This window comes from Boleophthalmus pectinirostris, unplaced genomic scaffold (genome assembly GCF_026225935.1).
Source record: "Boleophthalmus pectinirostris isolate CB_2022bp ecotype Guang Dong unplaced genomic scaffold, ASM2622593v1 HiC_scaffold_23, whole genome shotgun sequence".
In the NCBI taxonomy this organism is placed as follows: domain Eukaryota; kingdom Metazoa; phylum Chordata; class Actinopteri; order Gobiiformes; family Gobiidae; genus Boleophthalmus; species Boleophthalmus pectinirostris.
In genome coordinates this window covers 22,687,774-22,759,644 of record NW_026571207.1, presented here as the reverse complement: position 1 = coordinate 22,759,644, position 71,871 = coordinate 22,687,774, and the positions used below count along the sequence as shown (strand labels likewise).

At 39.0% G+C, this 71,871-nt stretch overlaps 5 protein-coding genes and 1 pseudogene across 5 annotated transcripts; 4 read left to right on the top strand and 2 right to left on the bottom strand.

The window, feature by feature from the left end:
• The first annotated feature begins 7,570 nt into the window (after window positions 1–7,570).
• On the top strand, window positions 7,571–8,858 carry LOC110157665 (C-X-C motif chemokine 10-like). Its single transcript, XM_020922018.2, has 4 exons — window positions 7,571–7,726; window positions 8,155–8,275; window positions 8,374–8,454; window positions 8,578–8,858. Exons 1-4 carry the CDS (start codon window positions 7,660–7,662, stop codon window positions 8,588–8,590), a joined length of 282 nt encoding a protein of 93 aa, XP_020777677.1. The 5' UTR covers window positions 7,571–7,659; the 3' UTR covers window positions 8,591–8,858.
• An 834-nt stretch (window positions 8,859–9,692) lies between these two features.
• kiaa1191 (KIAA1191 ortholog) lies at window positions 9,693–16,199 on the top strand. Its single transcript, XM_020921975.2, has 8 exons — window positions 9,693–9,825; window positions 10,430–10,521; window positions 10,861–11,048; window positions 11,441–11,549; window positions 11,675–11,802; window positions 14,723–14,874; window positions 14,961–15,133; window positions 15,365–16,199. Exons 2-8 carry the CDS (start codon window positions 10,494–10,496, stop codon window positions 15,568–15,570), a joined length of 984 nt encoding a protein of 327 aa, XP_020777634.1. The 5' UTR covers window positions 9,693–9,825; window positions 10,430–10,493; the 3' UTR covers window positions 15,571–16,199.
• A 7,742-nt stretch (window positions 16,200–23,941) lies between these two features.
• Window positions 23,942–38,164, top strand: gfpt2 (glutamine-fructose-6-phosphate transaminase 2). The gene is made up of 19 exons (XM_020921964.2): window positions 23,942–24,100; window positions 25,178–25,285; window positions 26,183–26,287; window positions 26,971–27,096; window positions 28,094–28,152; window positions 28,461–28,595; window positions 29,516–29,577; window positions 32,106–32,185; window positions 33,545–33,650; window positions 34,225–34,388; window positions 34,851–34,946; window positions 35,120–35,217; window positions 35,302–35,422; window positions 35,908–36,065; window positions 36,186–36,300; window positions 36,417–36,544; window positions 36,625–36,792; window positions 36,865–37,026; window positions 37,209–38,164. Exons 1-19 carry the CDS (start codon window positions 24,094–24,096, stop codon window positions 37,251–37,253), a joined length of 2,043 nt encoding a protein of 680 aa, XP_020777623.1. The 5' UTR covers window positions 23,942–24,093; the 3' UTR covers window positions 37,254–38,164.
• An 83-nt stretch (window positions 38,165–38,247) lies between these two features.
• mapk9 (mitogen-activated protein kinase 9) lies at window positions 38,248–55,671 on the top strand. The gene is made up of 12 exons (XM_020922020.2): window positions 38,248–38,448; window positions 45,368–45,514; window positions 47,435–47,564; window positions 48,256–48,314; window positions 49,400–49,538; window positions 49,884–50,049; window positions 51,530–51,601; window positions 52,408–52,590; window positions 53,090–53,214; window positions 53,315–53,378; window positions 53,487–53,558; window positions 54,331–55,671. Exons 2-12 carry the CDS (start codon window positions 45,399–45,401, stop codon window positions 54,465–54,467), a joined length of 1,263 nt encoding a protein of 420 aa, XP_020777679.1. The 5' UTR covers window positions 38,248–38,448; window positions 45,368–45,398; the 3' UTR covers window positions 54,468–55,671.
• LOC129410774 (5S ribosomal RNA) lies at window positions 45,842–45,959 on the bottom strand (annotated as a pseudogene).
• A 380-nt stretch (window positions 55,672–56,051) lies between the features above and the next one.
• LOC110157640 (rho GTPase-activating protein 22-like) lies at window positions 56,052–58,076 on the bottom strand. Its single transcript, XM_020921989.2, has 2 exons — window positions 57,159–58,076; window positions 56,052–56,472 (listed from the first exon to the last, which is right to left on the bottom strand). The coding sequence occupies exons 1-2, from the start codon at window positions 57,950–57,952 to the stop codon at window positions 56,235–56,237; spliced, it is 1,032 nt and encodes a 343-aa protein (XP_020777648.1). The 5' UTR covers window positions 57,953–58,076; the 3' UTR covers window positions 56,052–56,234.
• Between the last annotated feature and the right edge of the window lie 13,795 nt (window positions 58,077–71,871).

The following is a 71,871-nucleotide window of genomic DNA, read 5'->3' as shown; positions in this document are numbered from 1 at the left end:
GGCCCCTGACTGCGCCTAGAAATTCTGTCCATGAATACACTGAACAGAACCGGTGACAAAGGGCAGCCCTGGCGGAGTCCAAGATGCGCCGGGAACAGGTCTGACTTAGTGCCGGCAATGCGAACACAGCTCCTGCTCCAGTCATACAGGGACCGGACAGCCCTTAGCAAAGGGCCCCGGACCCCATACTCCCAGAGCACCCCCCACAGGACACCACGAGGGACACGATCGAATGCCTTCTCCAGATCCACAAAGCACATATGGACTGGTTGGGCAAACTCCCATGAACCCTCGAGCATCCGACGGGGAGTGTGGAGCTAGTCCAGTGTTCCACGACCAGGACGAAAACCACACTGCTCTTCCTGGATCCGAGGTTCGACTATCGGCCGGATTCTCCTCTCCAGTACCCTGGCATAGACCTTACCGGGAAGGCTGAGGAGTGTGATCCCCCTATAGTTGGAACACACTCTCCGGTCCCCCTTCTTATACAGAGGGACCACCACCCCGGTTTGCCAGTCCAGAGGTACTGTCCCCAATCGCCACGCGATGTTGAAGAGGCGTGTCAGCCAAGACAGCCCTGCAACATCCACAGACTTAAGGTACTCAGGACGGATCTCATCCAACCCAGGAGCCTTGCCACCAAGGAGCTTGCCAACCACCTCAGTGACTTCAGCCAGGGTGATGGATGAGTCCGCCTCCGAGTCCCCAGCCTCGGCTTTCTCCGCGAAAGACGTGACGGTGGGATTGAGGAGCTCCTCAAAGTACTTCTTCCACTGCCAGACAACGTCCCCAGTCGAGGCCAACAGCTCTCCCCCCGCACTGTAAACAGTGTTGGTGAAGAACTGCTTCCCCCTTCTGAGGCGTCGGACGGTTTGCCAGAATCTCTTTGAGGCCATCCAATAGTCCTTCTCCATGGCCTCCCCGAACTCCTCCCAGCTCCGAGTTTTTGCCTCCGCGACCACACGGGTTGCAGCATGCTTGGCCCGCCGGTACCCGTCAGCTGCTTCAGGAGTCCCCCGAGCCAGCAAGGCCCGATAGGACTCCTTCTTCAGCTTGACAGGATCCCTTACTTCCAGTGTCCACCACCGGGTTCGGGGATTGCCACCGCGACAGGCACCACAGACCTTACGGCCACAGATCTGAGCAGCCGCATCGACAATAGAGGCCGAGAATGAAGCCCACTCGGACTTCATATCTCCAGCCTCCCCCGGAATCCGGGAGAAGTACTCCCGGTCTAGGGTGTCCTGGTGCCACGTGCACTTAAGGACACCCTTGTGCTCAAACATGGTGTTCATTATGGACAAACTGTGACTAGCACAGAAGTCCAATAACAAAACACCGCTCGGGTTCAGATCAGGGAGGCCGTTCCTCCCAATCACCCCTCTCCAAGTGTCACTGTCATTGCCCACGTGGGCGTTGAAGTCCCCCAGGAGAACAACGGAGTCCCCAGTCGGCGCACTGTCTAGTACCCCTCCCAAGGACTCCAAGAAGGCTGGTTACTCTGGACTGCTGTTCGGCCCGTAGGCCGACACCACAGTGAGAGACCTGTCCCCGACCCGAAGGCGCAGGGACGCGACTCTCTGGTTCACCGGGGTGAACTCCAACACACAGTGGCTGAGCTGTGGGGCAATGAGCAGGCCCACACCAGCCCGCCGCCGCTCCCCGCGGCCAACGCTAGAGAAATGGAGAGTCCAGCCCCTCTCAAGGAGTTGGGTTCCAGAGCCCAAACTGTGCGTGGAGGTGAGGCCGACTCTAGTCGGTAACGCTCAACCTCCCGCACAAGCTCAGGCTCCTTCCCCCCCAGCGAGGTGACATTCCATGTCCCCAGAGCTAGTCTCCATGTTCTGAGATCCGGTCGTCGACTGCTGCCCAGATCTCTCTGCACCGGCCCCATATTGATCCTCCCGCGGGTGGTGGGCCCACGTGAGGACGGCCCCACGTCTCTCCTTTGGGCTAAGCCTGACCGGGCCCCGTGGGGGAAGGCCCGGCCACCAGACGCTCACTGGCGAGCACCCACCCCAGGCCTGGCTCCAGGGTGAGGCCCCGGTGACGCCAATCCGGGCGACGTCGCTGGCCTCTGAGTGGACATCATCATATAGGGCTTCTGAACCGTTCTTCGTCTGACCCATCCCCCCGGACCTGTTTGCCTTGGGTGACCCTACCAGGGGCATGAAGTCCCTGACAACATAGCTCACGAGATCATTCGGGCACTCAAACCCCTCCACCACGATAAGGTGACGGTTCAAGGAGGGGTCAATAAAATTACAGCAAAAATGAAAGTTCACAGTTGAAACCACAAGCACACTGCCAGACAGAGGTGTCAGAATTACAGAGATTATGAATTCTAATTATTATGTAATTGGAAATGCATGATGTGAGAATTTCAGAAAGATGATCATGAGAAATTAGCAAAAAATATATTCAGTTCCAAATTATTGTAATTTAAAGTCCTGAACACAAATGCTCCCAACAGCCAAGTTTTAAAACAGTCCAACTGGGCTAATGTATCAATACAATACAGCAGGTAGTTAAAGTAATCAGAACAAAATATAAAACAAATAAAACAATGAATGATAACAGTCATTATTGACAGTTACGATTATATATTATTAAGTCTTATGGGTGGGATCTATTGAGGTCATAATTCATTCAAAGCTTGAAAAACAAACAATACAATCTTTAAATCAATATTAAAGTTAACTAAAATAATCTGTCAATAATAAAATATTTAAAAGTGCATGTTACAACCCAGTGCTAGGGACAAAGGAAAGTAACACAAACCAGATATGATGTAAAGTAAACGGGTTTTATAAAGTGATGTGGGTAAGTACAATAACAAAATAAAACATTTTACATTTGAAAAAATCTGAATTTCCCAAAGTAACTAAACCACTCCTAAACTAGGGTAGCTAACAGCAACAAAAAACAACTGCCCAAGGGCCGAGCCAAACTGGCAAAACTAAAATTTATAGTAATATAAACACACTTTACAATATCAAAGAGGGACCACTAGCGAACGTCTACAGATGTGAGGGGCAAACTGAAACTGTGATCCAGCCGCCCGGAGGGACAGGCGCACAGCACTTTTATTGGTCGAGATGATTGATGTGTAGGGAAGGGATTGGAGGAACGGGACGTCAATCCTCCAACCACAGCACAAGGGACGTCGGAGGTAGCCCACAGCATCGGAACCACGGCCCACCAGTCAGATAGCAGGTACCACACAGGACATGCAAATACGGGAGATACACGCGGTAATACAAACGGGGAGCGCCAGGCGATGCAGAGCCGGAGACAGGCTGCGAGCCGTAACAGTGCAGAAAATGTGCTGTGGAATGGTGCCTGAATTGAAAAGGGCAACAACAGAAATTATGCAAATATGTCTAAATGTTGGCAAAAATGCAAAATTTAAAATTTAAACTATCTAATTATCTTATTCTTATATCTTATTATTTCACTGAAGTTTAGCCTCAAACAGAGACTGATGATCTTACTGATGATATTATGCACAGACGTGGGCGCACACACACACACCATAACTTCTCTGCTACCCCTACTCTCACCAGCTAGCTCCATTGGGTTGGTTGTTATCTAACAATCTGATACATGAACTAGTTAATGTTATCAATCTAGAAGTCGTGGACGCCTAGAAAAGGACATCGATCTCAATCTCTTTAGACTCAATCTCTTTTTATAACCAGAAAATGTATCAACTTCTCTCACAATTGTCTTTGGAAAATAACTTCTGGTGGGATGTTGCATGAAGGGTTCGGATGTTGGTTGGTTGTGTGTTGGTGGGTTGCGTGTGTTTGTGTGTGTAACCTGGTTACCATAGTTTTATCTTGCACCCTGACCCCTGTCCATAGATAGGTCATCTTGGGCTTAAATTTAAGCTTATAAACTTGGGAAGTTTTTGATGACAATTTGTCAGCTGGACAGAAATTTTTTTGTCTTTTGGGGTATGTTGAGGGCGATATTTGTCAGTAGAAAGGCAGCAAGCGCCAGAATATTTTTCTGCTAGTTTCCCTTATGTGTCAGGAGGTTAAGGTTATTTGACCATTTATGCCACAGGTGTCAAACATAAGGCCCGGGGGCCAGATCTGGCCCTCCAAGACCTTTAATCTGGCCCTCGGCTGATTTTCTACTAAAATATTTTAATTATATTTTCTATTAAGATATTGGTAATTTTCTGCGGTGTTTATCATATCAGTGTCTCCAGTGTCTCTGTGCGTGGCCGTGGTCGACCGTGACACCCTCATCAGCAAAATGTCAAAAATGAGAAAAGTGGAGCCCAGTGCAGGATTTTACAAGAAAAATTGACTTATTTACATACAAGTTCAAGTTAAAACATTGTGTTGAAATTGTATTTTTCTTAAAGTTTCAGGTTGTTCATAATATTATAATATTTTGTAAAAGAAAGAGTTCATCAATTAAAAAAGATTTCTGTAATAGATTTGTGTTTCTCTGCACAAATATTTGAACTTATTGTTATTTTTGGGGTTTATATGACATGAGTTTTCTGATCCGGCCCCTTTGGGATCAAAGTAGGTTGGATACGGCCCCTGGACCAAAATGAGTTTGACACCCCTGATTTATGCAGTTGCAGTACCTTAATATTTACAGTTATATAATTTCACAAATAGCTTTTCTTAAAAAGGGTGTTTTTGGGCCCTGAAACCAAATGGGGTCAAGTAGGGTTTGGTCCCTTTCAACTTATGATGGCCCATGATATAAGATAACAGGAAATAATAGTGAAAAAAAGGTATCAAAAAACATCCTGAGGAGTGAACCTGACTCTTGGCCTATCTGGACACAAGGGGCAACAGCATCTGTGAGACCGGATTTGTGAGAAAGAAACTGTTCAATTGTTGGACTGGATAACAGCATGTGTGTGTGTGTGTGTGTGTGTGTGTGTGTGTGTGTGTGTGTGTGTGTGTGTGTGTGTGTGTGTGTGTGTGTGTGTGTGTGTGTGTGTGTTGTGGGTAACTTGTGGGAAGGGGTTGAAATGCTGACTGACCACTCTTTCACACATAAAGGTCAAAAATCTCTCATATTCCACAGAGAAGGATTGTTTCAAAATCTAATTTTCATTTTGGGAAAGCTATTTTAAGTTGAGGCAGCATTCATATTCACTTCTACTTTCAAATAAACCCACTGTTTGCAGTAATGCAATCATGAAACTGAAGTGAAACAAAAAAGAAACTGAATGCCAAAGTGCCACACAGGGAAAAGAGCGGGATGGTTGAAAATAATAGTTCTTCTTGAAAGAAGTGGAAGTGAAAGTCCTAGGCTATTACCGTAAGACCTCAACTAAAGACAAAACAAAAGTGCAATCAACATTATTAACAATTATTCAAATAAACAGAATATCTATAATCTGTTCTGTTTTTTTTGCAATAATATTTGTTGAAACAGCAAACAGGGAACATCTCTGCACACTGAAATGACATCTTAATAGATTTTGTATGTTAAAGATGCACTATACAACTTTTTTGGTTATGGGCATGTTACCTGCTTGACTCCATGTTATTGCTTTCCTGCATTTTCTCAAGCAGCTGGTGGACCTTACATCAAAAAAAGTTACATGGCGCACCTTTAAAGTCTATTTCATGTCAAGTTTGTCTTTGTAGCCTTGTATTATGAACAGTGTGATGTGAAACACCTGTAATATATGTATACTACAACAATGAACTTTATCATGATATTACAGATTGAAACAAATTGAAACAGTTGACCATTTCCAGGGAAATGGAGAAACATGAAGTAACTGAAAAGGAAGAGCACCACAAGAAGGGCACAGTTCACACTTTTTACCATTTCCTTTTATTTAAGAGAAATACATAGAAGAGAAGCGTAAGGGAAATCCCCCCAAAGTCTATTAACCACCCTCACAAAAAATATAATGTAGTACTGTTAGTTTCCTTTGTATTCTGCACCCCTGTACCTTGCAATGACCACAAAGACGCACAGCTTTCTTTCCTGTGTTAGTTCATATAGGGACATTTTTTAACAGCTTCAACTCTGCTTTGTAAAACTATTAAATATTCAGAGCAGCAAATATAAAATATTCAAGCAAAGTGCACTCAACTGATGTCAAGATGGAGACAGTTATACACAAAGTCATCACAACTTGGTAAGAAGAGATCACTGCATCTGTGAGAGGAAGTGGTCCTGTTAGTAAGTATTCACCTTCAGACTAGAAGGTCACAGGGTCAATCCTCATTTAAGGCCATAGACTGAATATGTAAAGTCTATGCTCAAGACACATCTAGTAATGTCCCTGAGAAAGACACTCAAACTAAGTTTTCAACTACACCTACCAAAACCCCATGCCAAATCACATGAAACCAGTTCATTTTGCAATGGGCACTTTCCCTTCAGATAAACTACTCTCAAGTTGCAACAACATAGAATCAGAATATTTTGACTTTTGTTTATTATTGTTCAAGACAAAAATCACATCTTACTGGACCTCCATCATGGCATAGATATTAAATTAATTACATTAAGATATTAAATTAATTATATTAATATCTATACCTTGAAGAAGACCCAGTAAGACCAAACCTTTATTTTTTTAGATGGGATGAAAAACTACCAAATCTGATGTCACTAACATTATTTTTTTCTGATTGTTCAAACCATCAAATTATAATGAATAAGGGAAGATAGCTTTATCTTCCTTTTCTCACTTCTGATGAAATAAGTCTTTTCCTTTCAAATGGAAGCATGTATTCTAAGCAAATACAGTAAATAAAAATAATGAATTGAATTGTTTGTGATATGAAATCACTAAGATTATCTAAATCTCGTTATTAAAGCCTACACACTGTACCCATCTCTGGAAACATGCAGCATTTGACACTTTCCAGCTATGCATTTGACGGAGGTGTTAACCACGGTCTACACAAGAGTCACAGAGGCTTCACACAGTGTAGACTGTAGCCTGTGACATCTGCACTGCCAATTTACAAAATTTGAGTTATTTTATAGGTATTTACTGATGGTAACAACAATACTGATGAATGAATATTTATGACAATTCCTATATAATATTACTGTATATTAAATGGATGAAATTAGTAATTCAGTTAAGTCACTTTGTTTATCCTTGAGGGGCAATTACAAGACAAAAAACTAGTAATTTAAACTGCCAGTGATAGACATATCTATGTGCCAGTCAAATCCAAGTTCGCAGAAGTGACATAAATAAAACAGAAAGGGATTACAATACAAAAAAAACTATAAAACGCAAATCTTTAGCTAAGAACATTTAACATTTTTTATCTTTTTATGTGACCAGCTGACACAATTCATTTTTCTCTCACAATGGACATATTAGGTACATGATATGGCATGATATCGTCATATTTTGTACATTGCTACAAGTTATTGTTTTCATATCAAAACTTAAACTTTCAATATTTATTTAAATATATTTCTAATCTGATCAAACTATAAAAGGAGTGGGGTAAGTGGTTTTCACTTTGTGGATTCTTGCAGTTTCACTTTCCACTCTCAAAGAAATTTCCCTGTTCAGACCCATGATGCAATGCCACTTGAAAAGTATAAAAGCCTGTGTCGAGACCCAGGACCCTCAGAGCTCTCCAGCCACCTGCACCTCTTCACCAAACCACCATCTCCACATCTCCAGCCAAGATGATCAACAGCTCCATCAAAGTGCTGCTGGCTCTTGCCGCTCTAGCTCTCATCTGCGACGCACAACGTAAGCATTTACATTTTTATCAATTGTAGTTTCTTTTTTTCAGGTTGGGTTCACATGACATATTTTAGACTGCCTAGCTCTAGTATAATATGAGCTGGAAAGTTAAAATACACTTTCTCTGGGTTTACAAAGACAAAGATTAAAAATATTTTCTGTCAGCTATTGTACTTAGTTTTGAACATGTCCTAGGCCTATTGAATTAATAAGTATTATGTTATTCAATCACAAAGGCTTCAGTGTTGTCAGTTGAAATGTTTTTTTTTTTTTTTTTTTTTACAAGATTATTATGACAAAATTGAAGACCAAAACTCTGACAAAATGTGATAAATTTCAATAGGCTATTTGTGTAATTTCAGATTTTACAATGTTGTGTCTATAGTGGTGAACACAAAATTCTGGGGTCTCATGAATTTGTTTTTATGTTTTAGAAAGCCACGCAGTTCAGCAGTGTTTGTGTGCCAATGTTAGAAACACTGTCGACGCAAAGAAAAACATTTCAGACATTCAGATCTACCCTCCTTCAGATTTCTGCAACCGAGTTGAGATTGTGTAAGTGATTAATCTACTAATGGGTCTTCATAGAAACAATTATCAGCTGTAACATGTTAAAACTAAATCTAATCTAATCTAATCTATTTTTTGTTTAGCGTCACCAGTAAATCTAGTGACCGTTATTGCTTGAACCCTGACCTGAGAGTGGCCAAAATGTTACTGAATAGGATAATCCGGTAAGTCTACAGAATTGTATCTTCCTTAGAAAGCTAAATAAACAATAGTCTTCTGTGCAGCTCATCCTCTATAATGGATCAGCACCAAAATAATACATCCCCCACCCCCTTGTCCCCTTTCAGAGCAAACAAGTAAGAAACTGGAGCCTCAAGTCCAAGTCCAACTTTGAAATTATGATGCAGCTTACCACCATCTTGAGTTACAAAGAATGTAAAATGTGAAAATGAAGATAGAAATATTGCTGTGTGTTCTCTAAATTATTATTTTGTTTATGTGTTTGCCTTGATGTGGTACTTTTTAACAATGGGCCTTCTTTTAGTCTCGCATTTCCGTTCATTTTAGTACTTTTAAAATGTTTTGTTTGTATATTTTCTATTTTGTAATAAAATATATTTGAAAAACAGCGCAGCCTGGTGGTTTCCATAGGAAAACGAAAAGGAAAACGTGACGCGTGCCACAAGTGTCAGATAAAACGACTTTGGTGTGCTCAGTGTAATTACAGGAGGCAAAGAACTGATGCAATAAGTAATGAAGGAAGAGCAGAGAGTCGATTACAACAGTACTTACAATATTCACTGCAGGGGTCAGTGAGGGCTGACCGGGTACTCCCAAATCATTCTAATTTGCACAAAAACATAAAACAATCATTTCAGACACTTCTCCAGACAGTGAAAGCAGAAGTGAGCAAATGTACTAGGCTTATAAACATAATTAGAGGAAGTGAAATTATTCTTCTTTTTTAAAAGGCCACTTGATGTTGGAACCTGTATCCCGACATCAATAATCTGTAATAATTGGCAACAAATTGGCTAGCACATCAGCACTGACACGGCTGTACAAGGCCTTACTGGACTACAAACCTCACTAGTATGCTATAAACAGATATATATATATATATAAAGAGAGTCTATAGGCTGGGCTGGGTGATGCCCACAGAGGTACCTTGGGTCTTTTCGTTATAAATGTACAACCATTGCTTTGAAATAGGACTGTGAACTTTTCTGGCAATACAGGCTTTGGTAAAGAACTCTAAACGCTGGCATACCATCTTGAATTGTTAATGTAGGTCTGGCTACAGTAGTCTCCGTTTGCGTGCGTCCTGCACTTGCTGACGCTGAACACATCTCTACAGCAGACGATCACCTTACAGCGGTGACTCCTAAACAAACTCCGAGAGTGAATGTACAGCTTTACGCGCTTCCGTGCGTCCTATCCGGGGGGAGGAAGCGTGGCCGTGCCTCCCGGGCTCTGTTTACAGTTTACATGTCCAAAAGTCATGGATGTACAAACAGACGATATTTGCTTTTTGTGTCGGCACAACTGGGACCAGTGGGGCAGCTAAATTACAGCGAGCGGATAAAAGGAAATAGGTTGGTGTGTCTTAATATGCATGACTAATCTGTTTTCACCAGTGACAGAATAATGCAATCTTACTCACTAACGCATAATATAGCTGCCTAATGCTAAACTGGCGATTGGTTTGTCGACTGGTTGATAGATTCTTGCCAAGACACACGAAATCCCAAAGCGTGTTTCTTAAGTTCATGTTTATTGCAAGTCATCCCAGGTTGGCTGGCGTGCAATAGGCTATCAAAAATAGTAGGCAGTTGAATGTGTCAGGTGTCTGAAGTGGCACAGATTGTGACTGCACTGTCAGAATAGTGCACCAACTGCACAACAATCAACGCTAGTTGCGTGTAGTCTGTATTATTGCACTCTTCTGTCATTATTTTTGCTACTTTAAGCTATTTGGTTGTTGTCCCCCTGAGCCAAAACAGATGTGCTGCTGTGAGAGAAGACATGACATAACTGTAACTTAACTCTGTTTCTATTTGTGTACATTCAGAAATAAGACACTGTTTGTGGCATAGCTTAGGAACCCATCCAATTCCCATTGGTCCCAAGCATTAAATTGTATACGGGTGATGATGCTGCTTCCATTATATAATTATTATCTTGTGATCATTGTGACAGGTTTGGATTTCAAAGTCAAGCCCAGTGGTCCTAAGTACAACGAACATTTCAGCCTGCTCTCAAAATGTCCTCGCAACAAGGAGACATCCCAGGTAAAACAGAGATTACTAAATAATATATGCCACATATATATGCAAACAGCTTTTATAGTTTAGATAGTCTATATCTTTCAAATGGCATGTAGGCTTTCAATATCCTACCATCTAATCATGCATAATATAAAAACAATTGGTTCATATATTTTCTTAAAATAAGTAGAGTTGTCAGTGATATTCATAATCAAAAAAGCTTATGCTATATCCAAGCATATATATAAAGCACTGCTTTTTGATTCTAACTTAAATATAATGGACCTAACTTTACCTACTATGTTGCATTTTAATAACTTGCACAGTGTTTCTCCAAATAACTCTTAACTGATCATATCATAGCCCTGGAGTCTGGAGCGTCCTCTTCCCTGTTTGGTGCCATATCATCCCCAATGCCAGTGATCCGGCGCAATATTAGCTACGATGAACTGATTGATGCGCCGATGCACTCACCGCCATCAGACCTGAGCGTCAACATCCTATGGAAGGACCCTGTCAAACCCAGGCACAGATTTAGAAACATTATAGAGGTGGGTCATGATGGAAACATTAGTGGATTAAAGCTGGCCAATAGCTGGATAAGGGTATTCATTGACTACATGTGGTCTGATCTTTAACTTTGTATTATCAATGTGATCTTTGGCAACACACTGAACTTGAAACTGACCTCAAAATGTGACGTGTGTGGTGTTTGCCAGAGGTCGTATGTGGCTATCTGAGTGTGTTTATCAAGAGTGTGGGATGTTTACTTTCTGAAGAGTGACAGAAATGAAAATAAAATATGTAACATTTAAATATTCATATATATCATACATCTAAAATGTATAGTACTTGGTGTTAGTTGGTTGTTTTTGCCTTGTGTAATGTAATTTGTAAACCAAAAACTAACATTTGTTTGTGCAACATTTGTTTGTGCATGTAGGAAGGGGAGAGTGGTGGGAAGTTGGTCACTTTTGAGACAGCTACCCCACCCAGGTCACCTGTGCCTGTCGTAAAGGCCAAGGCTACAACTTTAATGAGTGCATTGATGAGTACGTGAAAATATAATGTTTTTATGCATTAATATAAATGTTAAATATGAACTGAGGTATGACCACACAATCCCAGTCTCTTTATATGTCATGCTGCCAGTATTGACCCTCTCTGTTTTAACCAGGGCAAAGCCATGAGAATCTGCATCGGTTCGAGCACCAAGCAGGCCTCACAGACACTGGGTACTCTCCACACAAGGGTCTTTCTGCTGAGGAGACCCGCTTTCACCGTCGGGCGGAAGTCACTCTGCCAGTGAGTACAGGACTTCACAGCTGTGTTTCTCATTTTAGAGGAGACTATGGTGTTACATACAAATAGTTGTACAAAAAATACCATAATACAAGTAATACAAATAGTGTTGTCATAAACATATACATGTAATGATAGCTTATTTAATCTGTCAACCTAATCAGTGTTTTTGATCAGCAGAAGCAATAAGTGACATTTATACACCCAATAAAGTGTAATAAATAAAAAAAAAGACCGCTTGTACCACCATAGTCTGTGTGTAAACCATATGGCATAAACCAATGAGACACACTGTAACCTTTGTGGCAATGTGGGATCACAATTTAAAAAGTGCCAACTGTCTGGGTAACATTATTTCACCAGTATCTTTCCAACAAGTGCTGGCACAAAGTTTAAACAAAGCTTTTTAGAGTGGCAGACAGTGCATCATAGTTAAGATATTGGAGCTGGTTATGGTAAATAGAAGATGCGTTGCCAGGCGACCCTCCCCAAATGAGACAAACCCGCCCCTTTGTGCAGACGGACCAATCACAGCGCTCTTTACACGGAGGCCACTGTACGCTAGGTCCAGGTAGCGTAGTACGGAACGATCTTTTGCTTTTCTTCTAAACCATTTCGATTAATTATATAATACTAGCAGTTATGGCCAAAACGAAAACATACATTGAACTGGATCGACACAAAAAGCTGATTTTAAAAAGGTACGTTATTAATTTTGACTTTGATCTTATCGGTTTTCCCAGACGAAAAAAGGCCTCACGCTAAGCTAACTGGCTAACTAGCTTGTCGGCTAATGCTTCGAGCCGTATAAACTTGTGTTATTTTACGGTAAGAACACTCGATCAAAGAAAACCTAATATGTTGTACTTTATGTGTATTTGTTATATTTATCTAATGTTAGCCACATATATATTTTATGTCGGTTAAACGGCAGCAGTGCATGGATTAACATTTTGTTCCGGAGGCAAGCTAACAAAACCCCGAGTCTTCTGAGCTCCAAATAAAGAGACAAGAGATGGACCAGAGACAACGTGCACAGTCAACATTTCTGTGACGCAGAACCATTTGGCCCGAATGGCAGTGTTATTTTAACAGATCCACGTGTAAATCCCTGGAGCCAGTTTCTCACACGCAGGTCTCCTCACTGTTAGTTGTTTACTTTGCTGTTGTTGGCTTTGCGTGCCCTTGACGTAAAGAGGGACGATACTGTATTATTTTATATGCTATTACAGAAGCGCAGTGGAAATGTTGCAGCACAACTCGAATTTCCCTCAGTATCAATAAAGTACTTCTCTCAGACTGTGCAGTATGGACATTATACAACAGCTCTGAGTATTGTTTGCTGTGAATAGTAAATAGAAAATGTAATATGCTGACGTTTTGGGCTAGAAATTATCATCTTCTTTCTTAATAGAATTGTTTTTTTTAGTAAAACTTTCTACAGAATGGCCTAGAATCTATAGTGAGTTAAAATTATTGTAAACTAATTAAACACAAATTCATTATTTGCACAGCAGAAACCAACAGAAGCCTTCCCATGGCTAAACAGACATGGCAGTTTTTCCCCAAATGAATACAATAAGGAAAGGAAGCAAATTTGTAAATGACAACACTAAATGTTTCTTTTGCCTCTGACTCTAAATGTCTGCAGCTTGCACAACCATGTTTAAAATTGTACAACATTGTACATAAAGTACAGATTCAGAATTGCCTGTACTCTTCAGATAGAACAGGATAGGATAGTACAGTACAGTGATAATATTTAACATGCACACTGCTTTCAAATGTGACTTTGTTATTACACGTGACTTGTCTGTCCCTATATGGTGCATGTATGACAGAAGTGTTTGAATTGGCAGAGTTCCCAGAGTCTGTCTGCCAGCCCTCATAACATACAGCGCATATAAGCTGTGTGTGGCTCTCACATTCATCTGCACAATGTTTACTTCAGTGAGCCGAATACAAGAACAGGTGCTTACGGGAGATGGAGCTCAGTGTTACAATACATGGCAGTATGTGCCTATTGAATGGAGACTAAACCTAATACAAAGAGTGCTCGATATCTTCAATGAATCCAGCATAAGGGGCAAGGCAAGTACCAGAAAAATAATAGTTTTGTTTAGTTCTTCATAATTTGGTTTAGACTACTCTCCACAACTTGTTTTTGGAGCGTGTGTATCCGGGGTTATCTTGTGTAGCCTACATTGTTTTATTGTGGTGCTGTCTGGACTTGTATTTCTCTTTTTGTCTGAGTCCCACCCCCTCAGCAGAGGCTCAGGTGAATGGCTCTGAGCCACACACTGATGCACTTTGTCATTACTGTTTTATCTGTCCAGAGGTCACTGACCTCCTGTATTAAACGACACCATGGCTTCTGTTCAACCTCCATAGAAATGAGAGAAAGGCATTTTCACACGCTTTTTCTGGGCTCCCAGGAGTCCCAGTGTGCATTAGATTTAGTTACTGTTATACAGAATCAGAATTTCAGAAAACCAGGTTCAGAGCAGCTTGTACCTGGCGTCCGCATATGTGGTCGTATATGTCCAACACATTTTGTGCTGTTCAGGCACTTTATAGTTTTTGCAGATCATTATTCAATTGTGACATTATTGTGTTCCTTTCACATGATTAAAATATAAAATTAATGTTTTATGTATCATATGTGGACATAATTTTTTTCAGAAACTATATCATGTATTAATATTATTTTGTTTTTGCACTCAGCAGGTCCCAATCAGCCCAAATAACAAAGAGAAATCAATAAAGCATGCCAATGCAAGAGTTAGGGTCCCAGGAGGTTCACACTGGAGTGTTCACACTGACCCGAGCACACTGCACTCTAAGATCTGTTCATCAATGTGACCACCCTTAACTGAGGCTATTTTTGTTTTTTTTGGGGGGTTTTTTTTTTTTGGTCTTGCAGAAGTTGAAGATGCCAAGTGGGGACTTTAAGGAGGACAGGCTTACAACATCAGCACAGTCGACTCCTGTAGGCACCCCCTCTGTCACCCCCTCTGTCACTCCCAGTGTCACGCCCAGTGTCACTCCACACTCGTCACCTGCCCTCAGTCGCAGGTATGTCAGATTTATTCAGATTTAACAGAACAAAATATGTCTCAATAATTTTATTACTTTAACTAAAAGAATTCTGATGTGTACAGAAACTGGTTTACAGTGAACTCCGGCCCACTTCTCACAGCTCCAGAGCTCAGCTACCCTGCTCCAAGCACAGACATGGGGAATGAGGGAGGGGGAGGAGATAGATGGACCTTCTTTGGGTCTCGCTCTATGGTCCAGAAGTCCCCCACTGACCCTGGCTCCGATACAGGCACAGGTGAGTCAGCCTTTCAATCAGACGATCTTTCTTATCTTAAATCCAATTGGCTATTTGTTTTATAACCTTTGATCAGTTGTGTAATAGTCATAGACGATAGGTTGAATTAATAACTTTTGACCTATTTACACACGTGTGGTCCATGTTGACAGCAGCTTTGTTCATGTCTTAATAATGTTTACTGGCCATGGTGTAACTACTCTTGCTGTAAAACTCTCTCCCGTTTGTCAGGCTTTTCCCTGCAGTCCTACTTTGGCCTTCATAAGTCTTCCACCATGGATTACTCAAGCACACAGGTCAAACTGAACGTGGAGGACCCGGCCAACTTCACGCCTCCTAAGATTGAAATTACAGGGATTGAGGCCAAGCGGCCTCCTGCTCGACCGCACAAGCTCAAACCCCGGGACATGAATGTGCTCACACCGTCGGGCTTCTGAACACCTTTGCGCCTCATGGAGCCGACCTTTGACCTCTGTAGCCACCCAGAGACAATTTGAGTCCCTAACATTCTCCTGCTGTCTCTAACAGACCACTTCCAACATATGAGATGGCCCAGTAAACCTCCATGTATCAATGTTCTGCCATTCACAAGCATTGTCTCCATGTCCTTTTTTTGCTATCTGTGGCTAAAGATGAAGTGGTGAAATAACTTGTCAGATAAATAATTGGAGCTGTGCTGTATTTTGTAGTTTTACTGACATGCTACTTCAATCCACCATGTGGCCATGTAGTATTTTTTTTATTTCTACAGTCGTATAGTGCTTCTTGGTTGCATGTACACTAGTGCGAGTTGACTGATGGTGCCTCCACTTACAGCGTGTTAGCATCACGTTTTGTTTTTTTTTTCTATAAGGTGTAAAGATTGTTGTTTTATTTAATGGCAGAATAATTTCTTGTATTATCATTTCCACAATTTCATTTTTTTTATATTTTAAGCTGTTGTGTCAGAATTGTAGTTTGTGTGCATATTTTTTGTTGGCAAATTATGTTATTAATTGCACAAATGGAGGTCATCTCCAGTTTCTAAATACATCTGAAGCAAATAAAGAGCTGATGTGGTACTTGATGACCGTTTCACTCAATAAGGAAGTGATAGAATAAATGAACATTTATTTATGTGTTTAGTTATCATCTATTTCAGTGGGTACTTCCAAAACACTGTTACAATACTGTACATATATTGATTAAAGAAAAAAATAATCTAAGGAACTGGATGCTGCCTGTGCTCTCATCAAAAGAAGAATTCCTCATTCTTAATATATGGACAGAATACACTGCTGCAGCAGAGGCACTGATTACTGATTGGCTTGACTTGCTGGATTTTGGTAGTGAGAATTCAGATCAGAGTATTTTTAGGCTTAAACCAACTGGATTTCAGCCTTGAAATTGGCAACCCACATGAGAGACTTGTGAGGCTCACTTAGCCTTCTGATTGGAGCTGCTAAGACATTATGGCCAGAGATGGTTATCTCTGGCCATAATGTCTTAGCAGCTAAAAATAAATCTACATTCCAACTTTTATCAGTAAAAGCTGTATTTGATTTAAACATGTCTCCCTCGTATCTGACATGTTTAGGCCATGCTTATTTAGTTTAATATAAAAATTCTTTAAGCTGAAAGTGGGGTCCGATGAAGATGCAAGCAGTGGCCAGTAGAGGGCAGAAAAAGTGTAAAAATCACATAAGCGTTCTTGACCACTCAAACTTTTATAGACACTCGGACCAGAAACAACACAACGTGAAATTAATTTGGAAATGATAGATATTCACATAAAGTGACATCAGATTTGTAGGAAACCATGAAAAAGAAATGGCGAAATGATTTCTGAATGTATAACAAATCAATATTAAAGCAATCGTTTGTGAGATTTAGATTTTATATTACATAAACATTGAACATGATGCCCCTTTTATTTATGTTATGATTTGGCTTTCTTTTTGAGCACAGGCTACATACAGTTCCTTTAACCTAATGAGCTCTTCACAGCATATATGTGAGTAGATATGAACATGTACAGTTCCTGTGGTGCAAGCATATACTGGGGGAGACAAAACGCGTAAGAAGATAGTACTTTCCCTCAAGGCTGTGTCACTCACTGGAAGACTACAGCCCTGGTTAAGAACACTGGTATTGTCTGTGGGTTTCTTCAGTTATGTGTCTACATACATGAATGAGACAGATTTGTTACAGGGTGTGACTCTTGCCCTCATTTTGTGGTAAGAAAAGCGTGCCAGAGTGGGTGCAATGTTTGAATCATAGCTTATGTTGTCTGCGTAAGTGTTAGGGTCACTATGTGTAAGGGTAGTGTGAAGTGTCCATCTGGTTTGGCTTTTCAGGTGGGGACAGGCCAGTGACGGGGTCCAGGGACTTATCCAGACAGAATGGACAATAAAAAAATTGAGAAAGGGGCCGTTACTGTGATGACTGTAATTTGTGAATAACACTGGGTGGACACAGTCTGTACAGTATTTAAAATCCATCATGATTTGACCAAGAGAATTATAGCATTTTGTATGGGCGTATTGCAACAGTTTAGTGCCACCAGCAGTCCAAAAGAAAATAAAACTGGTGGGACCAAGTTTGTCTGTTCTCCTAATGTTGGCAAGGGTTTCCTCTGGGTGCTCTATGTAGGTTCACCTAAACATCTGATATAGGGTCCCATCTCCATGGTTCCCCTTAACAAGAATCACATTCTCAGTGGGATTATCCTAGTGAATAAGGTTATTTATTTAAAAAAAAAAAAAGTATAATTATAAATGTAAGCATCAGTCAACAGACCTGCAAAGGACATGGACGACCTAAAAAGACACATGCTGTGCACGCTGACATCTGTTAAAGGGCCCACATTACACTGTGTCCAATATAATATTATAATGTTGTTTCCTCATCACACACATACAATAGTTTGCTTCGCTTCATTCACACATGTTTAACACACAAATCCTGCATATTTAGGCTCACCTTTTGATGTCATGTGGTAATGCAGGAAGAGCTCTGCTATGTTTTTAAATTCTATACACCTTCACTAGAATCATTTGGATGATTTTAGACCTGGAATTACCAACCTCTACTGAATTGAAAGGAAAAGGTAGCTTCTGAAATTGAAAACTACAACTACAAGTGGAACAGAACATTTTGATCTTTAGAGATGTGGACAGACCATCTGTCTACATTTCCAAAGATCAAAATGTTCCTTGGAAAACATGTTTTTTGAACAAACCAAAATTAGTCTTAGACTAATTCCAACAAAGGTGAAGTAAAAATGCAGAGCTGACCGGTGAAATTAGGATGCAAAAAAAAGAAATGGAGTTCCATGGCCTGTCTCATGTACCCCATCTTTAAAGTACCTGTACCTGATTTTGAACCATGAGTTAGCCGTGCCCATTTAAACTTTTCTAACACTGTGATATTCCACCATGACCCAGAAACAACTGTTTGGGATGGTGTCGTGTGGTTATTTGAATAAAGTTCTCCAATTTCCACCTATTCTAAACCATTTTGTCACTACTGGTAATGCACTATGATTGGGAAGTGACTGCAACGACTACCAGTGTCTGGAAGTTGGTATAAGTGATTCTTAGTGTCTGAATGAAAAGTGGTTACCTCATCAGTAACTTCTATATTAGTTATAACCAGAGAAAATGCTTTGTAAAATGCATAGATTAGGCCTATATATGACTCTTCATTATATTATTATTTAGCTGTGTTTACTCTTCCAGCATTTATCTTGACCAGAATAAATACAAATCAGGTATAAGCGCTTTAACCATTCCCTGCTTGAAAATGTTTTATTGGACAAGACAGAATACAAACATGAAATGTGAAGAATGGAAAGAAATCTCATGGGATTGGTGTGTGTGTACACTTTTTAGATCGCACTCTTGGACTCCTAGATCCAGTGCTTGTGTTAGTTTGAGGCTGCTGGAAAGGAGGAGTGGCCAAAGGGTGGAGTGCAACGGCAGTATGACATAATACAGATGTGTCTCTATGGTCCGGCGTGACGTGGATCCAAACCCCCCCAAACTACCCCTCCCTCGCACCTCGGCTGACACACAGCTCAGGCAGTCCAGTAAAACATGTGCAATCCACCCAGTCTCCACAGCACAGAGACCACCGCATCAAAACAAATGCACTCTCACTTACTCATTATCAATGTCTGGACTATTTCCTTAAAGCTTTATTTCCTTTATCACAGTGCCAGGGCAGCCACGATAACCTTTATCGATAGTTTACAAGGAACTACATAATGATTTATAAGAAGTCTGCTACTGATCAAGGTTTTGTTTGTGATTTTTGAGATAAGTGGTTTATTGTGTATAAAAGTAAAGCAGTAAATTCAGAGTGAGATAACACAAGGAAGTAGTTAAGTAATTTCCTGTAATGTACGTACTTATGGTAACTTATTAAACCCACATGATTCTTAAAATGGGCCTAAAATGGTAGGAATGATAAGTATTAAAAGTATATATTATGCTGTGCTACCTTTTAAATCTCAATGCACTATGTGACTTTTTTTTTTGAAGGGTTGGTCATCCACTTTGTCTCCATGGAGATGTTTAATGAATGCTTTTTCAGAATTGTTCCACAATATGGCATTAAACGCATTAACCTCCATGGGGACAAACAGTTGATGCCACCAGGTCAAGTGAAAGGTGAGATATGTGGAGAGGTGAGTTTGCTCACAGTAAGAATGCATGTTCTTCAAGGTGTTTAACAAAGAAAGCAATCTTAATGGAATAAATGCACAACTCCATAAAGACAAATAGGTGGTTAACAACACTAGAAAAGTTACATAATGCACTTTTAAATACAGCTATTGCATATATATATATTTCTTCATACTGTTCTTGTAATTACTGAATCACACACTCAAAAAAAAAAAATCTAAAACTAGTTGAACTTATTTTTTTTCATTGTCAGTTAATGTTTAAAGCACTATCCAGGGCTCTTACCAGTGAATTCTACATCTTAAGTGACCCATCTTATATATTCCCATGTTCCAGAAGTGTGAGGCTTATAGTTGTGTTTTAACAAGATAACAGCTGGTGACAATACTTCACCAGGGACATGGGGGCTGACGTATGCAGCTGGGTGGGTTTGCTCTGCTTTAGCGCAGTCACATCTGGGCTTGATTCAGTGTGAGATGTCCTGGAGCTGAACCCCCAAGAGTAGGGGGGGCTGGGGAGGCTGGGGGGGGGGGAATGGGGGCCGGCCTAAAGCTGGAGGTCTTCAGCAGTTGTCAGGTCGATGGTCCGTCATGCCCACTACACAGAGTCACAGTGTTATGGTTAATAAGGAAAATGTAGGTCACACATGAATCATATCAGTGCCCTGTGTTATGTAATAAACGTATAGTTGTATAAACCACTAATAAACATAAACTCTGGGTGATTGCTTTTGAGCCAGTATAGTATTGAAACAGTGAGAATTTCAGAATATCCCCTTATCAAAAATCTTCTTGCAATAGTAACATTCAGAAAAAAATAGATCCTTATCAATTGTTTATTTAGCAGCAGCTGTAACAAAAGTATAATGTTGTAAATGACAATAAATTAGCAGTAGTAGTATTGACTATTAATTACTGAATAGCAGCTTTTGCCAACTTTAGTATTATGAAGTATGTACCTACAGTAATGGCAGGTAGCCAAGAAGACATTGCCCAGTAATAGAAAAACCAAGTGAATAGTGTTTAGTGGTGACATATCCAGTAAAATGAAAGGTGCACTTTGCCTCGAACATTGCACAGTGTGGTTTTAAACTTGACTCCATGGAGAGAAGCAGGTAAACTCACAACAATGAGTAATGTTTTTAAATGTATTTTGAGCAATAAATAAACCATTAGCCTGGTAATAAACTGATTTGGAGAAAAGCTCTGAGCCTTTAATTTTAATCTAAATTGTGAGCTATGTAATGATGTGAAGAGATATATATTATGAATTAACAAACAAATAAACAAATACGTTTTCCATGGAAACATGTGGCATATCTCCCACCCAAGAAGTTACATAGTGCATCTTTAAGTGGTCGATTTTAATGACTAAAGCTTAAAAACATTGGCGTTTGACCAGCAGTCACTGTCACGTTCCTGCCGTCCCCCACAGAGCAGAGGAGCCCCGTGTACTCACTGGCCACAAGTTGCTAACATGAAGCAGATGTACGATTGCATGGGAGATCCCCTGCAAATGGCTCCACAGACCAGAGGTATCAACACAACAAGGCGTATTTACAAGCCACTTTCACAGAGAATTAGTGTTTAACATGTACTCATAATGCATATGTGGTCAATAGACGAAATGGCCTTAAAAGAAGTCAACTATGTACCCTGAGGATGTGCCACTCCTCAGCACTGATGTTTGTTAAATGTAGAGGTAGCTTGTTAACTTAAACTGAAGATACCAGGTATTACTGGAACAACCTGGAGACAGCAAAGAAAAGAACATGATGTAATGTAATGTAATTAATGTAATAAACAGGGTTGGTCTTGGACAATTAAGCAATTATATACAACAAGTCAATGACAGAATAACTTTTATATGTTTAAGATTTACATTTATATAATACCTCAGATAGGCTTCATAATGACTTTTATTACAGTGTTGGCTACTGTATCTCTTATCTGCATATTCTAAGATGACAATATCCTTTTTGTAAACACACATATAAACCTGTTAATTTACTTCATTTACAAGGGAAACATGATTACATTTAGTTTAGTTTAATACATTAAACCTAAATGTTCCAAAATGTGTCAAGTTTGGTACATTATCAACACTTAAACAGTTTCTGTCTTTTCATACTCATCAGTTACTGTCTTTACTGTCTTACTGCCTTTATTTTTGATCTGTAATATTGCTCTTTTTATAATAGTGTATTTTAAATGTGTATGTAGTTTTCTTCTCCAGAGATCTGACCTGTAACTTGCCTTACCTTGGAATATTCCAGGCAAATAAATTACTTTTACCTGCAGAAAAGTTACAAAATGGACCTTTAAACGATTTGCAATCAGCTGATTGTTCTAACCAAAGCAAAAACTAAATCATTGTTTCAATGTCTTTGATTGAAACAGGAAACAACTAGAAAAGCACTCAGAGAGCGCAGACCTCCGCCAAGGACTACCCCCATTTTTATATAAATTGCGATAAAATCAGTCTTCTGGATCAGATCTGGATCAGCCTTTGGAATATGAAAGAGGATCCCATTGTCCATCCCTGAGTCAAATTTCATGGGGTTTGGTCAATAATTAACCAAGATATTGAGAAACAAAATGTTTGGCCCCATTTACCACAATGTTAACAAAAATTTCAAAGTGATCCAGAATCCAGGATTTCTTCCGGATCACCCCCAAAATGAAATCAGTTCTTCCTTTTCGCATTTCCAACAAATCCTGAAAATTTCATCAAAATCGGTCCATAACTTTTTGAGTTATGTTGCTAACAGACAAACAAACAAACAAACAGACAAACGCCGGCAAAAACATAACCTCCTTGGCGGAGGTAATAAGGTGTTTAATACATGTGGTAATTTAAGGTGTGTCTAAAGTTGATCCTGACAGATATTTGGCTTAAGTGGGAACCTCCCAGTTTTATACCTGCAGTTTAATGATGATTCTGGACCTTGCTGGTGAGGCCATTTGGACACTGACATTATGTAACTACAAGGATAAAGTCAGATAGGTGAAGATATTTATGATGGTTTATCACAGCAAAAGAGACACAGTAATTTAGCTTAATGCCCTGCCTGCCATAACCAACCATACCCAAACCAATTAGAACCAATTAGAACCCATTTTCAAAAAGTACTTAATCTGTTACTACTAAAGCCTGCTTGGATTTGGGGATATTGGCAACAAAAGATAATTACATATTAACTTTAAACCAGAGGAAATATTCTGCAATGTGACAGTTAAACAGAAAACTTCACCATAGAAGTCTGACCTGTCCTCCATCTAAATGTTAAACTATGGAGGTGGTACCTTTGTAGAAATGGGCCTGAACTATGCACTGTTAAAAATGCTGTGCGGTCACATGGGCTACATGGTCTAAATCATCTAATATATTTCAGTTGCACAGACTCCTAATTGTAAATAATCTATGCTGTATACTAGTATTATAATAAGGTAAGGACATCACCAAAAGACGCAGACTCATGTAAAATCATGTTTTATGGTTAAGTTGGAAACCTGTAAACCAGACCTGAATGAGGGTTAATGTAACCACTATGTGGCTGAAAAAGAATGAGGGAATGAGATTAACCCCAGTACTAGAAGTAAATAAATAAATACATATTTTTTGAAAAAGTATTTCGCCCTTGTTTATTGGAACATCTCTCAGTTAAAGTTAATACACTAAAATGAAACGGATGAGGAAGTATAAAATATCAAAGATGCTTTACCCTTGATCAGTCAGGTATAACAGGGAATTCTTAAAACGCTGTGTACTTCGTTATTACATTCTTCAGTAGTTTCACGTTTACACGTTATAAGAAATTATGCCTTCAACATCTCCTTTATTTTAAATATTTATTTTCTCTAAGTTTAAACTAAGTTCAATTAAACGCAGTCCATATAAAAGTGATCCCTAACATAATTGCCTCGCCTGTTTTCACCTGTCCACTTCCTCATATTTAGGAGCGTGCGCACGTAACATTTCAGTCCACTTTTATTCAAAACAGATGATCACTGAATGACTTACAAAACTTGTTTGGTCGAACGACTAATTGCGTCAAAGTGGTCCACCTTACCCATGTGGCGGAGCAGTGCTGGGCCGGTACAGCGGGACGTCCGGACAGAGCGGGGGAGGGAGGGGCCTGCTCCCTCCAGGAAACAGCGCTTAAATGCTTAGTGGGAGTGTGTCGGACCGCGCATTCGCTCGGATCTAAGGAGAGTATAGCATCACTGACGTATCGATAGTTTGACAGCTCAGAAGAACACGTTCCCTAAACTTGAGGCCAAAGACTGAGCGATGTGCGGTAAGACACCTTTTGAATATCTGCTCCCTCACTGGAAGAACGGATAGCATGATTTTCTGAGAATGACAACACGCATTTTTTAGTACGAGAGTATAAAAGAACATTTTGACAAGAAGCAAAACAGAAAGACTTCTGTTCATTTGCTTTGTGTCAAGAACTGGATCCGTAAGTGGTTTTAAGCACCACTGCTACGTGTCAATTTTCTTTGGCTAGGCTACAGATGATAATGAAAACAATATTTTTATGTGATGTACGCTGTGTTATATTTTGAACACGCACTCGCATTATTTCATCTCTTCCCCAGTCCCCACGTACTGTGGAACTGACCGGTCACCGGAGACGTTTATGAGCGAGAAGTCAATCGTTAACCGTGTCTGTGCGCATTCCCTTGAGTCTGCAAAAGGAGAGGCCAAGGTTGGAGTTTACCTCGGTCCACTTCTATGTACAGTCTATGGTCCACACTCACCCTGTGCTCCAACACTGCGCGTAATGTGCGTCTCTCAATGGGCGTCTGTGTGTGCACGTAGAGTGATGGTAGACCTCAGCATTCCTACAGCGTCCCACAGCGAGAGTAGGGAGCAACAGGCTCCAATCCAGAGATCTGACTGAAAAACATGAGTGTAAAGTCGACTAGAGACGCATGGATGCGTTTTATTGTGACAAGAACTGAATAATAACTTAAAAAGTGTTGTTGAATCAATAATCAATCACATCAATAAGTAAATATTGCCTATTTTGCAAATTGGAAACATGTAAAGAAAATACTCATACAGTACATATTTATTTTTGCTATTTCTTCTTCTACTATTGCTACTTTTCTACTTTTACATTTACAGCTATAATTCCTTTTTTTTTTTTTTTTTTTTTACAAATAGGCCTCACCATTGCTCTAATTTGTTTATAGAACTACAAAAAGCAAAGCATGCTCTAGAATACAAAATTTAGGAGAGCAAATATTTTAGCATGTAATTCAGGCTTTGCTCCCTTTCAGTGTAAATCAAACAGCAGTGACATTTCAGTAGTTGTGTAAAGTTTGCCCACATCATCTCTTTAAACTATTTCTGTCTCTTTTCCTAGGAATTTTTGCTTACCTGAATTACCGAGTGCCACGCACCAGAAAGGAGATATTTGAAACTCTGGTGAAGGGATTGCAGCGACTGGAGTACAGGGGCTATGATTCAGCAGGTATGAGCAGACACACAGAAGGCACTGTTGGCCTACTCTTACATCCAAAATACCAGTACACTGAAATAGTGCAATGATGAGTATAAGTGTTGGAGTTTTGTATTACAACACCCTTCTCTTTGGAGGTGGTTTGTCATGTATTGCCTTAAAGGTGCATTAAGCTTCCAGGTGGAGGGTCCGTGACCTGCCTGTCTCTTGAAATTATTTTAACTTTGCATTGAATCCTCCACTGTATGGTATAAATGTATCTATCTATCTACCTATTTATTCAATTGAATTCTATCTTAATTATTCATTTACAGACATTTTTATTGACAAGAAATGCATGGCTTGGAGATTTGGAGTCCACTGCTTGTTTCCATGGAAATTGCTTAGTTATATGCCATTTTGTAGAACATTCTAGGCAACAGTGGCAACAATTGAGAATAGAAGGTTTGGGATACAATGCATTGCACTCCCACAATTGCAAATTAGGATGAACAAGTTTTGTCTCAGTGGCACATATAAACATATTAGAAAACCTTTATAAGGCTTTATGATATTTTAAACTACTGTGAAAGTAACTTAAGTACAATGCTGTTCACTCTCTGTAAGGCGATAGATTATAAGGTACAGTTGTATGTATGTCCCCAAAGCTAAATTTGTTATGTACTTTGTTCCAATCCTGTAATGCCTTTGTGGGGAATGGGTGACAACAGTGCAGTGCCTGAAACCCCTCTCCTGATCTGTGTAGAGGGTCTAAGATTCTATAGCTTTTGCAATGTCCCTGTGGGTGCCATAAACTCACTCAGGTGAACAGTGTTTGCTCATCCTATTTGAGCAGGATGTTTGTTTGATGGCATTATGTGACTTAAATTAGTTCAATTTTAACATATGTCTGATCCAAATATTTTTCAGGCGTGGCTGTGGATGGACCGAACAAGACTACAGACATCAATGGAAACTCTATCTGTCTGATCAAGAAGACGGGCAAAGTCAAAGCACTGGATGAGGAGCTCTATAGTAAGTGACACAACTTAATCGCACAATGAGCTGCTCAAACGCGCAATTACTTAAAGTGCCTATGACAGGTTAGACTACTTATTTTACTCAAACACACTTAAGATCATTAAATTTAAGATATACATTTCTTTTTAGCATTTTTCACCTAGTTTAGGCATTTTCTTAGGTTTCAAATTTTACTTCCTGATTAGAAATCATGACATCACGCTATGCGATTCCTTAATTGTTTAACTTAAGAAACCACCTTTATTTTATAGAAATCATGTTTAAAGTATCAGAAAAAATGCTTTTCCTACTTATAAATTGTGTCAAACTTTTGGAGAGAATTCTCCCTCGTGATGTCATCAATATAGAAGGCTCTATATCTCTTCCTGTAATTTTCAACATATTTTTCAACTTTTCTTAACAAATGGCTTGTCAATTGGTGTATCTTTGATAATTACAACAGGGTCTAGCCCACCAAATTAAGCAGAAATTAGAGAATAATAAAAAACTGTTTCTTAACCGGAATAGCATTTAAACATATCACTAGTACTAACACTGCTTTGTGTGCTATTACTATTATCACCTCTACTACCACTACTATACTGCTGCCAATGTTTCTTTTCTTTGATAATGGCACAGTACTACAAAATTATACCTGTAAATGTATTCAGAATTGTTTGTTGCTGTGTTTTGTTCAGAGAAAGATTCCCTAAACTTGGATCAGGAGTTGAACACACACTTTGGTCTGGCTCACACTCGCTGGGCCACTCATGGAGAGCCCAGTCCAGTGAACAGTCACCCTCATCGCTCCGACAAGGACAATGGTAAGGCACCTGCACACCTATATGCCTCTGGTGGGAACAAGAGGTCAGCACATTATCAAAATATAGGTAATATTAACACATGAGTAAAATAAAGATGTAAAAAGTCCAAGTAAGGCTATAAAGTGATTCATTTCAATAAACACATTTAGGATTTAATTTAGCACATTTTTGCTGGATTGACAAAATTTCATTTGAAAATGGTTGTTGGAAATCTCTAAAAAATATCAAGAATTGTTTGACTTTTGTCAGACATTTCATTTTGAGAGAATGTTGCTCACTTCACGTATTTCTGCATATTCAGTTACCTGTGTTAATGGGAACCTGGTAAATTTACAGTAGTTACTTCAACACCATTTAGCTCTCCCTTTCAGACCATGATTGTATATTTTGTCGTGGCTTCTTAAAATTAAAAAAAAATATTTTTGATTGAAAATTGTGTCAGAGGACAACAGAAAACAGAGAACAACAAACGAAATATGACTCAACAAATACCAAATTTACCATAGCAACATTCTGCCAGTTCTTGTTCACAAAGTGGATACGCCAGTACTATATTATGCACTAATATACCATCATGGCACAAGTATTAGTTAGTAAATGGTTTACAATAGCATCAAGACATGAACCTACACTCTTTTATAACTCAATAGACTTGCAGTGTGACTTGTTTCGCATATAATGGTATGAGGCTCTAAACAGACCCTTAGACCAGAAAACAATTACTCCATTACTCCTCCCACATCACTTTAAAGGCACCTGCTTTGTCCACATCACATTTCAGTATGTGACACGTCATTCAAAAACAAACTAGTTAAACAGGACGCAGCACATTGCTCAGGGTGTAGTGAGACTTGCTACAGCTACTTATTCAGTCTTATTTTTAGATCCATGTAATTTAAATATTTTCTACTTGTTCAAACTTAGCATAGAACGAATGGCACGCCAGACAATCTGGAATATTTATCTAGATTCTTCTCTGATTTGAACTGTTTTTCAGAATTTGTCGTCATCCACAATGGCATCATCACCAACTACAAAGAACTGAGGGAGTACCTGGTCTGTATTAATAGAAAATAGATTTAGAGGCTTAGACTTAGGCACAAATTGTATTGATTCACAAGGGAAACTATTTAGACACAGTAGCTCACACATCACAATAAATATAATAATAAAGTGCAAAATGGTAAACGGTAATTACAAATTAAAAATAAGTAGCAAGATACTAGTGTCAAATATGGCATAATTATACAAATGCATATGTACAAATACAAATAAAATATAGAAAGAGAACTGTATTTGCCCTATCCTTGTTTTTAACACAGCTTATTCAGACAAACATTTACAACTTCTCTTCTTGTCTACAGATCAACAAGGGATACGAGTTTGAGTCTGAGACTGACACCGAAGTGATCCCCAAACTCATCAAATACATTTATGACAACAGAGAAAACGACGAAGTGACCTTCTCCACACTGGTCGAGAGGGTGATTAAGCAGCTGGTGAGTATTTGTAGCTAAATTATTTCATAATATTTCCACAACTAATGGAATCATGAATCATAAATCAAGCACGTGTCCTGTTTGTGTCACTGATGGATCATACAGACCCACTTTGGTGCTGGTGTCTGAAACCAAAGGATGTGATTTAATTTGTGGAAATGCTTGTGTCACCCTGAAAGCTCTAATTTGATGTGACCGTGAAAAAAAATCTCATAATTCCTCTATTTCTGATACTACAGCCACTTCCTTGTTACTTTTGCAACTGCAGCTGCTAGCATACTTGTGTTGACCCCAAAAGCTTCACTTACAGTCTCAAGCCCAGAACACTGTAGAAAATCATGTGGTTTATCTATACAGGTGTACTATCTTACTTATCTTACTCTGCCATCACCACTTGATTTAATGACATACCGTGGAGGCGATGCAATTACATCTCCATGGAGACAATCAGAAAAGTTACAAACAACACCTTTTAAAAAAGTGTAACATGACTTCAGTTTCCTCCGACTGCAGCAAAAGAACAGTCTATAGTCACAAAAAGATAACAACAAGTCTTTTTCCACTTACACTTCAAACCAAAACCTTGGTATTTCAAGCTATTTTACTGGCAGCTTTAAATCTACTGCTCTCTAGTTCAGCCTCTGTCCCAAATTAAACTTGTGCTTTCTTCGAATCATTGTCCCAGAGCCACCACAGGCAGGGGCTTTCGAAACACAGCTGATGTTGTACAATAGCAGTCTTATTTCTCTACACCCCCCACATACTGGCTGTACCCACGCCCACTCCACCACTGCCAAAGGCCACAGGACCAGCCCACAGATGAAATGTTTGTTTGTCTGCGCTACATTACACCATATGACTCAAGGCATGTCGTTTTTCAAGTGTTAACCTAATCCTTATGTTTCCCTTCTCTTTTTCAGGAAGGGGCTTTTGCCTTGGTGTTTAAAAGTCGCCATTTCCCTGGGGAGGCCGTGTCCACTAGGTTAGTATCCATACACTATGTTTTGGCTCTAGTCATAGTACGTTCACTGGCGTAGTCCCACTAGAAATGAGTCATCTTTGTTGCTGCTATGAAGCAATTCATGTCTGATTTTTTGGGAGATTTCTTTTATTTAGTCATTGTGTATTACATTACTTACTTTTTTCCAGCGTTGCTGACGATAACACAGGTCACTGTTCTTTCCAGATGAGTTGTACAAGCATGTGCGTTTTTATTAAAACATGGTGCTTTCAGTTGACAATTTGTTTTTAGTGTTAGTTATTAAGTTGTTTTAGTTATAAGTGTCCTGTCTCTGTAAACCCTGTGTTCCCTGTTATTCCAGGTTTTGATTATTTGTTTATCCATCTCTATATTTATGGTTTTCATTCACACAAACGTGCCTGTTATGTATGCCATTTCAGAAGTTTGAAAAGTTGAAATATTTTGCTTTGAATTGTTTATTTCTATGGCAACACTCCTAAGTCCTCATCATTTGAAAACAGTATATGATTATAAGCAATTTTTGGATCTGAAGACTCATCGACTCATTGAGAGAAAACACATATAGTATATAAAGGATAGATCTAAAAGGAACGTACAGAGATATAAAAAGTGAAAGTAGTGGCCAGGCAGTCAAAGTAAACAAACAGTGTTTTAGATAGCAATACAAGGTACAACATTGTGCTGTTCAATACTGTTAGTGTATTTGCTCTCATGCGGTTATTGTTTCTCATTACTGGCTTTCTTTCTCTTTACAATACCTTGAATTACTTTTCACTCTTATTCTCCCTGACACTGCCTCAGTCCCTGTGGGTAATTGTTTGGGAGAGCAACCACATGTTTCTGTTTGCAAGCTTAGTTCTGAAGCCCCACACCCCTTAAAACAACTCTCTGTCTTACGTCAGCACAGCTACAGATAAATCAAGGGGAGAGCCATTATGGACAAGAATGGGAATAGGATCAATGTGAGAAAGTGGTGTGAGGCTCAGTGGAAAGAGAGTTTATTTGAGAAATAATTACACCGTTTTCTTCTTATTGTTGTATGTATAATGTAGATGTGTTGATTTTTTTTTAAAATATTGATATATTTGTCTTTGTTAAAGGTCCTATATTAGTCAGAATTGACTCTGAGGTTGAAGCTTTGTTAGAATGATACCTCATCAAAAACATGTCCAGAGTTGTTGGTTTTTTTTTTTTCATTCCCACATATTTGAGTAATGCTTTATTATTAGTCTGTCTACATCTCCAAAGCTGAAAATGCTCTGTTCCACCTAGTGATGTCACGTAGCGAGAGAGTTGATCACAAGTTAAAAATCAAATTTTGCTGCACCAAATTGTTGCAGTTTTGCCATGATGAAATGATCCATTCCGTTTAAGTGTTTCCTCTGGAATACCTTTTGCCAGATTTGCTGCCAAATAAGATACATGTAGCAGTTCAGATTTCCATAGCTACCTCCTTTCCTAGCCTCTTGCATGGTCTTTATGGATAAGTAAAAAAAAAAAAAAATTTAAATAAAAAATGTGTTGCTAGCTTCCAAGTTAACATACAGTGTTTTCCCTTAGTTCATTAGAGATTGGCAATTCCAGTGCTGAAATGAAAGTGTATGGAGGTTAAAAGCACAGTGGAGATCTTCCTGTACCACATAACATCGCACGGTGGAACAAAGTGTTTTCTGAGTGAGAAAAAAACTCAGGCTAAATATGCAGGATTGTGTGTTAAACATGTATGAATTAAACAAAACACAATGGTTTTGGTAAGGAAAAACATTAAACCATAGAACAGAAAATAGCATAATATTAACCCTTTTATTTAAAAAAAAAGTAGGCTATGTACACTGTAATTTCAAAGTTTTATAACTCACTATCTACGTAGCTATATAAACTACAAATGTTGCCAGCAATGAAGCAGACACCTTCTTGTAACCATTAGTGCAGGCAAAGGTCTCATGTGAATATTATATCATCAATTTCGCTGCAATGAGTGACATGACTGCATAGTTTGTACCAGCCCCAGAGCTAGATAAATACAAACTGATAAGAAATGATTTGGTGAGGAGCTGCATGCTACAACAACCAGGTGTAAGCAATCACATTTTTGTTTGTCTGTCATAATGTGGGCTCTTGTGTTACTACATGAGCTGTGGTTTGACATTGCCGCTGAGTGTATTAAGTATAAAACAATATTCAGATCTCATGGTACTATGTTTATTGCAATATTTTGGTGAGAATAAGATAATTTTTAATATGTTACTCTTTCTTTTTTAAATGCATTGACAAGAAATTGGTGTTATTGTTACTACCATATTCCAAAGAATTAAACATAAAAGTGTGCTTTATACTGTTAAGCCTATTGCTTCATGTTGTCTGTGCTGAAATTGAGCAAAGGATCATGGTCTATGTAGTTCCCTTGGTTATTTTATCTGTTGCTGCAAAACATGTATTTATTTCAGTATGTTGTGATGACAACATACAACAAATGTGATAATATTGAGTTGTGCTCTGAGTTGCCTGTCTCTGTATGGTCTTTGCAGAAGAGGGAGTCCACTGCTGATCGGTGTGCGCAGTGAACATGAGCTCTCCACTGAGCAGATCCCAGTGCAGTACAACTCTGGTAAGTCCTAATTGAACTAACTTTATATTAGAAGGGTGTTTATGTGAGGTTTCTTGCCCCGGAACCCCAGTTTTTTTGTTGACGGGGCTGTTGAGGAGTAAAGTGCTTTTTCCAGTAGCCTTACAGAATGATGATCAGATATTACTGTTTATGTCTATTAATAATTCCTGTGTCTTGCCTAAGTAATGATGGGTTTTATGCACATTGACATTTGACTCTTATTTTCATAATTTCAAGGTTTCAAGGCTTTTGATTTGTGAAAAGACTAAATATTTTGCTTCAAATTGTTTATTTCTATGGCAACAGAATTAAGTTATCTTTACTTGAATCTCATGTATTTTTGTGAGTAGTTTTTGCATATGAATAAAAATGATTATTGGGAGGTATATTACAGTCAAAGCAATGGCCAGGAACTCATCGTAATCACAAAACGCTTGAAGACCTTTTAACAAACACTTTTAATAAGACAAAACTTACATAACATATTGTATGTGGTTCCTACTATAACTTGACAAATACCCGCAGTAATTAGTGAAATAAGTTCAGAATGAAGCCCAACCAGTATAGTTCCAGAAGCCTCTAATGTTTAACTATCACAAGTAATATCTTTTCACTCTAAATTTGTTTACAGCACAAGTAATGAATGGCGCAATTGTGTTTTTATTCCACTTTATTGTTAATATGATTTCAAAGGGCAGTGTCTAAAATGAATGACCTCACTCTTGAATAATACTAGACACAAAGTGATATCAAACTCTTATCAGGCTCCTCATATGAAGGTTTCCTGTGTCATCCCTTTTCTTGTCCATGCATGTGTATTCTACGTTGACCTTAGTGTCTTATCTCTGTTTTCATTTTATGGTTTATGACAGTTCAATTGGGACCAGGGCGAAGTCCAAGGCAGCCCGTGCTCTGCAGACAAGAGTACTGGGTGTGCTACTGCATTGTAACATTCAAGGCTCATTTAAAGTGTTTCATTTTAATTACACTATAACAGCTTATAAACCTAAGTGAAATAATTTGAAACGTATTATCACTTGATATGCCGTTGAGATCAATTTGAACCATTCTTTTGGTTTAATGAGTTTATCCCCTAGATTTTAATACTTATTTCTGTGATATGAATGCTTGATTTGGTCATTTTAAGCTATATTTATGACACAGTACTTCTTTCAGAGTATCTATTTTGTGTGATTGTCATTTTGTTTCTATAATTCTTAATAGTCACAGTCTATATGCCATTCTTTTCTAACCACATCACGATAAATCAGATGACTAACCTGTACAGTCGGGACCTCACTTTTCAAGAACTTGTGATGGCGATATTCTGTGTAACCTCTGATTCTTTGACCCATGTAGCACACATCAATGGAGTTCAGGAGAAAAACCACCACAACAGTTCCAGTTCCATGAAATCCACAGGAGAAGGCAGAGCAGTGGAGTACTACTTTGCCTCTGATGCCAGGTACAGCCACACCCCGTTCTTTGAGCCTTGAGTGCTTTAACAGGTTAGGCTACTCATTCACTAAAAAGTAGTGGATAAAAAGTTAATTTTTTTTTTCCTGGTTGGACATGGGCTGCAGATGTGATATTGAGTATCTAGAGATAATTCCATAACTGTGTATCCACAAGGCCAAAGCTCTTTTACTTTACACAATAATTGTTATTTGACAAATAAAAATTTACAACCTTTATACATGTTTATTTTCCTAAATCAATGTCAGAAAAATGTGTCCTAGAGTAGCCATGCATTTAGGATTTAATTAATTAATTAATTAATTGAATTAATGGAGGATCTGCTTTTTGGAACTAAGCACAACTTCCTCCTCTTTTCACAGTTTTCTTTATAGCTGCCTGTTGACTGTTGTAAAACTGTGATAAATATTTCCCATATATACTATCTCGTTAATTGATGTAACAATTAACAACAATGTAAAAAAAAAAAAAAACAACAACATATAAATCTGTCACGGGGACTTAACTCATTGAAAGTTTCTTATCACTGTGTAAATGTTAATGTATTTGCCATGGGTCAACAGTGCCATCATTGAGCACACCAATAAAGTGCTGTACCTGGAAGATGACGACATTGCTGTGGTGACCAAAGGAGAGCTGTCCATCCATAGAATGAACCGTCAGGCTGGAGAAGACCCTGTCCGAGCCATTCAGACCTTGCAGATGGAGCTACAGCACATCATGAAAGGTCTGACAAGCACACATGCATTATCATTACACTCCCTTTACCATTAGATCCCAATGATTGATCATACAGAATGCATATCCAATGATTTTCACATTTGCAGATGCCGATGGCAAGATGGGCAAGTGCCGTGTCCATAGAAATAAAAACAGTATGCACTGGGGGGGGTATATATTTCCCTAATCAGATTTTGTCATTTGTACATTATGGGTGTGTTACAGCAAAAACATTTATAAACATAAAGAAAAAAATACTTGTATAGAAACCTTTTAAACTTCTTCAATTAAATCTTTCTGCATCATTTATTCTGGCTGGTGCACGTAATCAAATCCTGGATTAAATGTTCGACTCTGGACAAACCTGTTATCCCATGCATATTGTAGTAATTTTTACTTGCAAGGTTTCCCTCTGCTGGTGGAATGAGGTACTGTGCTGAAAATCTTAATGTCTCCATTGTTTATTCAGGGAACTTTGATGCCTTTATGCAAAAGGAGATCTTTGAGCAGCCCGAGTCTGTGGTCAACACCATGAGAGGAAGAATCTGTTTTGACTCCAACACTGGTGAGTAATACCAGATGTGTAACAATGAGTGTAAGTGTAGTATCTTATATTATTATACTTTTAATATTGAACAGTATGGCACTCCTTATGCAAAGATATTTAAAAGTGTGTCTGATCTGTTGGCCCAGAGTACATATTTGTTTAACATAAATGCCTGTGGTTTTACTCTGCAGTGATACTGGGCGGTTTGAAAGATCATTTGAAGGAGATCAAACGATGCAGGCGACTCATTATGATTGGCTGTGGCACCAGTTTTCATGCTGCAGTGGCTGTAAGTAAACTGGCTGATAAGTTAGCTAAGTAATTATAAACATCCCTAGTACTTATTATTAACCTGCATTTGTTTGTTGTTCAGACGAGGCAGATCCTGGAAGAGTTGACAGAGCTGCCTGTCATGGTGGAGCTGGCTAGTGACTTCTTAGATCGAATCACACCTGTTTTCAGAGATGATGTTTGCTTTTTCATCAGCCAGTCAGGTAACAAATGCCTAAAACAACAGGCCATGGCATAAAGCTAAATGCTATTGGTTGATCCAGCGTTGACATGAGTATGCAGAGAAACACAGATCTAGTTTGCTAAAAAAAAAAAAAAAAAAAGAGCAGTTCAGTTACTGTGTGCTCTGTGGATCTATTTGATGTGTGTAACATTAACATAAAATATGAACACTATTGCCAAAACATTACAGGTTTCCAATGATTTCAAAACGATCATCAAAAATAAGCTGTGATCCATAGATAGTTTAAAGGTTGTCATGATGTTTACTGTCGTGCTTGAATTTAATCAAACCTCTATCTCAAAATGATACGAAGTATATACGTGAGATATATAGTTGTATTATCAGAACTCCCAATTTCAATATTGAAATACCGTTACACATTATAGATTTCTCCTCATAATATGAATTCTGTGTACACACCTTATACTTGTCCATTGCTGAGCCTCCTGTCTTTGTACTGTACAGGAGAGACAGCTGACACTCTGATGGCGCTGCGTTACTGTAAGGACAGAGGAGCTCTGACTGTGGGCGTCACTAACACAGTGGGCAGCTCCATCTGCAGAGAAACAGTCTGTGGAGTGCATATCAACGCAGGCCCCGAGATCGGAGTTGCCAGCACCAAGGTAATGGAATCACCATAGCGACACAAGAAAGTGACTGCCGTACTGTCAAATAACTCTTTATATCCCTGTATTACTGTGCAGCATAATGTTAAATGTTACACATTGTGTTTGTGTGTTCAGGCGTACACCAGTCAGTTTGTGGCTCTCATCATGTTTGGCCTGATGATGAGCGAGGACAGACTTTCCCACCAGAAAAGACGACTCGAGATCATGGCTGAGCTCAAAAAACTGCCAGGTTGGTTAGCATTGTTACATTACAGAGCAACATAAGTGCTGTTACAACAGTGCAGTTACCTAACAATGCTTTTGAAATATGGCAATACTTATACTCAACTCATCTTTCTATCCTAGACCTTATAAAGGAGGTGTTGTCTTTGAATGACAAGATCAAGACCATTGCCAATGAACTGTATCAGCAGAGGTCCCTTTTGGTCATGGGACGAGGTTTCAATTATGCCACATGCTTGGAGGGAGCACTGGTGAGTACAGTGAAAAGGGTCACCCAGCTATAAAACTGTTGGCATTTTGAAAGTAACACAGTTAAACCTTATATCTGTAGAAAATCAAGGAGATCACATACATGCACTCAGAGGGGATCCTGGCTGGAGAGCTGAAGCATGGCCCTTTGGCTCTTGTGGACAAACACATGCCTGTTATCATGATCATCATGAAAGATGGATGCTACATTAAGTGTCAGAATGCTCTGCAGCAGGTCACTGCCAGATCGGTACGTTCTCTAAACTTTCAACAGTTAAACACTTTCTGCATTCATGTTTAACTTTACTGTGTTGTTTGCCAGGGCCGGCCAATTATAATATGCTCCAAGGATGACCTTGAGCTGACTAAAAATGCGTACCAGACGATTGCACTGCCCCCAACAGTGGACTGTCTACAGGGCATCCTCAGCATCATCCCACTGCAGCTCATGTCCTTCCACTTGGCCGTCCTCCGGGGATATGATGTAAGGACAACTTGCTGTTACATCATATGTAGACAAAACACAAGAAATATTCTATACTGTTGAATTCTTATATCACTTGGTTTAGTAAAACATACACATTTACACATTTAAATCTGTACAGTATATTTTCAACTAAATTAATATGTCCTTGTTAATAATAATATAATTCTTATCCTTTGCAGGTTGACTGTCCCAGAAACTTGGCCAAGTCTGTGACGGTGGAGTAAGAAAAGTTTACAAAGTACCAAAGAGAAGAAAACATATTTTAATAATATTTTTGTGCAATGGAATGTTTAATTGTGTATGTTAGTGTATGTTCATGTGTGTGATGTTTGCGATGTGTGCGATGTGTGTGAGACATGTGACTAAAGAAGGAGATTTTTAGCACTACTCCTTTTTTTTTGAATGTGAAGTATAACCAGTACACTGCCAGTACCAGTGATGCAACATGGAACAATCTGCAATCAGATAAGTTCAGGACCAAAGCAACTCACTAAGCCTTCCTCTCTCTAGTTGAGCCAAAATCAAATGAAACACCTTTACCTAGAATATAGAGGTGTTTGCTACTGTGCAATATAAGACCTAAAAGTGCATTATGAATGTACATGATGATTGAAGTTGACTGTTTTTGTTTTCTGTGGCTTTTTCAAAATCTTTGATCTGGGATATATTTTATTTTAATATGAAACTGTACAATTTGAATATGAACTATACGATTATTATGCTTTCTACTGCAACAAAGCCGCTGTCTCTTGAAGACCCACCATAACAATGATGTCTTATATTACACTATTACTTGACCTTTTTATTGTGATTTTGAATGTATGGTCTGGTGGACAGAGCTGTACAAGTGAAACTAATTGTTTACTGTTATAGAAGGAGGCCTTTTCAAATGCAATTATTATTTAAATGGAAAACAGTGACATGCCTTTTATGTGTGTAACAACTTTATGGGTTATTATGGAGTAGCCTTATAGGCTATTTGTTTAAAGTGGGATTAAAAGTGGGTTTGTACATGAATACATTGTATGTTTTGTATGAAAACATTTGGTTTGGGAAAATAACTATGTAAAGTTATTGGCCTGGCTATTGAATATAGCACAATAAATAAACTGGAATAAATACTTCAAATCCTAAAGTTTTTCCAAAGTTTTCTTGAATGCAACTTTTGATGGCAGCGTTGAGCGTGCGCGATGACGTCACTGCTTGTTGTGGCGGTGATCCTCCCTGCGCTCCGCTCCGCCGCGCTCCGCTCCTCCGCGCTCCGCTGCCGCTGGAGTTAGCTCTTCACCGGAGAAGAGCCGTCGTGACAGCCGTCCTGTTCCACTTTCGGGGCAGATTACTGTGTGTGCTATACTGACAGAGAGAATTTACTTTATTTTTCGATGCATGGGAGTGTCATCGGAGCGCGCAAAGGAGAAGGTAGGTCCTTGCCGCCTGTCTGTTCGTCCGAGTCTAGTTCAGCTCCGGCCCGAGTACCGCAATGCAACCGAGACAAAGCTCTATGTACAATACGGGCCGGGTTGCTATCATGGCAAATGTACGCCCAAATCTATTAGTAGAAGATGATTACGAGTTGTGTGCGGGGCGTATGTGTGTGCGTGTGTATAAGCCGCGGAGTGCCAGCGGTGCGGCGGTGTGTCATACGCGAGTGACTTCATACCTCCGTGTGTGTGTGTACAAGTGTGCGATTGTGTGGAGGCGTATGTGTGTACGTGAGCCTTATTTCACCAGAGACAGACAAAGTTAAGGAGATTAACAGTGATTGTCGGCATTACTGTAGTGTTATATAGGCTACCTAGAGTCTATCGTAGACCTAAGACTGTGCGCAAATCAATTATTTGAAATAGTTAAACCAAATGTCTATTTCAAAATTGTGTAACGTTAGGTTATTTGGTGTGATATGCAGATGTTACGTCTCCATACGTCATGTTATAAACTTGTAATTACCGTGGCTGAATGACTTGCATACTGTAGGTTGTGTCTTTACGCACACAAAAGGCTATACGTATCAGGGCATGTCTAGGCTGTCGTCATTTGCACTGGGCCCTATTAAGTTAAGGGTCAAAAAAAAAAAAAAAAAAAAAGGATGCTCTGAAAAGAATAAAATGCCTTGAAGATGAAAGGATCCCTCATAACCTTACCCTACCGAACAATGCATTTAAGGTTTGGTGATACTTACACTCATCTCATGTCTTTATTCTAAACCTTATCAGAGAGGTCTTTAGATGACAAAATTAACACCATTGCCAATATATATATATATATATATATATATATATATATATATATATATATATATATATATATATATATATATATATATATATATATATATATATATATATATATATATATAATACAAAATACAGTGAACTAGGGGTAAAAAAGACCATAGATATTTCTTATCCCAAACGCCATAATAACTTAAAAAGCAAACAATATAGTCATCACTTAATGGCGTCTATGTCTATGTCGCATGATTCTGGGGGCCATGCTAATCTGATCTCACTGAGCTCCGCCAGCTCCCTCTCCCCCCAGAGCCCAGGGCTACTCTCCACGCAAGTCACCTGGACAGAGGACGGGAGAAAACATGTGTAGTTAACTTCTCCTCCTCTCTTTGTACAGTAATTACATTTTTAGAGCAGATATTAATCTTACTGACAATGCCTCATGTTGTTATTATTGTTTACAGTCTAAGATGCAACAACTGATTCAGCATTATACTATATAAAACCAGCATATAGAAATTTCACTTTGTTAAAATTGTAGAAATACAAATGATGAGGGTTAGGGGTTAGGGCTAGATTCAGTTAGAATACTCATACACTACAGTGCATTTGATAAACCCAGTTAGCTTTGATGTAGGCCTTCATTTCTTTGTCCTCATTTACTGGCAAAGGCAACTAAAACATATCACAGTTTTGATGAGAGAGTTTATGTGACCTGCACAACACTTAACTAGGACAGGGGAATTAATAATAATAATAATAATAATAATAATACTTGTATAACATTTTTCTTGACATTCAAAGATGCTTCAAACAGTCAAAACACATGACAAAAATAGATAAAAATGAGATGCAGTTATTTGTAGGCCAATTACAGGGTCCCTCATGATTTGATATGCAATACATGGCTCACGATATATAGTAATAAATAGTGATATGTGCAATAATAAAAAAAATACGTGGTATTCTGCAATATATCACAATTAGTATTTCTTTGTTCTTTCAGTATTGATATTTCTATATTTTGGCACAGTGTTGTCTTGTAAAATCATTACACAATATGTTTAATATCCAAGATTGCCAAAATGAGGTTAGAGGTACGGCCATGTTTCTAAAAAAAACAAATATTATGAAATTTTGTATAGCTGTTAAGAGGGTGGACATATGGAATAGTTGTACAGAAAAACTTAAATAGTGTACCTCTCTTCTACTTTAAAATTTACCTAAATAGTTAACCCGGTGCAGATGAAATATGATACTTTTCTACAGTACTCTGCTGTATTGTTATTGTATTGCCTCATTTATTTAGCTATTTTTTATTAATATGAATGATGCTATGACAGAAATAAAAGTAGGCATAATAAGCTTACATCTGGTACCTGTACACACATGTTAAAGGACCGATATTATGCTATTTTCTGATCTATGCTATAATGTTGTGTTCTTTCTTCATCACAAACATACAAGGTGTTGTGTTTTGTTTCATTCACACATTTAACACACAAACCCTGCACATTTAAGCTAAGTTCTTTTCTCAAACAAAAATGTTGTTCCACCTTGTTGTGTCATGTGTCAATACAGGAAGTACTCCACTGTGTTCTTGGACGTCATAAAACATCATTAGAATCATTTGGATGATTTTAATGCTGGAATTGCCAGTCTCTAGTGAATTAGTGGTATGTATGTAGCTGTTACTCTGAAAACTACCACTACATGATATCACAAGGTGGAACAGAGCATTTTCAGCGTTGGAGATGTAGACAGACAAACAGCAAAGGATTACTCAAGCACATGTGAATGAAGCAAAAAACAACTCCAGATATGATTTTGAGGAGTTAACATTATAACATGGCTAAAATCTCACGAGAGGCAATTTTGCATAATGTAGGAATAGAATAGATGCAGAATATACCTGTGACTGAAATAAACCTCTGGTCTCTATCTCAGGTCTGTATCTAATATGAATAAAGTATTAATAGTGTTTATAAGTCCCCTTTAGTCCAACTGGAAATGACTTGCTATATGAAGTTAACAGAACCTATTTACTTTGGCTTTCTTTAAGTAGGTGACCCAGGTGCCTGTACCCAAAGGCAAATATTTTTCCATTCTGTAGTCTGGACACAATGATGTAGTCCGAATGTCTCGCAAAAACCTAATACTTGTGTGATGTTCTGCCTCACGGATTGAATTAACTCTGATCTCATTCTTATATCTGCATCTACTCAACTTTATTCAGTTTGTACAGACAATTAAAATGCATTGTCTGTCAGGTTATGATAGATGGTTCTTTGTGGTAGGGGCTTGTGTGTGGAAGTTGTGTGTAGCAGGCATTGTAAAATAGAGCTTTTACAGTTTGTGCTATTAATCTTAAAATATAGGCCACATGTCTAGAGACCCGGGCAACACAGTCAACGCTGCGGCAGTCATATATTTATTTTTCTGTGCCAATGCAGAACGGCTCTGCCCACAATTCTAATATTTTATCACCAACTTCCTCGCTTCAGAGAGGGGTGAGGATACAGAGACTAGTGTCATGACGCAAAAAATTCAAACTCAATTTCAACACAAAGGAAATTAAAAAAAAATATTTAAAAATCAACACACAGTTACAGTACTTTAATTATGTGTTACCATCCGGTCATATATACTTCTGATAAAGCTTAAGATAACTAAAATTGTTCAGGAAGAGTCAAATTTCATTGATTGTTTAGTACTGATACTTGCTCAAAATAGTATCTAGTTTTGATACTAGTTTTAATACTGATTAGTATCTGACTTGTACTTTTGAGTAGAGAGAGACTGATATATTAATAAGGCCAATGTAAACACTTTTTAGAATATCGGCTTATATCTACAGAAGAGAGTGATATTTTTCTTTGACCAACCAGCTGTTTAAATCATATTCATAAAGCTTTATTTGAACACTTTGATATGAAGAGGTTACTGTACAATATACTGTATGTGACTATATGTGTACAATATACTGCTCTCTTACCTCTCTTATCCAGTCTGTACTAAATTAAAATACAATCAAGGGAAATAATCACATTCAGCCCCTGCATATCGGACAAAAAATATCAGTAAAGCTTTTCAGTTACTGGTTGCTCTGGATTCTTAACAACTGGTATCAGCCTTGGTCATAAAAAAAAAGAAACATATCAGTTGATAACCCTTTTGATAACCCTATCAGTAACTCTCATAAACTTTGGAAATCATAGGAGCAGGAACAATGAGAAAGAGAGCAGAAATGTTATGGGAGGCTTGAGAAGAGTTTGTTTTTTCTTTTTAGTGAAGTTAGAGAAACAGCTGTATGTTCTAAGGGAAAAGACACAAATAATTTTTCATAGAGGCTGCTCCAGACCTGCTCCTGCACCTGCTCCTGACGCTTTTATGTTGTTCATTCAGCTGTGAAATAAACTCAAGGAAATAGACAGATGGACCGCAGACTGCTGATGGTGCAAAACAACTTCAAATCATTTCATGGCATTTCTTAGTGAAATCTTTGGACATTATGTTGAGAAAATCAGAAAACAGATTTTGGTACTGATGATATCGGGGAATGTTTCTATCAGTATTATTAAAATGTATTGGACTGATATTTTATGCATTTTTTTTCTATTTTTAATGAAACTAGAAGAGCAACTTAGCTAAAAGTTTACATTGTCATCAACAAAAGTATAACAATTTAATTCTGTCAAACTAAGAGAGAGACTGTACCTGAAAGGCTAAGTCAAAAAGAAATATCCATGGCACTCTGCATGTTGTAAAAATAGTCCCCTATTACATCGCAGACAGCCCATTTAACTATGTCTTAGTTGTCTTAATATATTCTGTTATTATTTATGTCTGTGATTTTGTAAAGTTAACTACAATAGTGTAAATGTAACTACAACCTTACTATGTGTGGACCTTGCCACCAATTTTAAAATATTGATAATGATATCTGGAAATATCAGTTATTGGCTGAAAGAAATCCATATGGGACCATCTCTATTCTCTTCCATGAGAAATTCCCTCTGTCCAATCATTATGACTTTAGCCAAGAACAAAGGACAGCGTTTTTTATTCCCTCCTGTGGTGGGCAAATGACCTTGTAGAAAATGTTACATATCCAAGTCACAAGGTAAACAAGTAAACCAAAAAATGTTTGTGACGATATTCCTCCCAGTCCTATCTTCTTTCACTATTTGACCAAAGGGTCTTTCTCCTGAAACATATTTAGTTTTGAGGCTGTTGTGTGGATATCTCACACACACACACACACACACACACACATGTGCATGCACACACACACAAAAACACACGTGTGTTATGCAGAGAGATGGGCCAGCCTAACCATCTGTTGTGGCAGGCAAGTTTCTTAAAAGCCTAGGTGCCCTTTCTAACATAAGGTATCATACTGTAACTCAGAGTTAAGTTATTACTCAGATGGTCAATATCATTTTAAGATGGCATTCATTCCATGTTACACAGTGACACATTTTACACAAGTCATACAGTATCTCAATTAGGGATGCACCAATTGCTGTACTGGTAGTGAATATTGGTGCTGAACCATGAAAATTATATAACTATATAACTATAACTGGATGTAGTTTAGCTGATTTAAGTGATTCAGTTGATTTCTTATTTTTTCTAGCTGTTTTTGTATATTTGTGTATTTGGTTTGCTCAAAGTTGGGATAATAACTAAAATAAATTAAATGTCCTAAAATGTAGTGGAGTAGTACAGATACCTGCTCTCAAATGTAAAAAATTTAAAATGTAAAAGTAAAAAGTATCTACTGTAACATGTACTGTAAATTATAGATACTAAAAGTATTGTACTTTCACTTTTGTACTTCTTTAACTTCCACCACAGCTTCTCTCATTGTGTTTGTGACATTCCTGCGATACACTGAGACCAAATAATTTAAGGACAGAACAGCAGTTTAGGAGATTACACTGTCTCCATTTGAGTTGGGGAAAAGTTGGATTTTGTCCTTGTAATGGACATATGTGGGAGAACGAAACGTGATTCCATCAGCCTGAGGAGCTTAAGCCTGTCTCTCTCACTCCCCCACTCTCTCTCTAACTCTCACACACACACACATACACACACACACACAAAACTCCCTCCACCTCTCTGTCTCCCTCTCTCTTTTTCTCTCTTGCTCACACGCACACGCACATGCGCACACACACACACATGCACCCCTCCCTCTCTCTGTCTCCCTCCCTCTCTCTTGTTACAAACATTTACAGCTGGACTGCACCTTTGTCAGCTCCACAGCTTGAGCAGTGAGCGATCTTTGGCTCAGACTGAGAGAGCCATGCCAGCCTCTGACACATGGAGCCATATTAGGGACCTCTGGTTTCGGGGCATCACATGAGTAATTGAGAGCATTTGGAAAAGGCTTTAATCTGTCACTCATGCATACTACTATAACACTGACATGTAATAAGTTTTGTCTGTCAGTATTGAGAATGGAGATTTATTGAGTGGCTGCAAACATTTTATTTTGAAGGGACCAAAATTAGAAAGAGGGGTCTATCATCTATAATAAGAGAACCACAGAATAGAACTTGTGTAATCTTCCAAACAAGGAAATCATCTGCACTTTTGCGTTTCATTTTGCAGTCCTTTTCCTCTGTCTGTGTGGTAACTATAGCTCAACCAAGCAGTTTATGGACATGCTTTAATTACCACATCTCCCACATTTTACTGAGACAGTCCATAAAATAAAAAATGCTTTAATTAAACTTATTCACCCCACAAATATTTCTATGGATATGTCACTGCTCTGCCTGGAATGTTCCACATTATGACATTAAACAGTTTTGCCTTTACAGTTCTACCTTAGATTTATTACATTACAGGTGGTTTTAAATTTAATCTAACGTCTCAATATATAAGTAAAACATGCAAGATACAAAATTGAGTAAAAAGTTTATATAAAAGAGATACAACACTTCATGAAGGATAACTTTGCTACAAAACAATGTACAATAAGAGGCTATGACTATGGTTATGTACAGCAGTGACAGCAACAGGAAGGGAGACTGTTGGACTCTCTCCTTCTCACAAACATGGGTCTCTACAATCACTGGGATGTTTTTGTGTTTCCACAGACAGCCCTGGTGCTCCTAACTGTTGGGCAGGATGAGTGAGGCGGACACACAGTTTTACAGCGTACAGGTGGTAGACTCCACCTTCACTGTGCTCAAGCGCTACCAGCAGCTGCGCGCCGTCGGCTCCGGGGCCCAGGGCATCGTCTGGTAAGAGCCACATGTCACTTTATTGATTTCACTACTGCGTTACCTTGGTTCTAGTTTTATGTACATTTTATAATAATGCATCAGTTTTTATATAGCGCTTTTTTGGACACTCAAAGACGCTTTACAGAGCATTATTCATTCACTCCATACCTGGCAGTGATAAGCTACTATTGTAGCCACAGCTGCCCTGGGGCAGACTGACATAAGTGAGGCTGCCAATCTGCGCCATCAGCCCCTCCAACCACCACCATCACTCAAACACACACCACATTCATCCTAGGCAATGTGGGTGAAGTGCCTTGCCTAAGGACACAAACAACTGCCGCCCCACTGTGGCACCTGAATTTCCCAGTGGTCTCCCATCCAAGTACTAACCAGGCCCAGCCTTGCTTAGCTCCTGAGATCTGACAGGATCAGGCTTTGCCAAGCAGGTATGGCCACAATGGAGCATTATCAATACAATTTGTACAACATGATGCTCTGTTTCACCTTGTGATGTCATGAAGTGGTAGTTTTCAAGTTAACAGTTACCTTTTACCTTACGTTCAGTAGAGATGGGCAATTCTAGGGCTGAAATTATCCAAATCTTAAAGATGCTTTGTGGAGGGTCTGCCGCCTGCTTGTCTCCATAGAGATGTTATTACTTTTCCTAAATGTTCCACAATATAGCCATTAACTTAAATATCACAAGCCAAGTTACATTTCAGGTCTATTTCAATATATCTATGTTTTAAGCACATTTATGTATGTTTGAAGCACATTTAAAAACATATTAGCACTCATGCCTCACAGCAAGAAGTTTCCGTGTTCGATCCCCGGGACGCCTTGGCCTTTCTGTGTGGAGTTTGCATGTTTCTCCCCATGTCTGGATGGGTTTACTTTGGGCGTTCTGGTTTCCCCCATCAACCCAAAACATGCTACATAGGTCTCCAGTGATGAACAGCTGATAGCTAAGGTCAATTAATCTTCCTACAGGTGGAAATTAGCACTGGTGCTACCACCTGGTACAATATCTGGTACAAATCTCTCCTGTTAAGGTTAATGTAGATTGTGCACTGTCCCTGCCCCATTAAATAAATAAACTAAACATTGTCTGTACTATTGTGGAATACAAAGGACTTTGTATATAAATGTATCCTTATGTCCGATCATACTGGCTCTATGACTATGAAGTAGTCAGTCAGTAACAAGATCTATGCATACAGTACCTGCCTATTATCTGTTTCAACATTATACAGTTCAGTTCTTTTATTTTTGCTTCAAATTACACAAAATTGACTCTTGTGAACTTTAATCCATGTAAGAATGTTGTTATCTCCTCAGAAACATACCTAGAGTTGTGTTTTGTTTCATTCATACATTTAAGTAATCCTTTATTATTAGTCTGTTTATATCACCAAAGCTCAAAATGCTCTGTTCCACCTTGTGATGTCATGAAGTGGTAGTTATTAATTTAACGTCTCCTTTTGCCTTTAGTTTATTAGAGATGGGCAATTCCAGAGCTGAAATTATCCAAATAATTTTAGTGTAGCCTTATGGAGTTTAAAAACATAGTGGCGCACTTCCTGTATTATCACATGACATCAAAAGGTGGTACAGAGTGTTTTCTGTTTGAGGGAAGAACTCAGCTTAAATATGCAGGGTTTGTGTGTAAAACATGTCTGAATGAAACAAAACACAACCCCAGGTATGTTTGTGATGAGGAAACAATGTTATAAAATGAAACAGAAAACACACCAAAGTTCTTGTAGAGGTGAAAATGCGAGGCAGAGTAACTTAAAAGTGACAATATTACAGCATAGAACAGAAAACAGCATGATATGGGCCCTTTAATGTAGCACCTATAGTAGATCGTATGCACAGATTTTGATGAATTAACTTGTTCTTTCTTTTCCTGTCTTCTGTACATTTTGTCTGCAGCTCTGCATTAGACACTGTGCTGGGGATACCAGTGGCTGTGAAAAAGCTGTGTAGGCCTTTCCAGAACCAGACCCACGCTAAACGGGCCTACAGAGAGCTGGTGCTGCTAAAATGTGTCAACCACAAAAATGTGAGTCTTCTTTCTGCTCATACCCATGACAAATGTGATCCGTACAGAATATACAGTAAAGCTTCTATAAAAAATAGTCCAGCAGTTAAAGGATAGATGACTTTATTGTGCTTTTAAACATAGTATAACCCACAGCTGTATTTTAATTGATTCATGCAGATTTGAGTAATCCTCTGTGATAATGCATTAGAGGCTTGAGTGCTTGGAAAAATCACATTATCACCCAACCCATGTCTGCCTAGTGCTACATAGGGTTCAAAATTGTCAATGTAGTCATTTTTCAACAGCAGGTAATGGATGTATATGATACTGTGGTCTATCATCTCTGCAGTTTTGAACAGGAAGTTAATTAATGTTTTTTTTTATTTATTTATTTTTTTAAATTAAGCTGTTTTAGAACAATATTGCAGATTATAATGAATAAAATGCTAAATATTTATCTATGTGTGTTATAGGTTCATACTAAATACCTGAAAAAAGCATACACCATTTTAAAAAGATTTTTTTTAAGAATTCATTGTCAAAAATGTGCATGACCCACAAAGAAGATTCTAGTTGGGGAAAGTTGCATTTGTTTCTTGCTCCAAATGAAAGTTGTGTTAACTTGGGTGCCCGGGGCTGCTTGCTTCCACTGTGCAGTATTTGTGGATGGAGCAGAGTGGACTAATGGGCTGTATCTCTCTTGTTGCAGATCATCCGTCTGATCAATGTATTCACGCCTCACAAGTCTCTGGAGGAGTTCCAGGACCTGTGAGTGGCACTTCCTTTAAAACTCTGAATCTCCTCTGATCACCATGACTCAGGCACTTCAGTCAATCACCTAGTATCGTTTTCACTTCTACTCTTCTCTCTCTTTATAAGCAGAAGGAATATAGTGTCCTGACAATTTGTGTCCATTGATATTTTGCATTTGATGTCACCAATATTCCCATTGGGTGTGAGGCTAACTTAAAGCACTGCTCTGTTAGAAGATCTGCTACTCAATTTAGACTTTAATCTGAGCTTTATTTTAGCACAGTCTGACCACAAAGAGTCGACTTGGTTAGAACTACAGCAGGTGAGATGATTTGTGTGCTTAAACAAGTCTCTTACATGTATAATTACTCATCTCATATATCATAAACACTTGTATTGAACATAGGCTCCTGAAAATGCATTGTTTAAAATCCATTTTGTGTTTTTGGCAGTGTTGTTGTGTTTGCTAATGTGTGCATCGCCATGGTAACTTCTGCCAATAAAGATGCATGTAGAGCACCCAATTTTAATGCATGGGTCACTAGTGGACATTCAATTAAGATACAGTTTACACTTTAAAGTGTTCAAAAGTTCATAACTTGTCTTTATCATTCCTAGGGTTATAAACAGATAAAACCTGGAAAAAGTATGACATCATATCTGTTTGAATATATAGCTGAATCAAGCTCCCATGGGCCTGTTTTCGACCAGCTTAACCCCTGCTTTGCCAAAAAGATGACTGACTTGATATTCAGCTGTGTATGTATTGTACTGTGTCTTTCGTATTGAAAGACACAATAATGTTTATATAAGCAGGAGCCTCATATACTGGTGGATTTGTATGCACTGTCTGTCCAGTTGTCCAGTTGTTTCACTTTTTATATTCTGTGCGGTAAAGTGTGTAGGTGTAGATTCAGATAACATTATGACCTGCAGTATGTGGGTTTACTCAGTGGGCAAAGAATGACTACATATAGATTCTGCTGGACATAAATAATAGATGTGTTTTCTGTTCATGAATAGTATGACAATGAATTTGCTACAGATAATATCCAGTAAAGTGACTGTATTTCCATATTTGTATACTGTGGTGTATGCAGGTACCTGGTGATGGAGCTGATGGATGCCAGCCTGTTACAGGTGATCCACATGGACCTGGACCATGAGAGGATGTCCTACCTGCTCTACCAGATTCTCTGTGGCATTAGGCATCTCCACTCAGCTGGCATCATCCACAGGGTCAGGGCAGCATACTGCACACACACTCGCACACACACACACACATGCACACACACGTGCACGCACACACACACACACAGACATGTGCGCACACACACACACACACACACACACACACACACACACACACACACACACACACACACACACACACACACACACACACACACACACACACACACACACACACACACACACACACACACCTACACGCACACACACACACACACACACACACACACACACACACACACACACACACACACACACACGCACACACACACACACACACACACACACACTGTATTAAAATGTTTTATATTGTTTTGTGTATTTGTGTCTCAGGATCTGAAGCCCAGTAACATAGTAGTAAAGTCTGATTGCACTCTGAAGATCCTGGACTTTGGTTTGGCCAGGACAGCCTGCACTAACTTCATGATGACTCCGTACGTGGTGACCAGATACTACAGAGCGCCAGAGGTCATCCTGGGCATGAAGTACAAGGAGAATGGTAAGAATTGACTATTTGATTATTGCACATGACGAGTTTTACTGCACTTTGGGAGAGTTGTGTTATAGAACTTTAACTCATTACACATGTATTTACTCTGCATGACTCTGCTTCAGTGGACCTGTGGTCAGTCGGCTGCATAATGGCTGAAATGATTTCTCACAAAGTCCTCTTTCCTGGGAAGGACTGTATCCTTACTTCTTTTCTTTTCCCTTGCAGTTTTCATCTGTCTGTGGAGAAAAATCCCGCACACCGTCTTACTTGCAAATTGTGAAATTTATTAGGACAAACCGTGCAACGTTTCGGCACTAGGCCTTCGTCAGCAAACAGGTTGCCTGACGAAGGCCTAGTGCCGAAACGTTGCACGGTTTGTCCTAATGAATTTCACAATTTGCAAGTCAGACGGTGTGCGGGATTTTTCTCCATGTTCTTGGGTTGCTCCCTCTCCTCCGACGCACCCATCTCTAGTAATTGATGTGTGAGGCTCTAATTTTTTTTATTTTTTCAAGTTTTCATCTGTCTACAAGTAACCTTTTTTAGATTTTAGGAAAAATCTTCAAAAAGTCAAGAGCAGTTATATGGACTGAACTGTCTCAAAACTTTAGTGTAAACTCATCTTAACCTTAAGTGCTTATTATTGATATGGAGAGGAGGCAGTGCTAGAGCATAGAGCTTTTAGTGTAATTATTATGAATTAATCATTGCATGTATATAGTGCCTTTCAAGACACGCAAAGCGCATTAGAGTTCATTCACTCTACACCCTATGGTGGAAAGCTACTATTGTAGCCACAGCTGACCTGGGGCAGACTGAAGGGGACAAGGCTGCAATCTGCGCCATCGGCCCCTCCGACCACAACCGACACTTACGCATGCTCCACTTTCTTACCAGGCAATGTGGGTGAAGTGTCTTGCCTAAAGACACAATGATAGTATTGCCACTGGCGCCCCCCTGTGGCACCTGGAATTCCCAGTGGTCTCCCAACCAAATACCACCCAGGTTTGGCCTTGCTTAGCTTCTGAGATCTGATGAGATCAGGCTGTGACAAGCTGGTAAGGCTTAGCTTTATCTGTAAGAGAAGCTGTACAGGAGCTTATTGGCTATATATATTTTCTCTAACACAAACAGTCCAATAGAAGAGCGGTAGGCAGGCTCATTCCACCTCTGTATGCAGTGAGCACATGCCCGCGGAGAGAGAGGCAGACAGCTGTGTAAGCTGATAAGGCCAGAGGAAAGCTTGGGAGGCTGCTTCTGTTTCACAAGTCCCAGAGAAAAGACGAAAAAAGCTGAAGATGAATATGAAAAACGAGGCAAATGATGTGGTGCATTGTGTGGTGGTGTTGCTGTAAACCACTGCTGTAGCATGCAGTAGTCCATGTGCCTGACCTTCACTCCATCTTGTGCTGGTCCTGTTTAATGTTGTGTACCATGTATTGAACACGTCTGTCCCTGTGTTTGTGCCTCGTGTCTCTGATCACAGTGGACATCTGGTCGGTGGGGTGCATTATGGGAGAGATGGTCAAAGGCAGCGTCATCTTCCAGGGGACTGACCGTATCCTTCCCTGCACTGTTGTCATGTCTCACACATCACACCTTCCTGAGAAAAACACCACTCGTTTTGATTTATTCTGTCCTTTCCCCCTCAGTCTTATCTTCTGCCTGATGCTCTTGATGTTCTTCCCTTAATGTTTGTGGTTCTGTCTTCATCTACTTATGCATTTTTATCAACAGGTGTTGTTTGCCTCTCTTGTCTCTTGTTATCTCCTCCCCTGTACACTGTGCCGAAATTTGCCATTTTGACACTAGCTTTAGCATTTGCTTGTTCATTCATATTGATATCACACTCTTGGAATGAAGGCAGGAGCTAGTATTAATTAAGTAATTATTCTCTATGTATTTTTAATATTCCAAAAAATATCCAAAAGAAAAATAAATCACAAATTAATCAGATTCAAATCATTTACAAGTAGGGTTCTCAAAACAATAGATTAAAACTAGATACTCACTTGAAGTATCAATATTGAAAAAAGTCTGACCTTTGTTGAAATGCTCAGAACTGGTAAAAGACCGCATGGTACAATTACAGAAATAACAATATTATTGTGTTGAAAATTACATTCTGCTTTATAAAAAGTAAGAGTTTTTATTATCATTGTGGTATTAAAATCTATATCAAATATCTTGTCTTTTCCTTAGTATCAAAATCAAGAAAAGTACTGCCATTACTCCAAGTAGTATATTGAAAAGTATATTGAAAAGTGACTCATCTCAGTTAAATACATTTTAAATAGTCTGATGTCATCTGAAACCCAGCAAATCAAGTGGAGCGTATTTTTCCATAACTAGCCCTGTGCTCAGATATCGACCAGTGGAATAAGGTAATTGAGGTCCTTGGCACGCCCAGTCTGGAGTTTATGAACCGACTGATGGAGACTGTCAGAAACTACGTGATGAACAGGCCACAGTATCCGGGAGTCAGCTTCGCCGAACTGTTTCCGGATTGGGCTTTCCCCTTCGAGACTGAACATGACAAACTCAAAAGTAAGATCTATATGCTATCAATGTACTTTCTCATGTCTGCAGAAAACATCAAGGTATTTATTTAAGTATTTAAGTTTTTCTATTGCTCAAAATCCCCATGAAAAACATATTTACAAACTGTGAGCAGGTTCACCTCTCCACAGCTCTGACCTATAACTTGGCTTGATGATGCCCCTGCTTGTCTTATGAGATAAATATGTTTTAATGCCATGCTGTGAACAATTCCAGGCAAAACAATAATATCTCATTGGAAACAGAGAGATGGCAGACCCTCCACCAAAAAGGTTACATAGTGCATCTTTAAGATGTGTTGAAAATTGTGGCTGTGACTTACCGTAGACCGCAGACTTGGCAGTACCACAAAGAGCTAATTTTAGCTTTATATTACCAGAAATCTTACTCAACATTGTCATCTCTCAGCACCCTCATCAAGTAAGGTGATGTCATGGGGCTGTTGCCTTAGTAACCCTGGTCTCTCGCTTTACCGTTGCCATAACAGCGTGTCAGGCCCGGGACCTATTGTCCAAAATGCTGGTCATTGATCCTGAATGCCGCATCTCTGTGGAGGAGGCCCTAAATCACCCCTATATCCACGTATGGTACGACCCAGCCGAGGCAGACGCGGTGAGTCCCATTCACTTTCATTATAATGACATCATCCTGTTCTCTTCTTATATAGAGAGCTTTCTTTATCTTTTCTGTTTGTTCTTGTCTTGTTCTACAGCCTCCTCCCCAGATCTCTGATAAGCAGCTGGAGGAGAGAGAGCACAGCATAGAGCAGTGGAAAGGTGGGAAACACTGCCCTCTACAGTACAAACTGTAACACAAACCACATCCACTTAGTATGAATTTAATTTAGCCCTCTCTAATTGTACTTGACGTTTTCCGTTTTGCAGAGCTCATTTACGAGGAAGTGATAGGCTGGGAAGAGAGGAATAAGAATGGACTGATGAAAGAAGATTGTTCAGGTTTGTACATTTCTTTATACCCAATCAAGCAGGTCTTATAAAAATCAGCATATGTTTTCATGTAATTTATACTTTAACTTTGCTGTTACTGCAAGTGGTTGGATTTGTTTTTAAAAATGTAATCAATTTAAAATTTTTAGATAGACAAAGAGTGGAGCTGGCTATGGACTGTTATATGTATGTATATATATATATATATATATATATATATATATATATATATATATATATATATATATATATATATATATATATATATATATATATATATATATATATTATTTTATACTTTTTTTTTTTTTTTTTTTTTTGGAAATGGAAAATTCACTTTTCTATAATGATTTGAACATTTTCTACAATGATTTGAACATTTTTGAAATTGTAAAATAATTGTTTTTACAGGGAACATTTGTTTTTTGTTTGTTTTTGTTTTTTCATGTCTATAGGTTCAGTATTTACAGCAATATTTAAAAAATAATAAACAGCTCAAAACATCTGCAATGTGCCAGTTTGAAGAAAATTTTTCATCTATTCAGGGGTTTCAGCTTCCTGTTATAGGCAACATTTTGAGGACTTTTTTTCCATTCAGAAGTTATAGCATGTTGTTTTAATTTGCTAATCGCTATGGCAACAGTCTTAATTTTCCATATTTCTGAAACCCATGGATAGGCTATTTAGAATGTTACGACATCACGTGCATGCAGCCTATTCAGAGGTCTGTACGTATCTCTCTAACCGTGCACCTGTTGGTTTCCGTTGGCTCGTGTTGCAGATGTGGTGTCAGGTTCCGCCTCCCAGTCGTCGTCAGCCAATGACATTTCCTCCATGTCCACGGAGCACACCTTGGCTTCAGATTCAGACAGCAGCAGCATTGACACGCTGACCGGGGCCCTAGAAGAGTGCCAGTGAGGGACATGCCAACCCACCAATTACCAGAATTTCATTTCATCGTCCGCCTTTATACTCAAGTAATAGGTCTATTTTTATATTTTCTTTCCATGTGCAAGCTGGTGGCTCTGATTGGTCCTCTTGAGACTCTGTCTGAGACTGCTACCATAAGGTCAAATTGATTATTGCTGAGGTCACATATGTTTGCATTCTATTTCAGGTTATTACATGTACGCAAATCTTAGTTTGAATGCATGAATATAATAGTTTTATTTTTTTTAGAAATATTACTTTGAGTTATTATAACCTATATGTTTGAGCAGAGATTCTCCTGCATGCAACGCCAAAATGAACAAAGATTAGAATTACTACAATGCACTAGTCATCCCATTTAAGAACTAATTTAGGTTGATAGATGGTGTAAATAAACTGAATTTTTGAATCATAATTTTGACTTCTAATATCAGATTTTTTTTTCTGTAGTAGCTTTATTGTTTTGTTTACAAATAGGTAGCTGATTTCTTCTGTATGTTGTAAGAGACTAATTTCAAAAAAGTACTATCTAAAGAAAGGCCACCATATACTTGTAAATCTTTAACAAATTGTGGAATATTTATTTTGTTTTGCAAAATGTTGCACACAATCAGCTCTGGGCCCATAGGGATTGCTCTGTGGTTTAATGCATGGACTGCTCCTTTTCTAAACCATTCCACCTGTGCTATAGAACAGTAACAGTATCAAGTCATCAGTAACCATCATGCAGCTACAAACACATCACCATGTTTAACTTGCATGACCACATTACACATAGTGACAAATGACAGCGATCTGATCTGGTCATTTTTTTTAATAACAGTTTGTTTTTGAAAGATGTAATTTGCCTTGTTAGCCTTTGTGTGTGCTAGTGTTCTCGTACTGTGTAGCACTCGTTTATGATCCCTGCTCCGTCCACGAAGCCCAAAGTCTTTGTTTGTGAAGAGGCTTGTGGAGACCTGACTGAGACCAGAGATGTCTCACATGAACTGTAACGTTGCTTTCAGCAGACATGATTGCACAATGTGATTGAGATAAGCAAGACAATAAGGAGTCGCTGAAGACTCATGCACTTGTATGTATCCACGTCATTATAAGAAAGACCTTATTTTGTCAGTCTTGCCTTAAATGACCCCAGATGTGGTGAGTTCACATGAAAATAAATACAGACTGAGTGTCATCCTGTCCATAATATTTGTGCCTGTGTCTCTTTTTAAGCAAGTTATATGTTATCATTTCTTGACCATTTAAAGGGCCCATATTACTCTTTTTTCTGATCTATGTGTAATGTTCTTTCCTCATCACAAACATACCTGGAGTTGTGTTTTGTTTCATGTAGTTAACACACAAATCTGGAATATTTAGGCTTATTTACTTCTCTCAAACAAAAAACACCTTGTGATGTTATGTGATAGATCACTTCAGCCCTGGAATTACCAAACTCTTGCCAAGTAAATCAAAGGTAAAAGGTAGCTGTTATGTTCTTAATGAAGCAAAACACAAATCTGAGTATGCTTTTGACAAGGTAACAACATTATACCATGTCTTAAAGTTCACCAGAGTCAATTTCACGTAATATAGGACCTTTAATTTTCAGGTGTTTTCAAAGTGCAACAGAGTGCAATTGAAATGGTCATCGTTCAGTCTCTTGTCTCAACCATACAGTTGGCATGAGACAGTTGCTGACTTAAAGCATTAACACAGATGTGAATGAATGAATACGCAAAGTTTATGTCATTAGAAAGTAAATCCTTATCAAAAGCTCTTGGCAATATTCTCTGTCTTCTTGGCCTCTTTGTTGAGCTCTCCAAAAGTGTCAAAGAACTGCTCCATCTCCCTCTGCAGAGCTGCGTTGCGTTGTTCTGCGGCAGTGCGCGCTTTCTCTGACTCTATGATTTTGGCCTGAACAATCTGGTACCAGTGACGCTGTTGGGCCAGGTTTGTTTTCAGACGAATCACCTCCACCTGCAGCTCCTCGTTCCTCTGCTCCAGGCTGTCGTCAAAAAGCACAAGAAGAAGAAAGCGATGATGACGATGAGTTAGTGGGGCAGAGTTGTTATGATTGCACATTGTAGTTTGTGGCTGACCCTGATGAACTCGTACTATTTTGCTGCTCACCAGACCAGTGCCAGAGTGACCTTACAGTGAGACTTGTCCTATCTATATCAGTAATAAATGAGGCATGTGTTGTGTCTAGGTCAGCAGCATGGCCTCCCAAATTAGCCCTCTTTCTCCAGTGTCACAGGTTCTTTCTATAGGTCAACACCACATGCTGTGCTTTTTTACTCCAACTCAAATTCTGTTACAATATCAGAATTTAAAATTATGAAAACTAGTTTAAATGATGAAAACTAGATTCAAATCAAACATTAGTTAAAACATTCACAACTAATACACTATAGCCTATAGAGTTATATTAGATATACTGTATATAGCAGTGTGTACTTTGTGTAAAGGGCTGCACTGGTCTAAACAGGATGTGAGGCCAAGCCAGAGGTCGAGACAGAAACCAGAGCTGCTCTGAGCTCCCAAACTCTGTCCTGGGAAAGTGCTTCTGGGAACAGCCCCAGGAGGGAGTGCACTCACTAAATTGAATGTGAGCGATAAAACACATAACCCTATTGAGAGAGACGCATCAGCTCTGTTCAGCTCCATAGAAACACACACAAAGCCTCCTACCTAGTAATGCGCTCCTCATACTCGTCTCTCTGTCGGGTGATCTGCTGCTGCAGGCTGGTGAGCACGCTGCGTAGGGCACTGGCTGAAGGGTCTGCCACAGGGACAGGAGGGGGAATCCGCACAGGTGCCTCTGAAGGCCAGGGCTCAGTCTGACACACCTGGGAACACACCTCCGCTTCCTGCTCCGAGATAAGCTCCAGATCTTTGGACTCTGGCAGGACGATCTCACAGGACGACCAGGGGCTCCGTTCCAGGCTCTCTTCTTCAGGCTCGGGGGGCCCTTGAACCTGCTGTGGGGCCCAGGCCTGGTACATGTGCTCCTGTGTTTCCATGGAGAAAACTGGCAGGTTATTAGGGGTAATGGCCTCAGGGATGTTGTCATAGAAAGACAGAGCGCTCCTATGTTCGGTGCTTTGTGATGGGCTGGGGCTGCGTTTCAGTGGAGCTCTGTCCTGTGCTCTCCAGAGGATTCCCTGGTCACTGTCTCCTCCTCTATCCCCCAGTTCTCCTCCATATCCTGGAAGGCCCAAAGCTCCTCTCCAGCTACAGTAACTGTGGTCTGGCCACAGGCCAGGCCCTCGGGCCCCAGTCACAGTGGGACCCAGAGCCACCGCCGGGACCAGCCCAGGCCGAGGGCCACAGGGGCCCGGGACAGTGGGCTGCTGAGCCCTGTGCTCCATATGGGCGTCCCTGGTGCTCCGGCTCTGGGCATGGGGCAGGCAGTTGTCGTAGATAGGGTCTGTGGAGCAGGAGCTGCCTGTGGGGGTCTGGACAGGCAGACAGTGCAGCTCCATGGTCCCGTCCAGAGCAGGGCCCCTCCCCTGGGCTCCTCCAGAAGAAGTGCCCTCACAGGCTGGCCGTGTGCCGTGAGCCTGACTCTGATACTCTGACTGCCTATGTTGTAGTACAGTGCTCCGGCCTGTGCATGTGTGTCTTATGTGTGTGTGTCTTTAAGACAGGCTTCAGCTGTTACTTAACAGCTTCTGAGGGAGGGAGCAGCCTGTAACAGAGTCCGCCTCATTCCAAAAGACAGTCACACATAACTGCAACCACAGAAATAGATAGTGGCCAATGGCCACACACAATGAACCCAATCATCTATCAGATTTGTACATGAATAACAATCTTTTTAACAGCACACAATTTCTCTGCTCATATGAGCCTGTTTTTCTTATTTGTCTTTGATTTCTGTACATGCCTTGTATGCGTACGCCTATGATAGATCACTACCCTGCTATTTGTAGGCAGAAAAAAATAAATACATTACCTTATAAAATAAAATATATTCATTTAAGTTGTGAGACCCAATCTGCATTACTTTAAATTCCATATTTTACAGTATGTAGCTGTTTTACTCACACAGCACTTACGTGGGTGCATCAGTCTAAACTGCCAATTTAACCTATGTCCACAAGGTGGCAGCACACACAAGATTATGAGGATTCCCCCATAAGTGAATCTTAACAGAATCCAAATGGAAAGCTTCATGAAACATGACTAAATAGTTTTTACTTGGATGTACTTTCATCACTTGGATACGGCCCAGATGTTTTTTCAGGCTGCTCCTTGTGTCCTCCACATTATTTCCTGTTCTGACCATCGGAGTGGAACAGCTAAACGCTGACCTTTTCCTTTTAACAGGGTTATTGTTGCAGGATATCTGAAGGCATTTGGCGGTTTTCTACAGCCTTTACAGATCGGCTTAGGGCCATTGACTCACTATTGATTTAACAATTCAGTGAAGATCCCTCTCATTAATGCAAGGCCTCCTAGGGACCACTATCAAAGTCACTTCCTCTGCATTAGAGGGCACAGGCATGAAGACAGTGCAGACAGAGTAATATGACAGGATGTGCTCAGGATGCACTCAGATTCATAATAAACAAATACCACAACAGTGTTAATAGGACTACTGAATACAAACAGATTTCTATGAGTTTCCTGGAGCTCTTTGCCTCAAGACTCAACCAGAGCAAGAGGTTTGGGGGAAGCTTCACAGACTGTAGTCTGTGTTCACAGTGAGAAAACATTTTTCATATTTGTGGACAAAAGCACAGAGGGATAGATGCCCCTTACTCTCTCTAGCCCCTTTATGTCCTGACCTCCTCCTGTCATTGTAACTGATGCACAACACTGCGGCCTCTTTATATTGTAGCTGTATCATCTCTGCACAGATGAGCTATCACCTTTTTTTTAAACTTCCTGTTCATCTGCGTAGTTGTTTGTAACCATGACTACTGAATCCATGGCAACACAGAGCGCTCTAAAAAAAAATAAAGGTACCGAAGACTGAGGAGAGTGAAAAATGTGGGAGACTGCAATGAGTTTATTTCTGAGTGTTTGAGAAGGACCTTGTGCAAAAGTGGACAGATTAGCTGAAGTGAAGATACATATACTGGCAAAAACATCTTATATAGAAAAACATAATGGGCTTTGATTTGAAGTAATATTCAGAGCTATAATATTAAAAAAACAAAAACAAACAAGAAAAAACATATATTCATCAGCATTGAGAAGTTGTTTTTGTGGTTTTGTTTGAATGGACATTAGTTTTCATGCTAAATAAACAAATAAAACAAACAAAAACAAAACAAAAACAAACAAACAAAAAACATCTATGCACAACATGAATGATGCATTCCTTGAAGTCTTTTATTTTTTTTAATGTTGACAACAAAGGCCGTCTTCACCTTTTAACAAAATTACACGTTATTTTGAAGTAAGCAATGTGAAATTCACAGAAATTAATATTAAAAACAAATATTGTATTGCCTGAATTGAATGTATCCATTTTAAGTAGAATTCACTTTGAATTAACATAACAGAATTAAATAGAAAAAGATTTTAAAAGCATCTATTAATTATCATTAGGTAATAGTGTTAGTGATAATAATGTTCTCTTCCTCCTTGTTGTTAGCTTTCTTACATAACACTGTTGTATTGCACAGTCCTGTACTTAATCCTGCAAAGCTTTAAAAGAACTGAGAATCATTGCTTTTATGGCTATGTTGCTGCCAGGCTAAATTGGATTATAAGGCTTTCAAAATAGCACTTCTCTTCTACATGCAATTTCAATTACATTTATGACTCATCCATGTTACATAGCAGGTCTTATTTTGATGAAAACCCCCAGTATAGTAGTGTCCCCCCTGAGGCTGCTATGCTTATGTGCCCATATTGGATCCTATAATTTTGCATGGTGTTTTTCATCTTGAAGGATCACACATTTCTGACAGCCAATTAACAGATCTGAATGCGTCACCATGGAAACAGCTAATTTTTTTTAAATAAGCAGCCTCTGTATTTTTTTTCCCCCTAAGCAACACGTCTAATAAGCAGCCTGTCTGTGAGATTAGCAGCAACCCTGAGACATAAATACATGGGTTTAAAGGAGGGGTATAACCTTATAATATACCTGTCTGCTCACTATTAGACTGGACAGGTGCACATTTTGATAACTTTGCACATCATTTTAATAAGAGCATTGTCTCAAAGAATAATCCTGACAGATCACACATTATGAAATCCTTTAGGGAATGCCAGTCAAAGCCGTCTTACCAAAAATAACCATAACCATAAGTAATAAGAGCTTTAATGTTTATGAGCACTATGAGACTCGAAAACCTTTTATGGAGAATATTTTAACTCAGATGTAAATGCTTTTATGCAAAACACACCTTATTCTCACAGCAGTCATGAATCTTTCTCGCTGTCTTGATATGCTCATGATAATCAGTATATTTTTAAGTTATTGGAGAGTATTTGAACCTTTCCTAAAAATGAGGAGAGCATGCAAACTCAACAAGAAAGGCTCTGCAAGGTTTAGTCTTATAGTCAAATACATCTTCTTCCTGTGAGGGAAAAGTGCCAGTTGAAAAATAAACAAATACAAGAGTAGGATCTGCAAACTCCTTTTCTAACTTGGTGACGTTTGAACTACATCATCTCCTGAAAGCAAACACATTTATTTATACCCTTACAAAAATGAGATGTAACAGTCCCTTTGTTGCAGTACACGTGCAAATTAAGTGCAAATCCCTAAAAGATATGAACTGACACTGAAAGACACACAAATAGAAGAACGCTTTTTCTCCCACTGACAGCAAGTTCTTTACTCTGGGACACATAACATATACTTTAAGTGTTTGCTTTTTAGTGACAGTCTGAGGCACTTAAAGCTGACAGGAATTGCATCTTTTGGATTTTGCCAAAGAAAAAAATCACAGGGTATCATAGAAATGTCAACTAAAGACAGCATTTTTCAAAACATCAAAGGTTGGATTTAGCAAGGCGGTTCTGAAATTAAAAAGAACTATGCTAGAAAAATATTGGTCTTAACAAAAACCTCCAGTTGAGTGGAGAGATCAGGAGCTGTGATGAATCTGTAGACTTATTCATGGTTTCTACGGAGATCTCTTCTGACTTGGTCTTTGAAATGAAGGATGTTTGAAGTCTCTGTATACAGTATGTGATAGTCATCTGTCAGCAGGATTGCGAAGACTGGGGTGTTAAAGGAAAAAGACAGAAAAGAAGAGAGAGAACCAGGAAGCTGACGTGATGTTTGAATACATTGTGGTGAAAGAGGTCGTGGGGAGATGTGTACTTGCTCTGCAGAGGAGCCAGCATGAGGGAGACAAGTCCGGATTTCAAAATAAGGTGCCAAATGTATGAAACAGACATACTCACGGCAGGATTAAACTTTAAAGTAAGAGTGCTGGTGCATTGTAAAATATATTCTCAAGTTATAAAATAAAACAAGTAGGATGTCTGAAAACTATGCTGAAATGTACAACTGTATTAAAAGTAAAGTTATGAAAGGATGTAAGTGAAGGCAATGAGTAAGCCTGGGAAACTGTAAGTGGAAATACCTAATGTAGATGTTCTGGCTGAGTATTGATATGTGGTTAAAGTTTTCAAGTGATCTCACAAAAGTACCGTAAGTATAAATATTATACAAAATTAATTCTGGTGAGTCTTGCTAAGTCATGTTAGAATAATGTGTTTTGTTTTGTTCACATGTGTTTTAGTAACCCTTTATTATTAGTTAAACATCTCCAAAACTCAAAATACATGAAGTGGTAGTGGTAATTTAACAGCTACCTTTTATCTTTAAAGATTGGCAATTTCAGAGCTGAAATCATCCAAATGATTCTGGTGAAGGTGAATGGAGTTTAAAAACACCCTGGAGCATTTCAGGTATTACCACATGACTGAGTGTTTTCTGTTTGAGAGAAAAACTCACCCTAAATATGTAGGGTTTGTGTGTAAAACATGTGAATGAAACAAAACACAACTCAGGGAATGTTTTTGATACAGAAACAACATCATAACATAGATAATAAAATAGCATAATATAGGCCCCAAATAATGTTAAAAGAATTACCCTGACTGGCTGAAAAAAAAGATATGGTCTGATTTAATTTTTCATGCTGGTATTTGCAGGTGGTGTTAGATGTGTTTTTGTGTATTTGGCAAAGATTGGCAAAAAAGAAATGTTCCTTTTTTAGTCATTTCCTGCAGCTGAGTTTCCTTTGGGTGCTCTGGTCTGGTTTTCCCTATCAAAATCCTACCCCACTCCTCAAAACACATTGAAGTCTGAACACAGTTTGTTTAATCTTTGAGAAAAAAACAGCACGCAACTTGGCCTTTTCTGCTTGTGATACAGACTCTGCTGGTTGCCCCCTTTAACCACAAATCTGTCTGGATGTGGGATTAATGGTTAAATAATGACGGCACTGCACACCTCTCTCTGCTGGGTGCACGAGAAAAGCAGCCTTGTAATCTCCTCCTCTCTATGTCCTAATTGATTTGCTGAATAAGAGTCGTAATTTGATCCAGGGGAATAGTAATTACGAGTTTGTGAGACAGGGTGTTGCCTTGATGCTAACGAGCCTACTTAGAAAACAGAAAAAGCAATTACACTAACCAGAAAAAGGGTAAACGTGACTCTATGCAAATGTGGCTCCGATTGTGCACAACAACAAGGTGGAGATGCTAGTTTTTTGTTATGTTTTGAATGGTTCAGTGGCTTTAGCCAGGCTGGCGCCAACTAGTGCCTCCACTCAATTTTATTTCTCTCCAGCGACTAGGTCAGGAATCGGAATACTCTAGCCTGTTACCACCCGCCTCATTTTGGTGTGTGCACAATGGTAAGACATACCCAAATGCCATAGCTTATTAAAAGAAAACCTTAGAACCCACATGCTTGTGTGAGGCACCATTTTAAAGCTTAGGCCTTCTAGTTTCTGTAGATATGTACATGAAGACTGTGAGTGCTGCCTAACCTACAGTACAGTCAATTAAAATTGAAAAAAATTTGTATTTTTTTGCTTCGAAAAAAATAAAGAAAAAAATAAAGGCCTTAGCTTGGGCATACTTCATGCTAGGCATTTGTGACTCACTACACTCATTGTTCAAGTTGTTGGCAACAACTGTGTAGAATTTCAGATCTCTAGGACAAAGGGTTTTGATGCTGTAAGCCTTTGTGTATACAAAATGACAATTCGGCACAAGATTGCCAAATTTGTGCCAAAATAATAATAATAATAATAATAATTGCTATTATTATAATACTAATTCTTCTGAGCTTTAGGCATGTTTTCTCAAGAAAAATACCTAAAAGTAGCCAAAATTGTCTTCCAAGTGGCTGTTCTGCTACTACTACTACTGCTCTCTGTGTCTCTCTCATGGTCCCTCTCGGCTGCGCGTATAAACACAGGGTCCGTTTCCAATACAATCTGAATGTCCCACCCACCGTTTGAAAACTCTGGTGATAGGCTAAAACAATATGTCAATCACTTTCTGGAAGATCCAATGACTGAAGAGATTTCCCGTAAACAAACTGATGACGCGTGCGTAAAGCCAGGAAGTACGTGAGTGCGTTAGCTTCTTCAGCGGCTTGTCCCACCTAAACCCCGCCACCCGACAACAGCGGGGAGGGTCTCATTTTGAAGCTAAGGAGTGTGAGGAAAACAAGCGTACCCAAGAGCGGGAGAGAAAGGGAAGTGAGAGCGGGAGAAGAGGCGGAGAAGAGACATAATATTTTCATTCACGGATCCATCCACTCATACGGACGACGATTTTCTGGATTATTCCCCCACATGGAATTATTTTTTGGAAAAATAACTTGGTGTTCTTTTTCTGTGGATTATTACGGATTTATTGAGTACAACTTTTCATGGATTGAACGCGTTTTGGACCGACAGAACCGGCTCAAAGGTAAGAAATGCGTATCTTATTCTTTGTTTATGATGTGAATTTTTAAATTCACATAAATTCGGGCTCGTTGTACGGCATAAAATGAATGATATGGCTGTTTTATTGATAAATTAAGCTTTCAAACGATGTATGGCATGCCAGTAGTGAAAACAATAATGAAGGTGAATATACAGAGTGAACATTTTTTATTGGAAAATCGCCCGCCGGCGGGCGGGTGGATGGTAAGTGGCTAGACAGTTTACAACACAGGTGTCAAACATAAGGCCCGGGGGCCAGATCCGGCCCTCCAAGACCTTTAATGTGGCCCTTGGGTGGTTTTCTACTAAAATATTTTAAATGTTGAAATTGAATTTTTCTTAAAGTTTCAGGTTGTTCATAATATTATATATAAAATATAATAAAAATATATAAAAAATATTTCTGTAATAGATTTGCGTTTCTCTGCACAAAATTTTGAACTTATTTTGTTATTTTGGGGTTTATATTCCATGAGTTTTCTGATCCGGCCCCTTTGGGATCAAAGTAGGTTGGATACGGCCCCCGGATCAAAATGAGTTTGACACCCCTGGTTTACAAGAACCCTGGAAGTGCAAGTCCAGGCACCAGCCAATGAATGAAGAGCCATATATTCTGTGTTGGCAAAAATTCCCGAGATTCCGGATTTAAAGCCTAAACAAAGAGAATGTTTGGTGAATTTTATCAAGGGGAAATATGTTATTGCCCTTCTTACTACGGGATTTGGGAAAAGCTTAATATACCAGTTAACCAAGCCCATTACATACATCACGACCAAACAGCCACGATTGGTTAAAAAAAAATGTACCCGCCTTCCATGGAGAGAACAAATTCTAATGCTGTGAGGTCAGACGGTTTCCATGAAGTGAAACCAGCTGATGAATCAGTTGAATTGGCTTAGTGTTTAATATTTCTACCTCATACTTGGCCTTTCTTTTTACATGTTCTCCTTATGTCTGGTGTGTTTTCCTCATCATTTGGCCTGTCACAATTACTATATCAACTTTTTTGCATGTTTGGTTATTTTTTGTCAATATGATCAGACTTGAGCCTGTTGAAGAGTTTTAAACACACATTGTGGTATTGTCCATCCAATCATGACTACACTTTCTGTTGTAGGGAGTATTAAACCTCTGATTATGTTGGTCAGATAACATGGACTGAGCAGTGCTAATTTCTATATCACTTTTCAATCAATTCTATTCTGAGAACCATAAACAATAAATGTCGAAACTAGAATATTGTTTATATAAATGACTTTCAACCTAATTTCTGCACTATTTTCTAACTCTTCTTTCCTGTAGGGCAAAGGGCACAACTCACTCACTGATGTCCACAGTTAAGATCCATTCCCTGTTCAGCACAACTGCGTTATTCTAATCTCTTTTTACATTAGTGTTTGTGCATTAGTGTCCTCCCTGAGCTCTCTGCATCTCCACACTCAGCTGAACCTGAGGCACACTAACCCCTGTTCCTGTAATGGTTTTCCTTAATCCCTTTATCCACACCAGTCCCCTGGATCCTGTTTGTGTGCCCCTCAGCCCCAGTGTGGAGGCCCTGGGATGCCATGCCAACAGTGTTTAGTGACTCACAACACACAACCCAAGACCAGACACACAAGACCACCTGCCACTGCAAGGCCCCATCCAAGAGTTTCACTTCACACACAAGTAGTAAGCTGCCAGACTGAGCCAGAGTAGTGTTTTTTTGTTTGGTTGGTTTTGTTTTGTTTTTTTCAAACAATTTCCCTGTCACCTTCTGTACAGTTATTTGCATATTAATTTGTCAATAATTTAATGACCAAAGGCCCCACAGCATTAATAGTTCCCAAACATTGGCCAAAAATAACCTCAGACTGTCCATAACAATAATAATAAAAGCTTTTTTGTTTTCTTTTTAATTTTAGATGCTTTTATTGCTCTGAAAAAGATGCATTCGAACTGTGAGTGGCTCTATAAATCTAACTCTTACTTGGCCTGCTGGAGGGCCTGCACTTGCCTTGCGCTTGCCTCCATCAGTATGTCGTTCCTTTGGCTATAATATTCCACAGTATGGCATAAAACATATATATCCATGGAGAAAGTTCTGAAGTATGGTTTTAACTTTATATTTCTGTAGAAAGATGTAGGTGAAGTGCCATCTCTAGAAAGGAATTTTAATGTAATCCCAGTAGACCGACCTTTTATTTCTCTTCTTGATTGTATTTCTGTTGAATATTGTCTTTATTATAGTAAATGGGTCTTACAATCACAGACCAACACATTCACTTGAAATGAAAAAATCAGTTCATTCTTAAAATACTCCACAATAACATGACTGGCATGCAATTTTCTTGTTATATAAAATTCTTTTGCCACAATAAAACCCAATGGACGGTATCCAATAGACAGAGCCTAATCTCCAAATCTCTTTCTGAGAGGAGAACGTCAGCTATGTTTCATGTGTAAATGAGGGAGGAGGTACAGAGGCAGAGGGAGAGGGGAACCTGGTGAGTATTGTACTGAATAATTTCATTTTACGGTTATACTGTGAAGCCTGAGAGAACCAATTTCCTGTCACTGTGAGATTATCTGAGAAATGTGCACTTCACATTCACGAGGACTGTAACTTTAATCTGTCCTTTATAATGTTTTCCATCACTCATAACCACATCTTGTAGGAAATACCCTTTTTTTATTTAATCCTGAACATTTGGATGAAGAAAGACTGGGAAAGCTTTGGGAATCATTGGTGACAGATGGAGCATTGGCCCAATAGCGGCGCTCCATAATCATGCAGCTATGTGTCCTTTGTGGGAATTTCAATGTCCTATGAAAGAAGCTAGAGACGCTGCTGCCAGGCTTTTACTGTTGTCATTTGTAGCACAAGTCTCTGCTGGGTCTAAATTAAAGATAGAGAGCATTCCTTTAGGGCAGGAGGAGGTGTGGAACGATAGAGCGTGTGGTCACCTGGACGAGTGCGGAGGAGAGATACAGCATCAGCCTCGGGCATTTCGTCTTTTCACACCATTTGGTCGTACCTTTCATGCCTTTACTTTACCACTCCTATACATTAGCACTATACGATGCTTGAAAGTTTGAAAAAAAAGTCAGTATGTGTCTTCTGTTTGTAAATATTGATACTTTGCAACTGATGTCATGAACATTCCCTGGGGGTGTGATGCTAACTGTAGGCTCTGCTCTGTCTGACGCTTTGTTAGACTTTAATCTATGCTTCATTTTAATACAATCTGATCACAAAGAACTGACTTAGCTGGAGCTAGAACAGGTGAGCTGATTTGTGCTGCTAAACAAGTCCCTCACATGTAAAATGACCCAAAAGTCCCAAGTCCCAAACTAGCCGACAGGGTTTTGTTTTTGTTGAAAATTGAACACCTAAACAAGAACATGAATGCTCGTATTGATCACAGTCTCATGAAAGTGTGTTCTTTAAATCCATAAATCCAACTCTCTTAAAACCTTTTGGCAGTATTTACTCATTTGCGCATTGTGTCCTCATGGTAACTGGTGAACATTCTTTAAATACACATACAAGTAAAACACCCCCAGGATGATGTCACTGCAAAGTATCAATAGGCAATACTTTTCAAAGAAATTCACTTACTTAATCATGCAATTCAGTGAATTATTATGTTTGAGTGTGCTAACTGATTAAAATGTATTTTATACTGTATGTGCATTACATATAGCCCCATGACTGAAGATCTCTTAAACATTTCAGATCATACTCGATGTAGAAACTGTAAGGCTACCATATGTTTGAATTATTAATATTATGTCCACAGTGACATGTGTTAAACAACAACTGATGGTTGTTTCCTTATCCAATAAAGCATCATGTTTTTATACCTGCACATTTCCTGATTACATTTAAATAAATAATATAGTATAACCAACAATTTAATTAACCCTATAGCTATGTCCCAACTGTGCTTTAATAGAGCACAGCATGGCACCACTCCAACCTCACATACAGCTCCACTCAATCAATACAGCGCTGCAGCGTGTCTCACGTCAGAAGTGAAGCTTTTATATTCAGGCTCCACGTTGGGTTGGAGCATTAACACATGTGGTGCAAAGAACAAACCCTGTGAACATAGCACAAGTATATTTAGATTTAGTGCAGCCGCTTTACAAAGGAGAAAGAGGCCTGACTGTAAGGGTTTGATGATCACCTCTATATCGTGTGCATAGTGTCCGATTTTTTTGTTTGAAATGTTCTAGCCGATTGCACGCTACTTTATTCTTTTCTCATGCACATGGATGGAAGGCTGAGGTGAAATAGCCATTTCATATCTACACTGATGCTATAAAGGAACAAAAAATAGTCAGAGTGAAAAAATAACATGATTTTAGTTTGTTTGTGCCACAATCTTGACTGTCAAAAATAACCTTTTATTCACTGATGCTTCTACATAATTTCAGCCATAGTAAACCATAAAAACTATGAAACTATAAATGGAAGATGGTCACAAAAGGATGAGTATCTGATGTGACACTGAAAGAAAAAATTGAAAAAAAAAAAAGTATACCCAGGTAACACAATCTTTGAAACAAGCTCACAGAGCAGCCTGTTGTAAACCACAGAGACTCATAAATATGCACATGAGCCTCGCTACATAATGGTTCTTGATTAGATCTTGTTGTGTAACTTCTTTATAATTAAATATGAGCGGTGCCATTCTGTGGGACTATAAATAGGCCTAGTTCCTGTACAGAAACATAACCATGGACCCTGTATACATGCAAACTCAGCATCTGGAAAAAAGCCCACCCCAGCCCTTTAAGCAAGATTGCTTCAATGCAGTTAATACGTTAGGGGGACATTCACCGTGTGCCAGTTACCTGTGTGAGTATGGAAATGTCTGCTTGCTCATTTGTGCCTAATCCACTTCACTGACCTGTGACCTTTGCACTGGAGATTCCCATCATCTTATTGTTGACTCTCCCAGGCCCCCATAGCCTCCCAGGACTGTCTCCCATGGCAACGGTGCTGTGGGCCAATCAGACACGCTCGCCCTGTGAACTTGCACATGGGACCAGCAGTCAGCGATGATGGGTATATTGATACTTGTGACATCACCTTCACGGGGGCGTTCTGTAATGCATTTCTATTGGTGAAACGTTCAGCAGTTTCCATGGTGACACAATGCACACATTAGCAAACACAGACAAAACCATTTAAGAAAAAAACTCAAGAAAAAGGTCAAAATGGATTTAAACAACACATTTCAAGGAGCCTGTGATCAATATGAGCATACGAACCAAATCAGATCTTTCTAGTCAGCTTGTTTTATATTAAAGCTCAAATTAAAGTCTAATTTGAGTAAGAGAGCTTCTGCAGAGCAGTGCTTTCAGTTAACTTCACACCCACAGGGGACGTTGATGACATCAGCTGCAAAGTATCAATACAGGGAGGGACCTGATCGTGCACTGTGATACACACGGTGACTGATACGCTATGTAATCCTAAAACTTTCAGACTTTCAAAATGACAGTGAAATGTCATATTACTTCATCTATCTAACAAATTATTGCTTCACAGATCCTCACTAATACATTATGTGTATTATTTCTATACAATTATTCAATTTTTAATAAAGGTGCACTGTCTAACTTTCTATGTTGAGGGTCCATCACCATGGAGATGTTGTTTTGCTTAGAATATTTCACAGTTGGATATTAAACATATCTATTTTCATGGAGACAAGCACCATGCCAATTTACAGGTCTCATTTGTGAAGAGGTGGGTTCGCTTACAGTAGAATGTCCATTTTTCAGGTATGATCTTATTGTAGAAGCATCTATAATTAAATAAAAAGGAAGTTTAACGCCATACTGTAATTTATTCCATGGAAAGACCCCATCTCCATGGACACAATCAGGTACTGGACTTATACCAGAAAGTTACATAGTGTACCTTTAAATTATATTTAAAGTGTAATAAAACCAGCCTGATGAAAAAAAAGAATAAATGCAAAAAAATATTATTAGTCTGCTTTATACCTTTGCATATTTTTGTGAAAGTGGAAATATCCAACTGAACTCCAGAATCTAATATTAGAGGAATATGCTGAGTTTCAGAGCTAACTTTCAGGAATGACATGAAGGACAAAAAGACAAATCTGCGGCCTTGGCAAGGCTCTGCTCTCCTCTGTAAAGGTAAATCTTTTCGATCACAGTGGACAGTTTGACTCAACGAAGATTCATGGCTTTTATAAGTGAGAAATTCAATAAAGCGCAGCTCTTTCATTCATTGTGTGCTATGAAAATGTGGCCATGGCTTTTCTGAGTAGGTCTGATGTGATTTGGCCTGTCTCCTCTCCATAGTATTTTACAGACAAAAGAGGGACCCACGCCTGCCTCTCTTCTCCCTCCCCTCTCCTAAGAACTGCCGCTAGCCCTTTTTTCAGCTATCCATTAACTGCACCAAATACTGCCCAGAGGTGCCCAGGCAAAAGGTCTCAGCTTTGTACAAAGGATTTTCGGTCAGATTGACAGAAGATGAAATTCTACAAAGAAAAAAAAATCTGGAAAAAATGACCTACTTTTACATGTTAGCTAATGTATTCCTTTTGGCTATTTTGCTTCACTGCTGGTCACTTAATAACTTGCAGTGGAGTTTTGTATTAGTATGCATAAGGTGGTGCACGCATAACAATAACCTTATGAATGTGGCTATGGGAAAAAACATGCAGATGCCTGTGTCTGTGGTAACAGGCAGTGGTGGAAGTTGATGAAGTACTAAAGTAAAAGTACAATACTTAAGTACAACTTTTAAGTATCTGTACTTTACGTACATTTTCCAGTGGATTCTTTTAACTTTTACTGTCCTTCACTATATTTGAGAGCGTGTACTTTCTAATCCACTACATTTTAGTGGACCTGGACTGAAAAATAAAAAGTACTTTTCTTTATGGTTTGAGACCTACTGAAATTACAAGGACTTATTTTTAGCACAGTACATTTGAGTTAACGTCCCAGCATTAAGCAAACCAGATACACAAAAATATCTAAAAAGCTAAATAAAGCATGAAATCATTTTGAATCATTTAAAATAATTTAAATTCTTGATCAAAATCACTAAATTTGATGATTTAATTTAATGATGATGATGATTTAATCTCTGCAAAATATTTTTACTCTTAAGGTACATTTTTAGATAGGCACTTCAGTAGTTTTACTTCAGTAGATTTTTTCTTATGATACTTTTACTTGAGTAATTGTTTCCCCATGTATCTATACTTTTACTTTAGTAACAAAATTGAGTACTTCATCCACCACTGGTAACAGGCCAACTTAACCTGGAAAGCTGGGAGTCCAAAAGTGTTTCTAGAGCAACAGGAAGTAAAAAATCCCTGAAGCTCAGTGTGAATTTATAGATGCAGCACAGAAAGTGGGTCTTAAAGAGATAGTGTGGGATTTTGGACAGGAGATAAATAAGATATAGTGGATGCTTGTTTGCATGGTTTTGGGAAGCA

Bases quoted from the DNA above. Each gene is read 5' to 3' on its own strand.
- LOC110157665 (XM_020922018.2), top strand. From the start codon at position 7,660: ATGATCAACAGCTCCATCAAAGTGCTGCTGGCTCTTGCCGCTCTAGCT. The intron at 7,727-8,154 runs GTAAGCATTTAC...TTTATGTTTTAG, and splicing joins TCTCATCTGCGACGCACAAC to AAAGCCACGCAGTTCAGCAG. The intron at 8,276-8,373 runs GTAAGTGATTAA...TTTTTTGTTTAG, and splicing joins TGCAACCGAGTTGAGATTGT to CGTCACCAGTAAATCTAGTG.
- kiaa1191 (XM_020921975.2), top strand. From the start codon at position 10,494: ATGTCCTCGCAACAAGGAGACATCCCAG. The intron at 11,803-14,722 runs GTGAGTACAGGA...TTGGTCTTGCAG, and splicing joins GGGCGGAAGTCACTCTGCCA to AAGTTGAAGATGCCAAGTGG. The intron at 14,875-14,960 runs GTATGTCAGATT...TGATGTGTACAG, and splicing joins TCACCTGCCCTCAGTCGCAG to AAACTGGTTTACAGTGAACT.
- gfpt2 (XM_020921964.2), top strand. The intron at 33,651-34,224 runs GTACAGCCACAC...ATGGGTCAACAG, and splicing joins TACTTTGCCTCTGATGCCAG to TGCCATCATTGAGCACACCA. The intron at 36,066-36,185 runs GTAATGGAATCA...TTGTGTGTTCAG, and splicing joins TCGGAGTTGCCAGCACCAAG to GCGTACACCAGTCAGTTTGT.
- mapk9 (XM_020922020.2), top strand. From the start codon at position 45,399: ATGAGTGAGGCGGACACACAGTTTTACAGCGTACAGGTGGTAGACTCC. The intron at 47,565-48,255 runs GTGAGTCTTCTT...CTCTTGTTGCAG, and splicing joins AATGTGTCAACCACAAAAAT to ATCATCCGTCTGATCAATGT. The intron at 50,050-51,529 runs GTAAGAATTGAC...CTCTGATCACAG, and splicing joins CATGAAGTACAAGGAGAATG to TGGACATCTGGTCGGTGGGG.
- LOC110157640 (XM_020921989.2), bottom strand. From the start codon at position 57,952: ATGGAGCTGCACTGTCTGCCTGTCCAGACCCCCACAGGCAGCTCCTGC. The intron at 56,473-57,158 runs GTAGGAGGCTTT...TTTTGACGACAG, and splicing joins TATGAGGAGCGCATTACTAG to CCTGGAGCAGAGGAACGAGG.